Raw genomic sequence first — 60,948 nt, 5'->3', positions numbered from 1 at the left:
ATTGAAGGTGTTTTGAACATTGTGAAGGAACATCATCAAGCCTTCAATACGCACTCTACGGATTATGGTGAAGTCCGTGGGATCAAACACACTATCCCTACCGGCTCTCACCCTCCAATAAAAGAAAGGCACCGGCCTATACCACCAACAATGTACCAATCTGTGAAACAAATGATCTGAGAGATGAAGGATTCCAATATTATCCAAGACAGCCATAGTCCATTGGCTGCACCCCTAGTTCTTGTCCGGAAAAAGGATGGCAATATCAGGTTCTGTGTGGATTACAGAAAACTTAATCAAATCACCCACATGGATGCCTATCCCTTACCCAGGATTGAAGAATCCCTGACAGCACTGGGGTCATCAGCCTATTTCTCTACTCTTGATTTGACCAGTGGATACTAGCAAGTACCCATGGCTCCTGAAGACCGAGAGAAAACAGCTTTTACCACCCCTATGGGCCTATTCGAATAATTCCATGCCCTTTGTACTTTGTAATGCACCAGAAACATTTCAACGACTAATGGAACGCTGTTTAGGCCATAGAAACTTTAAGACTGTCCTACTCTACCTGGACGATGTCATTATTTATTCCAAATCCTACGAAGACCACTTGAAACACCTTGCAGAAGTCTTCCAAGTCCTCATTAAACATGGACTTAAGATCAAACCATCTAAGTGCTACCTGTTGAAGCCAGAAGTCAAGTACCTGGGACATGTTGTCAGTGCGGAAGGTGTTAAACCATATCCGGAAAAGCTAGCTGCAGTCCAGAATTGGCCTACTCCTACCACAGTAAAGGAGTTGAGAAGTTTCCTTAGTTTTGCAGGGTACTACAGTTGCTTCATCCCTCACTTCATCCAGATTGCTGAGCCAATTCAGGAACTCCTAAGAGAACACCCAAAGAAGCACCAGAAGACACATATACCTGTGGAGTGGAATGAAGACAGGGAAGTTGCCTTCCAGCTCTTGAAAAAGAAGCTGACCGAACCACCTGTTTTGGGATATCCAGATTACCGGCAGCCCTTCCATCTTTACACTGATGCCAGCCACAAAGACCTGGGAGCTGTCCTGTCTCAAGTGCAAGAAGGTAAAGAGAGAGTAATTGCTTATGCTAGCAGATCCCTGAAAGGAGCTGAAAAGAATGACTGGAACTACAGCTCTTTCAAGTTAGAGCTCCTCGCACTTGTGTGGGCTGTCACTGTAATATGTCTCCAAATATAAAATATTTATGTATGAAAAATGTATCAACCTGATTTGGTAATATTTTCCAAATCTAGTGTATGCTTATTTGGAGTAAAGAACACCTGGAGGACTCATCACCAGGATTCAACAAGAGTTATATAAAAAAAAAATGAATAATGTGATTTATTTTCAGTCTTCATAAGAGTTGATTACTTACAGAAATAGTTTAGGAAAAGTCTGTCTAATTGTCCATGAGTGAATGTTGGTAGTCCTTGAGGTATCTTTGTTGAAGGTCAGGAATCCTCTTCTCAAGCTCCATGTGTCTTCCCTTCATCTTCTCCAGCAACCAAACCCCCAACAGAGTGTGAGAGTGAGTGTAAGAAGACGACCCCTTGTCTGTCCCTGTCAGTCATTTATACTATAGATACAGGCGTGTCTTTACTAATGTATGGGCTTCACATTGTCATATATGGTAGACTTCAAATATAGTTCTTGACGTTCCCATACAGACCTCCCATTGCCAAGTGTATTACTATAAATGGTGTGTAATGTGTAATGGAATACATACTTTATAATTAATATCAATTAATATTATATCACATATCATTTAACATTTCCCCCTCTTGAGGGTGAGATAATCTTTTCGAACCCACAACATCAAATTTTACAATTATCTTGGACTCTTCATTCTTCTTTTCTTCTTTATAAATTAATTAATTGTCCATCAATTATTTATTTGACAACACAATAATAATATTTGCTGAACATATGGTAAACTGTGATTGAATACCAATGAAATAAATTTAGGAACTAGTCTAATATCTATTCGGTATCTTTTTCTCTTCATCATCTTCCTCTGGTCTCGTCATGATCTTGATACTGTAAAATCTCTTATTCATCTTAAATTTGAATCACATAAAGTCTATAATAGAATTGATAGAACTATATGTGGATGATGTGCAATCCTTCAATTGAATTGTATCATATTTTCCAATAATATTCGTGTACAAGATGTATCACCTTTTACTATTTGTGGTGACACAGCTTTCCCTTCACACAGATTTTAACCGCCTCACGTCCGCCCATAGGATATAAACGTCCTATGGGTGGACGTCTATTTCTGACAGCACGTTTTAAAACGTCCTGTCAGAAATAGCAGCTGCACGCTAATCGTGCAGCTGCTGATCGGGTTGCCCGCTGTCAGTGACAGCAGGGCAACCCTAAGACAAGGCAGGGACAGTGCCCAGGTGTCCCTGCCTTCGCAATCGCTGCAGACACAGCGCTCACCGAGCGCTGTGTCTGCAGAGCAGGAAGCGCTGTGCGCTTCCTGTTCCGGCCCGGCGGTCATGTGACCGCCGGGACCGGAGTGTGCAGGAGCTGTGTGAGGTCTCTCAGAGACCTCTATCAGCCCTGCACTGAGGCTGTACAGCGCAGGATTGCTGCTGTACAGCCTCTATAGGGGTGCATTTGTCCTGTAACTGGGGCTACTATGTCAGCCCCAGTTACAGGAGAAATCAACAGTGTAAAAAAAAATAAAAAGTGAAGTAAATGTCCCCCAGAGGTCTTGTATGACCTTATGGGGGACGAAAAGTGTAAAATAAAATAAAAATAAAATAAAGGGTTGAAAAAATAAAATAAAAAAAAGTTTCACATGTAAAAAAAAAAATTAAAAATAGAAAAATAAAATAAAATAGACATATTTAGTATTGCCGCGTCCGTAAAAACCAGCTCTATAAAAATATCACATGACCTAACCCCTCGGGTGAACACCGTAAAAAAAAAAAAAAAAAAAACTGTGTCAAAACAAGCAATTTTTGTCACCTTGCATCACAAAAGGTGCAACACCAAGTGATCAAAAATGCGTATGTCCCACAAAATGGTACCAATAAAACCGTCACCTCATCCCGCAAAAAATGAGCCCCTACATAAGAAAATCTCTCAAAAAATAAAAAAACTATAGCTCTTAGAACATGGAGACACTAAAACATCATTTTTTTGTTTCAAAAATGCTATTATTGTGTTAAAGTGAAACAAATAAAAAAAAGTATACATATTAGGTATTTCCGCGTCCGTAAAAACCAGCTCTATAAAAATATCACATGACCTAACCCCTCGGGTGAACACCGTAAAAAAAACAAAAAAAAAACTGTGTCAAAACAAGCAATTTTTGTCACCTTGCATCACAAAAGGTGCAACACCAAGTGATCAAAAACGCGTATGTCCCACAAAATGGTACCAATAAAACCGTCACCTCATCCCGCAAAAAATGAGCCCCTACATAAGAAAATCTCTCAAAAAATAAAAAAACTATAGCTCTCAGAACATGGCCACATTAAAACATAATTTTTTGGTTTCAAAAATGCTATTATTGTGTAAAACTTTAATAAATGAGAAAAAGAAGTAGGGGCAACACGTATGGGTCCCTAATGTCTGTCCCTAGGGTGTCCCTCAAAATATCCTCAGCCCAGAGATGCACCTGGATGGTAAGAGCACTCTGTCCACGTGCCTCGACTGCCTGTCCTTATAACGCCCTTGCTAAAGGTAAATTAACCCATATGGATACCTGGGTCCTTGTATACACTAATAAATACGATACACATAAAAAACTTGATATCACATTACTTGTCCCGACGTGTTTCCCCCAAGGCTTGAGGGTGCTCCAGTTTTTTGGTTTTGATTTTGTTTCGTATTTGCTGTGTATCTGTATCTGTGACACACATTTCTATACTTTTGTCCCCTGATGAACCTGTAGAATTATAAGGGGAAACGCGTTGGGACAAGTAATGTGTCACATTACTATTATAAGGCCTCAAAATTATCCTTATTCTTAACACAATTTAGACAAATGTCCTTTATCTCATTTCCAGTATCAATGTTAGATATATAATTGTCAATACAAATAATGGAATATGTTGTATAATCCTACAATATATCTGACAAGTCATTATAAATAATATGACCATATTTAACTAATAATGTATTTATTCCTAACTCATATTTTACGCTCAGTCTTAGAATAGAATTCATACATACTCACATGGCACATACTCATATAACACAGCAGCTGCTCACATCACTCTTACATCATCACCTGCTCATAGCCAATTAACTTCAATTAATAAAATGATGTAATAGAACCCATACGTATGTATATTTTGTAATGTGCATTTTAAAAGAAATTTCAGTTATAAACCTGAAATACTTAATTTGTGGAGCACAAATAAAACTATTTAATATTTTGAATAAACTTAAGAAACTTGAATTTCTAGAATTTTGGTCTTTCCATACCATTAACCTATTTTTAGACAACACAAATGTCATCATGTGATCCTTTCAATCAACTGACCTCAGGCTTTTCACCACCATGGCTCTTCACACAAGACAAACCATGCTTCATGCTTTTCCAAAAGTAAGTTACATCTTTAATATCTTACATTTAGTATTATTCTGTTAGTCAAACATTGTTATATTGATTAACAGTTTGATTACTAGACATTCCATGCAATTATTAAATGTATTTAGTAATGTGGAGAAAATTGCTATGGAAGGAAGATTTTGCTCATTTTGGTCAAATGCCGCTTCATACGAAATTTTCTACTGGAGAAAATATAAAAATAGTAAATATTAAATATGACCGAAACATATTTCACAGCAATATTATCTGTATAAAGAAAATACGAAAAAATCTTATTCTTCTATTCTCTGACCTTCTATGGTTTAGAGAGAAATCTCTTTAGACTCAAGACATATGAGAATTAGATCCTGTTACTTTTACAATTATAGCTTCTGTCTCCTATACCAGGCATGCTCAAACTCTACATATCCTTGTACAAAAATAGAAAAGAGAGGATGGCACCATAATCTAAATACATGGTTTATCCTACAATGTGCTGATCTTACAATTAGTATCACATTCCTCTGTATATAGTTATGTATACCATATAATAATTATGTCATACATTGTCTCATAATTAATCAGAACTTTATGTAGCTAACTTTAATGGAAAAAACAAACTCTTATCCTTATCCAGGCCAAAGCCATTACCAATATATCTGTCCTTAATAAACTTATTTCTAGCTAATACTTAAACCTGTGGGGGGTTGAGTCAGCACAACCTGCCTGCAGGTGCAGATCACTATGGCGAAATACATATACAAACGGAAAATGCAAATGTGATCGCACACTACATCCAACACTCTGCCCTCCATGCTGGATGAGACATTGGTTTATATTTTGGCCAAAGCAGATCGCCATAGTGATCTGCACCTGCAGGCAGGTTGTGCCGACTCAACCCCCCACCTTTTTTTCTTTGTAGCATATATTGGAGGCGTGGCACACCTGACCAGTCAATCTGTCCTGGAGGCTGGTTTTAAAGTCAGTATAAAACTGAGTCTGCTTATACAGAACCTACCATTAGCCATCTGGCTCCAGGAGAAGTATATGGTGGGTTCAGCATGCATGTTGGTACTTGCATCCCTGGATCCGATGAAAGCTGTAATGGCACCGGACAGGGTTACAAGCAAAGTGTACTTGGCTTGCATGCTGACCTACATTCCCTGGATTTTATGTGGCTGTCATGGCCCATGAACAGGTAGGAACAAGAGTTAGGGACCACTCAATTGAGACGACCTTGACGCGGTGAGTGGCTTACTATGCTTTGGCCAAAATATAAACCAATGTCTCATCCAGCATGGAGGGCAGAGTGCTGGATGTAGTGTGCGATCACATTTGCATTTTCCGTTTAATACTTAAACCTATTCTCATAACTTCTCTGTTGATGAGATTCTGGAATATCCTGCTCAATGTGACTGGTTTAGAATTTTCAAAATCTCTTAATTCATTTAAGAAATCTATTGACTGCTTTTTCTTAAGTTTTTCATTAATGACCGGATAATCAAATTCAAAACCCACCTGGTTCTGAATGTCTATACCTTTATCCTTTTGATATTTTTTCCTCTGTAGACCCTTCTCTGAAGTCGGTCTATTTATATCTACCTCAGAAATCTGTTCAGTGACAATTGGTGTCTGTGGATTTATGTGTGTGACTGATTTTATCATATCATAGGGTCTAAACATTACATGTAATTTTCTGCTTTCCTCATAAAGATTATCTTTGCTTCTTTTACATGTATATGATATTTTAGTCTCTTTAGGCCAGATTTTGTCTATTATTACATCTGCCTTTGTATGTGATGGAGACTGCTTCATTCTTTTTCTCATAATGTCCAGAAACTTTGCAGCCTCAAATAATGTTTGTTTCTCTGATGCCAACACTAATATAGAAGGCTCTAAAAATTTGAACTTTCTGACAAACATGTGAATGATATGTGAAAGTTTGGCATTCTCAATAACCATTTTGTATGTCTGTTCAAACATGGACATAAATCCAAATGTGGATTCCTTTCTGCCAATTTTTAATTCCTTTAGAATTTCATATGTGGGCATGCTGTCACTTCTAGTGCACCAAATCAGCTCTTTTAATCTTTGAATATCATTATGACAAATCGATTCCTTTGAATCATTATCATCAACCTGTTCCATTGCTAGACTCCTAGAAAAATTCACAGGAAGCCACAATCTAAATTCCTATTCCTCTATTCCTTTGTTCATTTGATAATTCAAATCTGTCTGCGTGGCTCTCAAAAATCTCAGAATTCCTGCACACATGGAGGTTTGCATCATATATGGGGATTTCTTTGCATATTTTCATTAATTACTTCAGAAGTTTTAATTGTAAGCTGGCCTCTTTAACCACCTCCTGACCGCCTAACGCACGGATGCGTTAGGAAGGTGGTTGATTCATTCCTCCTGGACGCATCCGTGCGTCATCTCGCGAGACGCGAGATTTCGCTCAAAGCCGGCCCGCGCATGCGCATCGCGGGCCGGCAAAAGTTAAAGAACAATTTCGTCACCAGCCTGCCAGCAACGATCATTGGCTGGCAGGCTGGCGATTTTAAAAAAATCGAATCACAAGCCATATAACAGATCATATTAAAAAATCAGTTTTGATATTTTTTATCAACCGCAGCGGCCTCCGGTACTTCGCTAGCCTCCCATTTGTAAGACAGGCTTGCTTTTTTTCTTGGGTAGTCTCAGGGAATACCCCTAAATTTAGTTGCCCAAATGTCAAACAGGGGGTATTCTTCTGAAGAGGCCTACAGGATTCTGACCCAGTCGGATGAGGAGTGGGAACCCTCATCTGATGAATCTAGCGGGTCAGAACATGAACCTGTAGAAAGCAGTGGCTCTCTGACCCAAAGTTCGGACGAGGAGGCTGAGGTCCCTGATAGCACCAGGCGTACCCGGCCCCGTGTCGCTAGACCACAGGTTGCGCAGGATCCGCTTCAAGAGCAGCAGAGTGGGGCTGGCGCTGCCGGATCACGTGGTGAGGCATACACCAGCAGTGCAGCCCTTCCTGGACCTAGTACCAGCACTGCCGTACAACATGGTGAAGTAGCGAGCACCAGAAGGGCAGTTGAAGCTGGTACAGTGGCACAAGCAGTAGTTACCCCGTCGCAGCCACCGCACAGACAGGCCCGTAGAGTCCCTGAGGTGCTGGCAAACCCTGATTGGCAGTCACCAACTTCAGCCGCACCATTAATTCCCCCTTTCACCGCCCAGTCTGGAGTTCGGGTTGAGACAGCTCAGATCGGTTCGGCCCTGGGATTTTTTGAGCTGTTCTTGACTGCGGAGCTCTTAGACTTAGTTGTGGCAGAAACAAATCGGTATGCCACACAATTTATAAACCTGGAAGCTTTTATGCCCAGCCTTTCCGGTGGAAACCAGTCCAAGTTTCCGAAATTAAAATTTTTCTGGGCCTTCTCCTAAACATAGGTCTAACTAAAAAGCATGAATTGCGGTCATATTGGTCCACGAACCCAATTCATCACATGCCCATGTTCTCTGCTGCTATGTCCAGGACACGATTTGAGACCATCCTGCGTTTCCTGCATTTTAGCGACAACACCACCTCCCGTCCCAGAGGCCACCCAGCTTTTGACCGGCTCCACAAAATTCCGCCCCTCATAGACCATTTCAACCAGAAATTTGCAGATTTGTATACCCCAGAGCAAAACATCTGCATAGACGAGTCCCTAATACATTTTACCGGGCGCCTTGGCTTCAAACAATACATCCCAAGCAAGCGTGCCCGGTATGGGGTCAAATTGTATAAGCTTTGTGAAAGGGCCACAGGCTATACCCACAAATTTCATGTCTATAAGGGAAAAGATCAGACCCTGGAGCCGGTCGGTTGCCCTGACTACCTGGGGAGCAGTGGGAAGACAGTCTGGGACTTGGTGTCACCCTTATTCGGCAAGGGGTACCATCTTTATGTGGACAATTTCTACACAAGTGTGGCCCTCTTTAGGCATTTGTTTCTAGAACAGATTTGCGCCTGTGGCACCGTGCGACCTAGTCGCCGGGGCTTCCCCCAACGGCTCGTTACCACCCGTCTTGCAAGGGGGGAGAGGGCTGCCTTGTGTAACGAAGAACTGCTCGCGGTGAAATGGAGAGACAAGCGTGACGTTTACATGCTCTCCTCCATTCACGCAGACACGACAATCCAAATTGAGCGAGCAACCCGTGTCATTGAAAAGCCCCTCTCAGTCCATGACTATAATTTGCTCATGGGAGGGGTGGACTTCAATGACCAGATGTTGTCTCCGTATTTAGTGTCCCGCAGAACCAGACGCTGGTATAAGAAGGTGTCTGTATATTTGATTCAATTGGCTCTGTACAATAGTTTTGTTCTCTACAGTAAGGCTGGGAGAACACGATCCTTCCTAAAATTCCAGGAAGAGATCATCGAGAACCTCCTGTATCCAGAAGGTTCCGTGGCCCCATCCACCAGTGTAGTTAGCCGTCTACACGAGCGACATTTCCCCAATGTCGTTGCCGGTACCTCAACCCAACCGTCACCCCGAAAAAGATGTCGTGTCTGTAGCAGGAGTGGAATAAGGCGTGACACCCGCTATTTCTGTCCTGACTGTCCTGACCACCCTGCCCTATGCTTAGGGGAGTGTTTCCGGAAGTACCACACACAGGTACACCTAGCATAGGGATCACATCTCACCAGGACAGGCACACAGGCACACAGGGCTATTAGGGCCCATTCACTCACAGCTGCTGCAAACGTCTCCTTTCACATGGGACAAAGTGCATAACGCACTTCGCCACATCTTTGGGCGATTTGCGCTTTGCACATTGACCCATGGGGAAGGAGAGGTTTGTTCTATAAAGGTAAAAAAAAACACCAGTAAGCAAAAAGGTTACTGTTCAGTTCAAAAAGTTAAAGTTTATATGTTCTGTTCCAAAGTTAATAAAATTATTGCGTTGCGGCCTGTTTTTTTTAAAAAATTTTTTTTTTACCTTCCAGGTGGACCAACCGATCGACTAGCTGCAGCACTGATGTGCATTCTGACAGAAGCATTGCGCTGCTGTCAGATTACACGCAAGTCGGTGTATGCGGCGCTGCAAGACGAGATTTCTCCTCTGCAGTAAAAGATACGTTTGCCAAGGCATATGAGCTGAGGAGGTGGCGGTGTTCCTATGCTTTGGCAAACACTTTGTATATAAAAAAAAATTAAAAAATCCTGGCAATGATTTATTCATCCACATCGATTGATGTGAATGGAGAAATCGGGTTTGCCAGGGCATACAAGCTAAGTGGGTATGGATGTTGGGCGGAGCTTCTATGTCTTGGCAGACGCCTTTCCCCTCCTTTTTTTTTTTGGCAGAGATTTTTTCATCCACATTGATCGATGCGAATGAAGAAATCTGTGCCGTTCATTTTTTTCTTTCAGCCCAGAGGCTGAACGGAAAAAAAAAATCTCATTACCTGTATGCTCAATATAAGGAGAATAGCAGAAACTCCTAATGGTGGCCATACATGTAATGATTGCGGAGACCCTCAAATGCCAGGGCAGTACAAACACCCCACAACTGACCCCATTTTGGAAAGAAGACACCCCAAGGTATTCGCTGAGGGGCATATTGAGTCCATGAAAGATTTAAATTTTTGTCCCAAGTTAGCGGAAAGTGAGACTTTGTGAGAAAAAAAAATAAAAAATCAATTTCCGCTAACTTATGCCAAAAAAAAAAATTCTATGAACTCGCCAGGCCCCTCATTGAATACCTCGGGGGGTCTTCTTTCCAAAATGGGGTCACATGTAGGGTATTTATACTGCCCAGGCTTTTTAGGGGCCCTAAAGCGTGAGAAGAAGTCTGGGATCCAAATGTCTAAAAATGCCCTCCTAAAAGGAATTTGGGCCCCTTTGCGCATCGAGGCTGCAAAAAAGTGCCACACATGTGGTATCGCCGTACTCAGAAGAATTTGGGGAATGTGTTTTGGGGTGTCATTTTACATATACCCATGCTGGGTGAGATAAATATCTTGGTCAAATGCCAACTTTGTATAAAAAAATGGGAAAAGTTGTCTTTTGCCGAGATATTTCTCTCACCCAGCATAGGTATATGTAAAATGACACCCCAAAACACATTCCCCAACTTCTCCTGAGTACGGCGATACCACATGTGTGGCACTTTTTTGCAGCCTAGGTGGGCAAAGGGGCCCACATTCCAAAGAGCACCTGTCATTTTTTACACATTTTGATTTCAAACTTCTTACCACACATTTGGGCCCCTAGAATGCCAGGGCAGTATAAATACCCCACAAGTGACCCCATTTTGTAAAGAAGACACCCCAAGGTATTCGCTGATGGGCATTGATAATTATTTTTGAGTTCACTTTCTTCCCCCTCTCAAGCTTGAATATGTATCGGTATCGCACTAGCTTGCCAAATGTAATATGTCTCCAAATATAAAATATTTATGTATAAAAAATATATCAACCTGATTTGGCAATCTTTTCCAAATCTAGTGTATGCTTATTTGGAGTAAAGAACACCTGGAAGACTCATCACCAGGATTCAACAAGAGTTATATAAAAAAAAAATATGAATAATGTGATTTATTTTCAGTCTTCATAAGAGTTCATTACTTACAGAAATAGTTTAGGAAAATTCTGTCTAATTGTCCATGAGTGAATGTTGGTAGTCCTTGAGGTATCGTTGTTGAAGGTCAGGAATCCTCTTCTCAAGCTCCATGTGTCTTCCCTTCATCTTCTCCAGCAACCAAACCCCCAACAGAGTGTGAGAGTGAGTGTAAGAAGACGACCCCTTGTCTGTCCCTGTCAGTCATTTATACCATAGATACAGGCGTGTCTTTACTAATGTATGGGCTTCACATTGTCATACAGTTGCAAGAAAAAGTATGTGAACCCTTTGGAATGATATGGATTTCTGCACAAATTGGTCATAAAATGTGATCTGATCTTCATCTAAGTCACAACAATAGACAATCACAGTCTGCTTAAATTAATAACATACAAAGAATTAAATATTACCATGTTTTTATTGAACACACCATGTAAACATTCACAGTGCAGGTGGAAAAAGTATGTGAACCCCTAGACTAATGACATCTCCAAGAGCTAATTGGAGTGCGGTGTGTGCCAACTGGAATCCAATCAATGAGATGAGATTGGAGGTGTTGGTTACAGCTGCTTTATAAAAAACACACACCAGTTCTGGGTTTGCTTTTCACAAGAAGCATTGCCTGATGTGAATGATGCCTCGCACAAAAGAGCTCTCAGAGGACCTACGATTTAGAATAGTTGACTTGCATAAATCTGCAAAGGGTTATAAAGTATCTCCAAAAGCCTTGCTGTTGATCAGTCCACGGTAAGACAAATTGTCTATAAATGGAAAAAGTTCAGCACTGCTGCTACTCTCACTATGAGTGGCTGTCCTGTAAAGATGACTGCAAGAGCACAGCACTGCTCAATGAGGTGAAGAAAAATCCTAGAGTGTCAGCTAAAGACTTACAAAAGTCTCTGGCATATGTTAACATCCCTATTAGCAAATCTACGATACGTAAAACACTAAAGAATGGATTTCATGGGAGGATACCACAGAGGAAGCCACTGCTGTCTAAAAAAAACATTGCTGCACATTTACAGTTTGCACAAGAGCACCTGGATGTTCCACAGCAGTACTGGCAAAATATTCTCTGGACAGATGAAACCAAAGTTGAGTTGTTTGGAAGAAACACACAACACTATGTGTGGCGAAAAAGAGGCACAGCACACCAACATCAAAACCTCATCCCAACTGTGAAGTATGGTGGTGGGGGCATCATGGTTTGGGGTTTCCTTGCTGCATCAGGGCCTGGACGGATTGCTATCATCAAAGGAAAAATGAATTCCCAAGTTTATCAAGACATTTTGCAGGAGAACTTAAGGCCATCTGTCCACCAGCTGAAGCTCAACAGAAGATGGGTGTTGCAACAGTACAACGACCCAAAGCATAGAAGTAAATCAACAACAGAATGGCTTAAACAGAAGAGAATACGCCTTCTGTAGTGGCCCAGTCAGAGTCCTGACCTCAACTCGATTGAGATGCTGTGGCATGACCTCAAGAAAGCGATTCACACCAGACATCCCAAGAATATTGCTGAACTGAAACAGTTCTGTAAAGAGGAATGGTCAAGAATTACTCCTGACCGTTGTGCATGTCTGATCTGCAACTACAGGAAACGTTTGGTTGAAGTTATTGCTGCCAAAGGAGGTTCAACTAGTTATTAAATCCAAGGGTTCACATACTTTTTCCACCTGCACTGTGAATGTTTACATGGTGTGTTCAATAAAAACATGGTAACATTTAATTCTTTGTGTGTTATTAGTTTAAGCAGACTGTGATTGTCTATTGTTGTGACTTAGATGAAGATCAGATCACATTTTATGACCAATTTGTGCAGAAATCCATATCATTCCAAAGGGCTCACATACTTTTTCTTGCAACTGTATATGGTAGACTTCAAATATAGTTCTTGACGTTCCCATACAGACCTCCCATTGCCAAGTGTATTACTATAAATGTTGTGTAATGTGTAATGGAATACATACTTTATATTAAATATCAATTAATATTATATCACATATCATTTAACAATCACCGAAAAATTCAAGGACTACCTTGCAGCAACTCCCTTCATAGCTTTCACCGATAACAACCCACTGGCGCATCTCAATGCAGCCAAGCTTGGTGCCTTAGAATAAAGATAGGCCTCACGCCTTGCTAACTACAACTTCACTGTAAAATACAGAACAGGCAAATCCAACGAGAACGCAGATGCCTTATCTTGCCTGCCTACCAAAGAAGGTCCTACTGCACACGTAGATGTCTGGGAAGAAGTGGAGATGCCTAATTTCTACAAAAACTTTGTCCAACAAAGCATCCTCTCCATCAAAAACAAAAGAGTCCTAAATCCCCATCTACAGAACAATCCAGAATCTCAAATTGAAAAGGAGAGATGGATTAAACTTCAGTCAGAAAGTAGAGTAATCGGAGAACTACATGACTTCCTCACCAGTGGAAGAACACCTGAGAGAATCCACAGAAGAAATGCAGACCCAGAACTGTTGAAGCTGTGGAGACACCGGAAACAACTCTTTCTGCAGAAGGGCCTACTATTGAGAAGAAGCCTGGATCCAGTTACCTATGACAGAGTATACTAAATCCTATGCAAGCATCATTCGTGAGATGTACCATGACAAATCAGGACACTTTGGCGTGCAGAAAACAGAAGCTACCGTCCGTAGACGATTCTATTGGATTGGAATGTGAGGAGACATTGAGAAGTGGTGTAGAGAGTGTTCCGCCAGTGCTATTGGACGAGGTGAAAAGCATGACCAAAGAGCACCCTTACATCCTATTGTAAGCCAGACACCGTTGGAGATTGTGGCAATTGACCACATGAAGCTGGAACCAAGTCGCTCGGGCTACACATACGCTATGACCATCATTGGCCACTACACCAAATTGGTTGTAGCCGTACCTGTTAAGGACTTGATCGCTAAAACAACTGCAAATGCCTTCTGGAAACATTTCCTGTTACCATACGGATGTCCAGAAAAAATTCTTACAGATCAAGGATCTGCCTTTGAGTAGCAACTCTTCAAAGAACTGTGTTCACTTCACAATTGCCAGAAAATCAGAACAACAGCCTACCGTCCCCAAGGTAATGGACTTTCTGAAAAGATTAACCAGACCCTAATAGAAATGCTTAGAGCTGTGCCACCTGCTACCAGGAATGATTGGCCTACTCTTCTACCTCAATCGATATATACCTATAATAATACCATTCACTGTTCCAAGGGGTATACACCTTACTACCTCATGATTGGCCGACAAGGTAAACTACCTGCTGACCATACTTTGGACGTGCAAGTGTCTGATGCCATCAATCCATTGCCAAAAACTGATTGGGTGAGCGAGCACCAAAGACTTCTAGCTAATGCACAAGAAATTGTTCACCACCCTATGGAACATGCTTACAAAAGGCAGCAGAAAGATTATGACCAATCTGCCAAAGCAGAGCCTCTTGAAATTGGTGATTATGTGTGGCTAAAGAACAATTATCGCACCAGCAAGGTGGACAGTAAGGCGCCTTTCACACGGGCGAGTTTTCCGCGCGGGTTCAATGCGTGAGGTGAACGCATTGCACTCGCACTGAATCCGGACCCATTCATTTCGATGGGGCTGTGCACATGAGCGGTGATTTTCACGCATCACTTGTGCGTTGCGTGAAGATCGCAGCAAGCTCTATTTTGTGCGTTTTCCACGCAACGCAGGCTCCATAGAAGTGAATGGGACTGCGTGAAAATCGCAACCATCCGCAAGCAAGTGCGGATGCGGTGCAATTTTTACGCATGGTTGCTAGGAGACGATCGGGGTGGAGACCCGATCATTATTATTTTCCCTTATAACATGGTTATAAGGGAAAATAATAGCATTCTGAATACAGAATGCATTGTACAATAGGGCTGGAGGGGTTAAAAAAATAAATAATAATTTAACTTTAACCTCCTCAGGACCGCCGTACGCAGGATTGCGTCATTGCGGCGGTCCTGTTACTCTGGGTGGATGCATATACGCGTCCTCTCGCGATAGCCGAGATTTCCTGTGAACGCGCGCACACAGGAACGGAAGGTAAGCGAGTGGATCTCCAGCCTGCCAGCGGCGATCGTTCGCTGGCAGGCTGGAGATGTGATTTTTTTAACCCCTAACAGGTATATTAGACGCTGTTATGATAACAGCATCTAATATACCTGCTACCTGGTCCTCTGGTGGACCCCTTTGTTTGGATCGACCACCAGAGGACACAGGTAGCTCAGTAATATGTAGCACCAAGCACCACACTACACTACACCCCCCCACATCACTTATTAACCCCTTATTCAACCCTGATCACCCCAGATCACCCCCATATAGACTCCCTGATCACCCCCTGTCATTGATCACCCCCCTGTCATTGATAACCCCCTGTAAGGCTCCATTCGGACGTCCGTATGATTTTTACGGATCCACTGATAGATGGATCGCATCCGCAAAACACATACGGACGTCTGAATGGAGCCTTACAGGGGAGTGATCAATGACGGAGGTGATCACCCCATATAGACTCCCTGATCACCCCCCTGTCATTTATCACCCCCCTGTCATTGATCACCCCCCTGTAAGGCTCCATTCAGATGTCTGTATGATTTTTACGGATCCACTGATAGATGGATCGGATCCACAAAACACATACGGACGTCTGAATGGAGCCTTACAGGGGAGTGATCAATGACGGAGGTGATCACCCCATATAGACTCCCTGATCACCCCCCTGTCATTGATCACCCCCCTGTCATTGATCACCCCCCTGTCATTGATCACCCCCCTGTAAGGCTGCATTCAGATGTCCGTATGATTTTTACGGATCCACTGATACATGGATCGGATCCGCAAAACACATACGGACATCTGAATGGAGCCTTAAAGGGGGGTGATCACCCCATATAGACTCCCTGATCACCCCCCTGTCATTGATCACCCCCCTGTCATTGATCACCCCCCTGTAAGGCTGCATTCAGATGTCCGTATGATTTTTACGGATCCACTGATACATGGATCGGATCCGCAAAACACATACGGACATCTGAATGGAGCCTTACAGGGGGGTGATCACCCCATATAGACTCCCTGATCACCCCCCTGTCATTGATCACACCCCTGTAAGGCTGCATTCAGATGTCCGTATGATTTTTACGGATCCACTGATACATGGATCGGACCCGCAAAACACATACGGACATCTGAATGGAGCCTTACAGGGGGGTGATCACCCCATATAGACTCCCTGATCACCCCCTGTCATTGATCACCCCCCTGTCATTGATCACCCCCCTGTAAGGCTGCATTCAGATGTCCGTATGATTTTTACAGATCCACTGATACATGGATCGGATCCGCAAAACACATATGGACATCTGAATGGAGCCTTACAGGGGGGTGATCACCCCATATAGACTCCCTGATCACCCCCCTGTCATTGATCACCCCCCTGTCATTGATCACCCCCCTGTAAGGCTGCATTCAGATGTCCGTATGATTTTTACGGATTCAATGATACATGGATCGGATCCGCAAAACACATACGGACATCTGAATGGAGCCTTTCAGGGGGGTGATCACCCCATATAGACTCCCTGATCACCCCCCTGTCATTGATCACCCCCCTGTAAGGCTCCATTCAGATGTCCGTATGATTTTTACGGATCCACTGATACATGGATCGGATCCGCAAAACACATACGGACATCTGAATGGAGCCTTACAGGGGGGTGATCACCCCATATAGACTCCCTGATCACCCCCCTGTCATTGATCAAACCCCTGTCATTGATCACCCCCCTGTAAGGCTCCATTCAGATGTCCGTATGATTTTTACGGATCCACTGATACATGGATCGGATCCGCAAAACACATACGGACATCTGAATGGAGCCTTATAGGGGGTGATCAATGACAGGGGGGTGATCACCCCATATAGACTCCCTGATCACCCCCCTGTCATTGATCACCCCCCTGTCATTGATCACCTCCCTGTCATTGATCACCCCCCTGTAAGGCTCCATTCAGACATTTTTTTGGCCCAAGTTAGCGGAAATTTTAATTTTTTTCTTACAAAGTCTCATATTCCACTAACTTGTGTCAAAAAATAAAATCTCACATGAACTCACCATACCCCTCACGGAATCCAAATGCGTAAAATTTGAAATTTTTCCCAAATTAGCGGAAAGGGAGACTTTGTGAGAAAAAAATATATATATCAATTTCCGCTAACTTGTGCCAAAAAAAATAAATTTCTTTGAACTCGCCATGCCCCTCATTGAATACCTTGGGGTGTCTTCTTTCCAAAATGGGGTCACATGTGGGGTATTTATACTGCCCTGGCATTCTAGGGGCCCTAAAGCGTGAGAAGAAGTCTGGGATCCAAATGTCTAAAAATGCCCTCATAAAATGAATGTGGGCCCCTTTGCGCATCTAGGCTGCAAAAAAGTGTTACACATGTGGTATCGCCGTACTCAGGAGAAGTTGGGAAATGTGTTTTGGGGTGTCATTTTACATATACCCATGCTGGGTGAGATAAATATCTTGGCAAAAGACAACTTTGTATAAAAAATGGGAAAAGTTGTCTTTTGCCGAGATATTTCTCTCACCCAGCATGAGTATATGTAAAAAGACACCCCAAAACACATTGCCCAACTTCTCCTGAATACGGCGATACCACATGTGTGACACTTTTTTGCAGCCTAGGTGGGCAAAGGGGCCCACATTCCAAAGAGCACCTTTAGGATTTCACAGGTCATTTACCTACTTACCACACATTAGAGCCCCTGGAAAATGCCAGGGCAGTATAAATACCCCACAAGTGACCCCATTTTGGAAATAAGACACCCCAAGGTATTCCGTGAGGGGCATGGCGAGTTCCTAGAATTTTATATTTTTTGTCACAAGCGGAAAATGATAATTTTTTTATTTATTTTTTTTTCCTTACAAAGTCTCATATTCCACTAACTTGTGACAAAAAATAAAAACTTCCATGAACTCACTATGCCCATCACGAAATACCTTGGGGTGTCTTCTTTCCAAAATGGGGTCACTTGTGGGGTAGTTATACTGCCCTGGCATTTTAGGAGCCGAATGCGTGAGAAGTGGTTTGAAATCAAAATCTGTAAAAAATGGCCGGTGAAATCCGAAAGGTGCTCTTTGGAATGTGGGCCCCTTTGCCCACCTAGGCTGCAAAAAATGTCACACATCTAGTATCACCGTACTCAGGAGAAGTTGGGCAATGTGTTTTGGGGTGTCTTTTTACATATACCCATGCTGGGTGAGAGAAATATCTTGGCAAAAGACAACTTTTCCCATTTTTTTATACAAAGTTGGCATTTGACCGAGATATTTATCTCACCCAGCATGGGTATATGTAAAATGACACCCCAAAACACATTGCCCAACTTCTCCTGAGTTCGGGGATACCAGATGTGTGACACTTTTTTGCAGCCTAGGTGGGCAAAGGGGCCCACATTCCAAAGAGCACCTTTCGGATTTCACCGGCCATTTTTTACAGATTTTGATTCCAAACTACTTACCACACATTTGGGCCCCTGGAATGCCAGGACAGTATAACTACCCCACAAGTGACCCCATTTTGGAAAGAAGACAACCCCAGGTATTTCGTGATGGGCATAATGAGTTCATGGAAGTTTTTATTTTTTGTCACAAGTTAGTGGAATATGAGACTTTGTAAGAAAAAAAAAAATCATCTTTTTCCGCTAACTTGTGACAAAAAATAAAAAATTCTAGGAACTCGCCATGCCCCTCACGGAATACCTTGGGGTGTCTTCTTTCCAAAATGGGGTCACTTGTGGGGTAGTTATACTGCCCTGGCATTCTAGGGGCCCAAATTTGTGGTAAGTAGTTTGAAATCAAAATCTGTAAAAAATGGCCGGTGAAATCCGAAAGGTGCTCTTTGGAATGTGGGCCCCTTTGCCCACCTAGGCTGCAAAAAAGTGTCACACATGTGGTATCGCTGTACTCAGGAGAAGTTGGGCAATGTGTTTTGGGGTGTCATTTTACATATACCCATGCTGGGTGAGAGAAATATCTTGGCAAAAGACAACTTTTCCCATTTTTTTATACAAAGTTGGCATTTGACCGAGATATTTCTCTCACCCAGCATGGGTATATATAAAATGACACCCCAAAACACATTGCCCAACTTCTCCTGAGTACGGAGATACCACATGTGTGACACTTTTTTGCAGCCTAGGTGGGCAAAGGGGTCCACATTCCAAAGAGCACCTTTCGGATTTCACCGGCCATTTTTTACAGATTTTGATTTCAAACTCCTTACCACACATTTGGGCCCCTAGAATGCCTGGGCAGTATAACTACACCACAAGTGACCCCATTTTGGAATGAAGACACCCCAAGGTATTCGCTGATGGGCATAGTGAGTTCATAGAAGTTTTTATTTTTTGTCACAAGTTAGTGGAATATGAGACTTTGTAAGAAAAAAAAAAGAAAAAAGAAAAATCATCATTTTCCGCTGACTTGTGACAAAAAATAAAAAGTTCTATGAACTCACTATGCCCATCAGCGAATACCTTAGGGTGTCTACTTTCCGAAATGGGGTCATTTGTGGGGTGTTTGTACTGTCTGGCCATTGTAGAACCTCAGGAAACATGACAGGTGCTCAGAAAGTCAGAGCTGCTTCAAAAAGCGGAAATTCACATTTTTGTACCATAGTTTGTAAACGCTATAACTTTTACCCAAACCATTTTTTTTTTTTTACCCAAACATTTTTTTTTTTATCAAAGACATGTAGAACAATAAATTTAGAGAAAAATTTATATATGGATGTCGTTTTTTTTGCTAAATTTTACAACTGAAAGTGAAAAATTTCATTTTTTTTGCAAAAAAATCGTTAAATTTCGATTAATAACAAAAAAAGTAAAAATGTCAGCAGCAATGAAATACCACCAAATGAAAGCTCTATTAGTGAGAAGAAAAGGAGGTAAAATTTATTTGGGTGGTAAGTTGCATGACCGAGCAATAAACGGTGAAAGTAAGGTAGGTCAGAAGTGTAAAAAGTGGCCTGGTCATTAAGGGTGTTTAAGCTATAGGGGCTGAGGTGGTTAATCCACTTGTTCGGCTTCTCTTTTGTCTTCTTTCTTCAGGACCTGGGTAAATGACCTGTGATGACGTCACTGCGCTCATCACATGGCCCGTCACATTATCCATCACCATGTTAAAAGATCATGTGATGGACCATGTGATGAGCGCAGTGACGTCACTACAGGTCCTTTGCCAAGGTCCTGAAGAACGAAGACAGAAGAGAAGCCGGGCTGCACGAACAAGTGGATTAGGGAGAGTTAAATTATTTTTTATTTATTTTAATCCCTCCAGCCCTATTGTACTATGCATTCTGTATTACGAATGCTATTATTTTCCCTTATAACCATGTTATAAGGGAAAATAATACAATCTACAGAACACCTAACCCAAACCCGAACTTCTGTGAAGAAGTTCGGGTTTTGGTATCAAACATGCCGATTTTTCTCACGCGCGTGCAAAACGCATTACAATGTTTTGCACTCGCGCTGAAAAATCGTGCATTTTCCCGCAACGCACCCGCATCTTATCCGGGCAAAAAACATGACGCCCATGTGAAAGAGGTCTAAGTGGGAAAGAGATCCCTACATCGTTTCAGCTATCCCCAATCCAGCAACTGACACCTATGAGATCACCAGAGAAAACAAATCGCCTCAAATAGTTCATTGCAATCGCTTGAAACTGTGTAATAAGGAGAAAGATACCCCAGGAAGAATCCTTCTAGATGAGACTGTTACAGAGGAACATCAGCCTCCAATTCAAGTGCCTGAACTACCAGTTAATCCTGAAGAGCCTATTCAGACTGTTGAAAAACTAATGACGGAAACAAATCGTCTAAAATGGTTCCTTACGCCATGGTTAAACATTTCTGTGCCTGCTCCAGTCAGTCCAGTGTCACGTCATCCAGAGGAACCACCTCAAGAAGAAGTTTCAGTAGTGCAAGAAACTCCAGAAGTACCAAGTCTCCTTGCACCAAGGCCAGAAGAAGGACCACCGCTTCGCAGATCCAGTCAGATTACCAAGGGACATCCACCTCGGCCCACCAATTGCTCACACTGTGACCTCACATATAATTCCCCTGTCGGTCTGGCATACCGCATGTGTATGTAGAAAATGTTTTAGATCATTGAGTTCATCTCATGCAAAATGGGAGGAAAAGCCAAAAGTGTTGCGTTTATATTTTTGCTCAGTGTATTTAGGTACCCTTACATGTTAATCTAAAGTTGATAAAAACAGACCATTTCAACCAAAATGAACGTTAGGATGAAATTTAATAAGACCGGCTTTTTAGACACCGGTCTTAATAAAGCCCTAAAGTTATGAAGAGGCACAGGCCTCTGCATAACTTTGGCACATCTAGTGCCAGTTATAAATGTAAGATAGCTTTCTAGCTGTCTTACATTTAGACAATTTTGTACGCTTAAAACATGCGTAGAAAATAGTGAATAATACCGGCCTGCCGCTGCCCACAACACGCCCACTTATTTAGAGAGGAGCGAAGTCATAGATAGCGGTGCAACCATTATCGTTTGTAAAGAAGTCTGTTTTTGTCTGACAGTCTATTTTACTCACTTTTATTACTAGTACTGCAGTGCTTTATAGACATTATACTGTAATTAGTGTTGAGCAAATTAGGTTCAGATTGCAACTTTATTAACAATATAGCCTCCGTACTACTGTAAAATGTGTTTGCTCCGCGGAGGTCTTTAAGATCTTCCTGCAAATATCACGAGACGTGCTTCGTCTCGCGTCTATGACGTGACACTTTGATTATGTGCATAAATTACAGTGTCAAAATTTGAAGCTGTACTCGGCTTCGTTTATGAGGCACAAAGCCAAGTTCAGCTTCAGATTTTGACACTGTAATTTATGCGCATAACCGAAGTGTCACATCATATACACGAGATGAAGCAAGTCTCACAATATTTGCAGCAAGATCGCAAAGACCTCCACAGAGCCCATACATTTTTATCGTAGTACAGAGGCTATATTGTTAATGACGTATTCAAACTAATCGGGTTCGAATACGACAGTCTGAACTTGATTTGTTCAACGCTAATTATAATCACTCACTGTCCCAAGTGGGGCTCACAACCTAGATTCCTTATCAATATGTCTTTGGAGTGTTGGAATACCCTCAAACATGGATAGAACATACAAACTCTATGCAGTTGTTGTCCTTGGTTGGATTTGAACTGGAGCGCTGCAAGACCCCAGTGATAACCACTGAGCCACCGTGCTGCCCATATAGTCGAATAAAAGATTTCGTCCTTCACCTGGTTTCATTGAACATATATGGCTAGTTTGAACAAACATTCACCAGCTGTTTGTTCAACAACCAACAAACTTCTGTGTTATGGCTACCTTTAATGTGTTAATGAAGTTGTTGCTCTGACGCTGAAACGCTTTGCCAAATAGCTAATAAAATTTAGAAAATATATCTTACCACGTTGCTCTGCCAGCAAGCGCCATTCTCCAGCCTTTTTCTTCTTTACTGCTATGATCTCATGGCAGTGCTTGTCAACAACGAGATCTGGAACTGGACGCAGCTGTTTCCCTATTGTTTCTAATTCTTCCTTCAGTGTCAGCACAACCATCTAGGTTTCATTGTCATTGTCAATGGGGACAAAACTTAACTGAACCAAACGGGATGCTCCAAAATGCATTCCGTTCCGTTTGATTGCACTCCCATCGCAGACAGAATAACGCTGCAAGCAGCGTTTTTCTGTCCGCGATGTGGTGTGGAGCAAGACGGATCCGTCTCTGACACAATAGAAAACGGATCCGTCCCCCATTGACTTTCAATGGTGTTCATGACGGATCCGTCATGGCTATATAAGACATAATATAACCAGATCTGTTCATGACAGAAGCATGCGGTTGTATTATTGTAACGGAAGCGTTTTTGCAGATCCATGATGGATCCGCAAAAAACACTAGTGTGAAAGTAGCCTAACTGAAACCAGACGGATCCGTTATGATTCCCATAGACTTCTATTATGATGGATCAAAACGGAATGCCTCTTAAAGGCTTCCGTTTTGCATTCCGTCATAATACAAGTCTATGGGCAGCATAATGGATCCGTCTTGGTTTCCGTTATGCAGGACTGGACTCTTGCATAATGGAAACCAGAATGGATCCATTATTAAGTCAGAATTCGACACCACAATTACACAGCTCTGTCCATTTCTGCGGTGGACAGATCTGGTTACTGCAGCACTGCTCCCAATGGGAGCAGCACTGCAGTAACCAACTTTGTCCACTACACACAATAGATAGCTGTTAGTGTTGATCGAGCATGCTCTAGTCAGTGTATTTAAAGCGAACCTTTCACCTCATTTTCACTTGTTAAACTAGCCACAGTACCTTATAGATTATATTGAATGTGTTGTTATCCATGTTAGTGCCGCTTTCCTGCGCTTTTTATTCATAAAAAAACCGTCTTATAAAGTTCTGATTTCTGCTCCAACAGTCAGGCAACAAGTCAAGGAGGTAGCCCTTCCCTCTCCTCTGGCCGTACCGCCCCTGCCCTAACCCCTCCTCTATGCTTTGTGATTGACAGCCGGCTCAGTCGCCGGGACGGCGCTTCTGAATCCTGCGCATGCGCCGTCCTCCTCATTCGTCGCGCGATCCCGTCTTTCTGGCAGACAGAAGCGCGACCATGTAACAGGATCGCGCATGCGCCGTACGCGATGCCTGCCTGTCTGCTCTCCCTCCCGTGCGCGCGCTCCACTATCTTCAGGCTCCAAGTGCCCCACGTGATCACTGTAGACTTGCCGCAGATTGCAAGCCAGTGATCATCGTGAGCCCCAGAAAGACGGGATCGCGCGGCGAATGAGGAGGATGGCGCATGCGCAGGATTCAGAAGCGCCGTCCCGGCGACTGAGCCGGCTGTCAATCACAAAGCATAGAGGCGGCGTTAGGGCAGGGGCGGTACGGCCAGAGGAGAGGGAAGGGCTACCCCCTTGACTTGTTGCCTGACTGTTGGAGCAGAAATCAGAACTTTATAAGACGTTTTTTTTATGAATAAAAAGCGCAGGAAAGCGGCACTAACATGGATCACAACACATTCAATATAATCTATAAGGTACTGTGGCTAGTTTCACAAGTGAAAATGAGGTGAAAGGTTCGCTTTAAATGTAATTTTGCATCTATTTCTTAAAAGGTTCTGCCAGGATTTGAACTCCCAACCCCTTGTACATTAATGTTAACCACTAGACTATAGAGCTACATGTTAACCTGCACAGAAATATAAAATAAGTCTTCTGCTGAATAGGAATACTCACTACATCAGAAACTACTGTAAGGTTTTTCTGACAGTTTAGCGTTCAGCTTTATAGCTGAGTGGATAAGGTCCTTTCCTCTAATGTACAAGGTTGGGAGTTCAAATCATGGCAGAAACATTTCAGACATAGAGATTAAATTTATATATTTTATATTTTTTTTAGTAATTGTAAAAAATGTATGGCACAAAATAAATGTGTAATTACTAAATCATACTTCTGATATATATGAATGCATAATATGTCGGAATCTACTACTAATGTTTTTAGCCATAATATATTTACATATATTATAATATATTATATATTCTAAATATATAATAATATATGTAAATATATTATGGCTAAAAACTTCTATATAAATGTTTCTGCTGGGATTTGAACTCCCAACCTTGTACATCAGAGACAAGGGTGTTAACCACTACACTATAGAGCTACATGTTAATCTGCATAGATATAAAATATAAAATAAGTCTTCTGCTGAATAGGAATACTCACTACATTAGAAACTACTATGAGTTTTTTCTGACACAGTTTAGCACTCAGCTTTATAGCTGAGTGGATATGGTCCTTGCCTCTAATGTACAGCATTGGGAGTTCAAATCCCAGCCATCATGAAGTGTTCTACATGAGCACTTTGGTGCTTGTAGTTCTAGTAAAGATCTCTGGCCCTGGAGCCTCTGCAGAGCAATTGATTGGCAGGGGTGTGGGGTGTCAGACTCCCACAGATCAGATATTGATGGCCTATCCTCAGGAATAGGCCAATAATATTAAAATGCCAGAGAACCCCTCTAATGAATTTGGCTTAGACTCTTTTCACAGATGTGTCATGGTTTCTATTTATAACAACGCAGAGCCAGATCAGTTGCATCACTGACGCTATATAAACATCAAATCTAACAGAATCTGCAAAGAGACTCGAAAATGCATGTGAACACTGTCTTAGCTAATTCTGCATATTTATTTACAACTATTATATTTCAATTCTTCAAACCAGTTTTTCCCCACAGATAATGTAATGATATTCTAAAACTTTAAATAAACCGGTTACTTGGTGACTCGAGGTTTGATATAAAATGCATTTGTTAAACATTGTCATTTATGTGTGGGTAGTACTGACATATTCCACAGTGCCGTACTGTAGATGTAGTCACATCAGTCATTGTCCCCAGTGGGGCTCATAATATAGTTTGCCTATCTCAAGCAGACACACGCTCTAAGGCTAATGTTATACCACCCACAACATTATTGTACCTGTTTAGATGCTAATAAGTACACTTAAGGAAAGGGAGAGATAATGAGATGTAATATTCATATTTGTGTTACTAATTTGATAAAATCCTGTATTGCCCATGACAAGCAAGACTGGATTAAGGGGATTTAACATTGCAATGAACTACTGTACAATCTGGTGCTGCCCTAAAAAATGCTTATACTAGAAAGAACACTGAATATTGAAATGTTGAGTTGAGAGCACGTCAGACCATATGTCAATATAAAAACATCCCTATGGTGGACTATAAATGTGTGAGTGGCAGGGGTCCCAGGAGTGTGCTTAACGATGCACCATGGGGCCGTGGCTCCTGCCCTATTCTCAAGGCACAAAGGGGCACATTTATTAAAACCAGCGTTTTAGACGCCCCATTGCTGGCGGTGGATCGCCGAAGTTATAAAGAGGCCTGGATCTCTTCATAACTTCCGCGATCCACTGCCACTTCTAAATGTAAGACAGTCATAGAAAATGGTAAATGAGATTGGCCTGCTGGCCCGTCCCCACCTACGCCACTTTTTTCTTAGATCTGGCGTGAGCGAGGAGAAGTCGCAGATTGCAATCTGAGCCTAAAATACACCTAATTTAGGCATATTTCAGCTTGATAAATGACCCCAAAGACCTTCCCATGCATGTGGCTGTGCCTGGTACTGCAACTTAGGTAAACGAGGGGCAAATATGATGCCACACTGCCATTGGGTGTGAGGGCAGCAATAATGCTTCCAACATCACAAGTAACTGCAACTAATGCAAGTGAATGGGGTGTGGGGCTGCTGGATTTCTTGTGACTGTCATGTCATAGGCCATGTCAACTTGTAGATCCAAATGCAAGCCACATTAGTTGAAATTACTTGCAATGAAGTAGCGGATTTTGAACAGCTGGCGAGGGGGTATATGTGGAAGCGGGTAATGGAGTGAGTGTGATCAGTAGGAGGAACAGGATGTCACCAAGACGCAACCTAAATGTGAGTAAGGACTTTATGGTCCAAATTGGCAAGTTATAAGCATGGCATCAGCTAAGCGCTACATCATATCTTTTACAGCCTCTTGGATAATGTGTTGGCCTCTATCTGATTGGGCCCTTTAGCCATTTGACTGCCTAGGACATTGAGTAAGTAATGATACCTAAGGGGCAGAATGATATATTTTTCACTAAGTTCCCACCCTGATATCTTTTCTACCTTCCATTCACAGGTGGGGTATATCTAATGGTCCCCTGGGTCCTATACACGTCCCTGCTTGCGTCTTTGGTCCTGTGTCCTCTACTGTATCATGAGTATATCTTTTTGATTTATCTATAATTTATTTATCCTAACATGACGGTTCACCCATGACTGTTAATACCCCCTGATGAACCTAGTAATAGGGGAAACGCGTAGGGGTTTTGTGACAACCAACCTGGGAGCGCACCGCTACTGATGCCCCTGTGTTTGGTTCTTTTCTAATTAATGCTATAGGTGATACTCACATCTCTACACCTATTTACATTATTATCTTTTGTCTATCCATCTATATGGGCTGTTGTCTTTGCGGGTATTGACTTACCTGTGACACAGATAATATCCGTCGGTTCACGGGGTACCGTGGCACTGTGCTTCTTTTGAGAGGAGGGTAAACGTAGGGCAGTCAGTCCAGGCACGAGGACAGGGAGTCTCCACCACCAGGGGACGTCCCTGGGCTGAGGAATTACTCAGGGTGAGTATAGGGACAGGTTAGACATAGCTTCTTTTGAGAGGAGGGTAAACGTAGGGCAGTCAGTCCAGGCACGAGGACAGGGAGTCTTTACCACCAGGGGACGTCCCTGGGCTGAGGAATTACGCAGGGTGAGTATAGGGACAGGTTAGACATATCCCAATACTCCCGATTGCTGCCCTGTGTTTACTAACCTCTGAAACCGTATCAACGGTTGGTTACCCTGTGTAAACATATCTTATCTCTTTTTTCATTGTTTGTTTGTTTCACAATTTTTTTCACTGGTGAACCACCACTGTGGCATTATTTTATATAGTATCAGTAAGTAAAAGTTACGTTTTAAAGGGTCAATTCTGCTGGACACTTCTTTACTTGCAATGAAGGCAGTGCAATACTGCAGACTTTGGCAGTGTGATGTGTATTGCAGCTAAAGTCACCCTTTAGCCCCAGTCCAAGTATGATCCGTCCAGGTCAGGCCTGGGGGAAGGCCTGGCATGACCAGGTTTGGAGGGAGTGGTAGGTAAAGGAAGGTCAGGGAAGGGTTAACGTATGGAAAGAGGGGGGGCGGAGATGCAGGGGAGGGGGGTAGGTTTTTTATAAAGGGGGAGCAAGAGCGGGAAAAGGGTCAATTCAAGGGGACAGCCGTAGTGTAGCAGTCCAGCAAAAGTGTGACCGTTTACCTGTGGCAAGTGATGTCTGCCCGATGTCGGATGTGGAGACGCTGTTGGAGCAGCTGCGGGCTGCAGCAGCGAGCAGAGGGGCGGAATGGCTGCAGGAATCCACCCATGGATTGCTGCCGGGGTCGGTGGATGCAGGTGCCATAGTGTCCCCCAGTTGCTGGCCGCAGAGGACTAGGCATCTAGCACGCTTCAGTCCCGACGCCGGATCAGGATCCCCTCCAGGGACCCTCCGGCATGCGCCACGGGCAAGAGCGCAGGTAGCCGGCGGTCGCGTGCTGGGAGGAATCCAAATGTCAGGCGGGACCTAGGGAGGGGGAGGCCGGACGCCTCCTCCTCAGCAGCAAGCGGCAGGGAAGCTGGAGCAGGATCGGCAGCTGCCCCAGGCAGGGGTGAGTGTGCCCGGCGTAGGAGAGCGATGCAGTAGCATCCAGGTGAATGGGTCAAGATAGCGGCCCTGTGCTGGAGAATAGAGTCAGGCAGCAGGAGGCTGACCTGGAATCGGCGTCGGCCACTGCCCCTAGTGGCGAAGCTGCAGTACTGCAGGCTTGGAGGACTGCGATGTCAGGAGAGAGTTCGGTGGGTGCGTCGGGGACGTCCAGAGGAGTAGTCTACACCAGTCAAGCTCCACTACATCACTTTGCGGCTGGTAAAATCACAGCATCCATACAGCTAGGTGAGACACGGGGATTTCCCTTTAATGGTTTCTTGTTTTGGGGGGGGCTCCTGTGGTTGGGGGGGGCCCAGGGGCGTCCGTCACGGGCTGTCTGGGGGAGTTGTTATTGGGTTTGCGGGATCTGGTTAAGGGGCTAGTGGGAACTGGGCCAGCGTCCGGGTCGCCGGAGTGGGGGTTGCCGGGGCTTGCACCAGCGGTTACTAGTGGGGTTGGGGTCACAGGGGCGGAGGCGGTCGGGAGCGCGCCCGGTGGGTCGTCTGTTCAGCTGAGAAGGAGGGGGCTAAGGAAAAAGGGGAACCTAGTCTGGACGACGCTGCAAGGGGCAAGGTTTACGTGTGCTTTGAGGGGCCTCTGGGGGCCCATTTGAAGCCTGAGGTTAAGGAAAGGATCTGGAAGGGGGAGTACGTTGATATATTATCGTTACTCCCGCTGGAAAGATTTAATTTGGATAGGGACCGGAGGGAGGATAAAAAGATGAATGATGAGGATAAGCGGTGGCATCGGCTGATTTCGCGTACTTTTTCAAATTGGCTGCAGGCATTTGTCATTGGGGAGAAGGCGCCAGAGAATTGTTCTGTGCTTTTTTGTTACTGGGATGTGATTAGGGATGCGTACCGGGTGTACGGGGGTCAGGGTTGGCTGAGATATGATGTGCAGTTTCGGCAACGGAGGGCGGTTCGTACGAGCATCCGTTGGGACCACAAAGACATTGGCTTGTGGATGCGGGTGATGACTCCGGTTAGGGCAGGGCAGTCCTTTCAGGGAGGAGCCGGGGGTTCCGGACAATCGGAGCGCTCGGCGGCCTCTCAAAAGGGTTTATGTTTCCAGTTCAGCGAAGGGGGATGCAGAAATAGGGATAAGTGCAAGTTTAAGCATGAATGTTCCTCATGTGGCGGGAATCACGGAGCACAGAGGTGCTTCAGAGGACGCAAGGGGAAGAGTTGGGGGGATGCAGATGGAAAAAGGGTGGACGCCAATTCGGGTGGCCACGATGGTGCCTTTTCCTAAGTAGATACACGAACACGGGGGCGGCAGAGTTCCTTTTGAAGGGTTTTAGGGAGGGTTTTTCGTATCCCGTTCGTGGAGGGGGAGGTTTGGAAAGGGGGGAGTGTCCTGTTCTCACAACATGTACCCCCGGGGTCTGTATGCAGTTCAACAGGCAGATATCACCATTCTACTAGTTAATAAGATGAGACTTGTTTCTGTAGTCTGTGGTTTTTATTAACCGGCAGTAGATAAGGTAAACTATGAGAAAATGAACATACAAGAACTGAGTATACAGTACAGTGTACACAAAACTAATACAAAAACAGGAATTAATCCCTTACCGACGATGCTTAGTAGGAGACACACAATGTGCAGCTGCTCCTTCCATGAGGTGAGGAGAAAAGGAAGCAGGAGCCTGTCTCTTTCCCAGAAAGCACTGTGAGCAGGAAGTCAGGTGACCTAATGAATATGCAAAACTTAACAAGGCAAAAGATGCACTTACAGATAAAGGTCACTAGATGGTGCTGAAAGCACACAAATAAACAGTATGCAATAGTGAAGACAGCACACTCCCCGCTTGACATCAGCCGATGTCACTACTAGAGTCCTCAACAGATAACAGTAGGATTAGTTCGGAAGTAGGTCTGATAAACAGTTTGGTCTCATTTTGTTTGAAGATCTTGACCTCAACTTTACGGACATGTCCGTCTTCACTTGGAAACACTTTAGTAATGAGGCCCAAAGGCCAATGATTTCTTTGGGCCTGAGAGTCTTTAACAAGAACAATGTCATCAGGTTTTAGGTTGGGCTTAACTGTGTGCCATTTGGTTCTTGTCTGTAAGGTGGGAAGATATTGCTTCTTCCACCTATTCCAGAAAGTATCGGCAAGGCCTTGCACTTGTCTCCATTGGCGTTTGTAGAGATCTTTGGTGCTAAACTCTCCAGAAGGAGCACTCACTATACCAGTCTTTTGGGTAAGTAGAGAGGCAGGTGTAAGCAGTATTGGATCTCCTGGGTCATTTGATATCGGAGCCAAGGGTCTGGCATTGATAATGGCAGAGACTTCGGCCATAAAGGTTGTAAGGCATTCATGAGAGAGTCTAGCATTGCCCACTTGTAGGAAGATAGAGTTCAAGATTCTGCGGGCTATGCCAATCATTCTTTCCCAGGCTCCTCCCATGTGAGAAGAATGAGGGAAATTGAAAATCCAAGTGCACCCTTGCTCACCAAGGAATCTTTTTACACTGTTATTATCCAAGTTGGAGAGAATCTTTAGCTCATTAGCAGCTCCAACAAAGTTTGTGCCTCTGTCAGAGCGGATTTGTTTTACAGGACCTCTGATTGCTATAAAGCGCCTGAGGGCATTTATGAAGCTAGAAGTGTCCATAGACTCAATAACTTCAATGTGGACGGCTCGAATTGACATACAACTGAAAATGACTGCCCATCTCTTGGAGCTAGCGTGGCTACCTCTTGTTTGGCGTGTGATAACGGACCAGGGACCAAACACGTCAAGGCCCACATTAGTAAATGGAGGGTCCATGTTAACCCTGTCGGATGGGAGATTGGCCATTTTTTGAGTATGTAAACCCCCGCGTAGCTTGCGGCAAGTGATACATTTGTATATACATTTGTTAATACACCTTTTTGCACCAAAGACCCACAGCCCAGCAGCTCGTAATGCTCCTTCGGTGAATAGTCGACCTTGGTGTTTTATCTTACTGTGGTAGTGCTCTACAAGCAAGGAAGCTAAATGATGATGACCAGGTATTATGATAGGATGTTTCTCATTAAACCCTAATTTGGCCTCTTTAAGCCGCCCTCCCACTCTTATTTGACCATTCTCATCAAGGACTGGATCGAGCTTCACTAACACACTGTCTTTTGACACAGGTTTTTTGTTGTTGATGCAGTAGAGTTCTTTGGCGAATGTCTCTTGTTGCATGGAACAAATAATTAGATTTTTCGATTGTTCTAGCTCACTTACTGAGTATCCATTCTTACAATGATGCCAACCTTTGCAGTTACATTCCATAACAAATGGGGCATGCTTGAAGGAACGGGCTACGTGTGCTAAGCAGGTGATAGCTCGCACGAGTGACTTCCAGGTGGAAAATCTGATGAAACGGTGGCTACCGAGCTGATTGTACGAATTTACAGTAAGTAGCACAGATACCTGGGGGCGGATTTCTTTGTCAGAATCTGCATCTAACAACTCATATGAGTCACAGGCAGAAGAATGTTCTGAGTTGTATAGAAAAGCAGAACCCCTGAACCAAACTGTGTCCTTAAGGTGACTGGCAGCAACTGACCTGGTTGCTAAGTTTGCTGGGTTATGGTCAGTAGGTACAAAGTGCCATTGCTTTGGGAAAGTAGACCTCCTGATTCTTAACACTCGGTTGTTAACGTAAACGTAAAAACGCCTAGTTTGGTTGTAAATGTAGGACCACTTTACTGTCTGTATAAAACTCTGTGTCTCGAATCTCTAGGTTTATCTCTGTTGTAATTAATTCAGCTAGTTCAACGGCTAGTACAGCGGCACAAAGTTCTAGCCTGGGTATTGTATGTTCGAGAAGTGGTGCGAGTTTTGCTTTGCCCATGACAAACCCTGTGTGGCACTGACCTTTGCTGTCTATAGTTTTAAGATAAGCTACAGCGGCAATTGCTTTGACGGACGCGTCAGAGAATACATAAAGTCTTTGTGTTTTTACTTCTGTGGATGGCACAGGAGCGTAAGAACGTGGAACATGCAGGTTAGATAAAGTCTTTAGGGAGTTTCTCCACTCTATCCGTATGTTTCTTTTTTCAGGGGAAAGTGGGTGATCCCAATCCAATGTCTCCTGAGTTAAGTCTCTAAGTAGTGATTTGCCCTGGATTGTAACAGGGGCCGTGAATCCCAAGGGATCATAAAGACTGTTTATGGCAGACAGGACACCTCTACGGGTAAAGGGCTTCTCTTCCTGGCTGACTTGGAAGGTGAACGTGTCTGATTTTAGATCCCAGAGGAGACCAAGGCTACGTTGTATAGGAAGGGAGTCAGTCCCTAAGTCTAAGCTCTGTAGGTCGTTTGAGTGGTCTTGAGAGGGAAATGCTTCTATCAGCTGCTTACTATTGGAGGCTATTTTGTGGAGTCTCAGGTTTGAGCATGCAAGCATTTCTTGAGCTCTCTTATGGAGACTTACTGCGCCCTCAACAGTGGGTAGTGATTTTAGACAGTCATCTACATAAAAGTCTCTTTCTACGAATTGTCTGACGTCTGACCCATATTCTATTTTGCCTTCCTGAGCAGAGTGTCTGAGACCATAAGTTGCAACTGCAGGAGAGGGGCTGTTACCAAAGATATGTACCCGCATGCGGTACTCCGCGATATCTTTTGTGGGGTCATTATCAATAAACCAAAGAAATCTTAAGAAGTTTCTATGTTCCTCTTTAACGAGAAAGCAATGAAACATCTGCTGAATGTCCGCCATGAAGGCAACAGAGTCTTTACGAAAACGAAGCAGTACTCCTAGGAGCTTGTTGTTAAGATCTGGACCTGAGAGCAGGACGTCGTTTAGGGACACGCCTTCATATTTAGCACTAGAGTCAAACACTACTCTAATTTGACCTGGTTTCTTTGGGTGGTAAACCCCGAATATGGGTAAATACCAACATTCTTCTGAGTTTTTAAGGGTGGGAGCTACCTCAGCATGACCATTCTCAAATATTTTCCTCATGAAAGTAAAGAAGTGATCTTTCATTTCTGGCTTCTTGTGGAAGCTACGTCTTAGAGAGACAAAACGTCTGTAGACTTGCTCTCTGTTGTTAGGCAAACGTTGTCTTTGAGGCCTGAAGGGAAGGGGTGCGACCCAACTATTTGTTTCATCCTTAGTGATTTCCTTTTGCATGGTTTCTAAAAACAATCTGTCTTCGTGGGACATTGCTACCTGATTGTCCTCCTTGGTCCTTTGGAACACTGAGCAACCTAAGTGGTCTTCGTCACTGTCACAAGCTATGTCGTGGTCTACAGAGTCTATGAAAGAACAAGGTAGTTGAGTACTATGTGGCAGTTCCTTTATGAGGAAGTTGTTTTTACATGGTTGGAAAATAGAGGGACGTCCATTATCTAATGTGCTTGTGAGCATGCTATTAATGGAGGTTGGTTTGTGTATGCTTCCTAAGCAGACATCTCCTACTATGACCCATCCTAGGTCATGACTTCGGGCATAAGGAGCATGATGTGGGCCATTAATCTGTTCTCTAGTTTTATGAACTTGTAAGATATCTCTCCCTAGGAGTAGGATTATCTGAGCGTTAGGATCGAGTTTTGGTAAGAGATGGGCTATACGCTGTAAATGGAGGTGATGTATGGCTACCTCTGGTGTAGGGATCTCGTGTTTATTATCAGGGATTTGGTTACATTCAGTAATAGTTGGTAAGGAAAGACACGTTTTACCATCTATGGATTCAATTAGGTAGCCACTAGCTCTCCTCCCCGCTGTTTCTACAGTACCCGCACAAGTCTTTAGAGAATAAGGAGTGTTAGGCCCTTTGATGTTGAAAATATCAAAGAAAGTAGATTTGGCTAGGGACGCATTACTTTGGTCATCTAGGATAGCGTAAACATTGATGGCTTTGTCTCTGCAGCCCTTTGGGTATACTTTTGTTAGGCAGATTTTTGAGCAGGACCTGCCGCCTATGAGTCCTTTACAGACTTTAGTGCATTGTGAAGTAACTGCTGGTGGGTTAGCTTCAGAGTTACTTTCCTCCCCGCCATGCTCTCTGGCACTGTTACTCTGTGATGAGGTCCATGGGAAAGGCCCAGGATGTAAGGCCGTGTTGTGATCTGAGTTGTTGCATTCAGTGCATTTTACACTAACCTGACAGTCTTTGGCAATATGTGATGTTGATGAGCAGCACTTGTAGCAAATGCGGTTCTCCTTGAGGAAGGCTTTGCGATCTCCTATGGACATTTCTCTAAAGGCTCTGCACTTCAGAAGAGGGTGTGGCTTCTTGTGTAGAGGGCACTGCTTACCAGGATCTTTGACTGTTTCGTGGCTGGCGGAGCTGTAATGCCTGTAAGAATCTGCAGGTGAAATGTTAGTTTTGTGCACTGCCACTGATCCTTTGTGTGGTCTGTGGTCATAGGGAGTGGCACAAGACTGTGATAGATCAAAGCTCGGGTCATTACGAATATTGGCCTCTAGCCTTACAAAGTCAACAAACACACTGAAGGGAGGGAATGGCACATTGTGGATATGTTTGTACCTTGACCCGTGGGAGACCCATTTCTCCTGCAGGTTGTGGGGAAGCTTTAATACAATCGGTTTGACACCTCTGGCAGTGTCGAGGAAAGCAAGCCCCGGTAAATCCCCTTCGGCTTTGGCAACCTGTAATTCCATCAGTAGGTCACTTAAATCCCTAAGTTTCTGGAACCCTTTGCTAGATATTCTAGGGAATTCGTCAATTCTTTTAAACAACGCATCCTCTATGACCTCTGCAGAACCATAACATTCCTCAAGTCTATCCCAGATCATTTTTAGGCCAATCTCTGGGTAGTTTATATTAATATCCCTGATTCTCTTGGCATGTTCTACAGAGTCTTTTCCAAGCCGATCTACAAGGAAGTCTATCTCCTCACTGTGTGACAGACCCAAGTCTTTTGTAATGTTATAAAAGGAGGCCCGCCATGCTCTATAGTTTTCAGGGCGATCACTGAACTTCACCAGTCCCTTTGTAACTAGCTCACGTTTAGTAAAGAACCTGGCAAAGTCTATTGTGCTCTGGTTACTACTAAGGTTGGTTGGAGGTGGAAAGTCACAGTGCGAATGTGGTGGGCGATCATACCTGTATGGAGTCTCTGACTTAGGCCAGCCCATATCATACCGTCTTGTGGGATAAGGTGGCTCTGCAGGCTGGACTGGAAGCTGGCTTCCTTGGTGTGCAGGGAAGTTAGCTGGAGTTTTGTCACGTGGCTCTGGGCTCTCTTGTTTGTAGGACTGGGTTCCGAGCGTGACTCTTTCTTTTGGACGGTATGATTCTTCTGTGGCATAGGTGACGTCTTCCGTTCCTGGGAATGGATCAGCATTGCTGTTTGGTCTAGAGTGTTGACGGACGTACTCTGAAGTGCTTTGTACAGGATCTTGCTGGCCGAGTACTGGGCTAAGCACACTGCGGTGACTTCCGGTTTTCGGGTATTCCATTGCTTCCAAGAACTCTGCTTCAGCTATGGCGGCTGCCGTTTCTTTCTCTACGGCGAGTTTCTCTAGCTTTGCATCTAAGAGGACCTTTTGCATGTCTATTGAAGCCTGTTGCTTTGCTTTCTCAGCCTCTAGCTTTGCTTTCTCAGCCTCTAGCTGTGCCTTTTCTTCTTTCATCTTCATTTCCAGCTGTGCCTTTTCTTCTTTCATCTTCATTTCTTGTTCGGCAAAGGCTGCTTTGACCTTCGCGGCTTCTGCCTTTGCGCGGGCAATGGCAGCCGCATTGCTAACGGAATACGACTTAGTGGAACCATCCTTCCTTGATCTTGTCTTGTAGCTTGATACTGTGCTACGCGACATGGTGTTGGTGAAGACACTTAACTGCGTGGAGACTACTGTGCTGTGGAATTCCGGTCACTGCGCTTAGAGAGCGGTCACAGTATGCAATCAAATGTGTCTACATTGCTTGAAGCGGCTATCCCCTTGCAGCACTGGACTGTATTAAAGTCGATGTGGTGTCCGTTTTCAGATATTGCGTGGACCGTAACAGACTTCTGTGTAGTCAGGTGCGTCTCTCTCGCTAGAAGTCGTCGTTTACTGTCCTGTTCTCACAACATGTACCCCCGGGGTCTGTATGCAGTTCAACAAGCAGATATCACCATTCTACTAGTTAATAAGATGAGACTTGTTTCTGTAGTCTGTGGTTTTTATTAACCGGCAGTAGATAAGGTAAACTATGAGAAAATGAACATACAAGAACTGAGTATACAGTACAGTGTACACAAAACTAATACAAAAACAGGAATTAATCCCTTACCAACGATGCTTAGTAGGAGACACACAATGTGCAGCTGCTCCTTCCATGAGGTGAGGAGAAAAGGAAGCAGGAGCCTGTCTCTTTCCCAGAAAGCACTGTGAGCAGGAAGTCAGGTGACCTAATGAATATGCATAACTTAACAAGGCAAAAGATGCACTTACAGATAAAGGTCACTAGATGGTGCTGAAAGCACACAAATAAACAGTATGCAATAGTGAAGACAGCACAGGGAGGAATTTGAGGTCGGCGGCGGAGTTCCCGGGGGTGGTGTCCAAGAAGTTGCGGTAGGAAGTTTAGTTGGGGCGCATGGCAGGTCCCTTAGGGGAGTTGTTGATGCCTGAATTGAGGGTGTCGCCGCTGGGGGTGGTATCCAAGAGGGGGCCTAACAAATTTCGTCTTATACATCACCTCTCTTTTCCAAAAGGGGGTTCGGTTAATGACGGGATTGCGCCGAAGTTGTGTTCGGTGGTTTATACATTGTTCGATGAAGCGATTCGTTGGGTTAGGGAATATGGGCAGGGGGCTGTGTTAGCCAAGGTAGACATTGAGGTGGCATTTTGTCTTTTGCCAGTGCACCCTGAGTGTCAACATTTGCTGGGCTGTTTTTGGGAGGGTGGGTTTTGTGTTGATAGGTGTCTACCCATGGGTTGTTCGGTTTCGTGTGCTTACTTTGAGTCGTTTAGTACATTTTTGTAATGGGTGGCTCGGGAATGGTCGGGCTGGGGGTCCATCATCCATTATTTGGATGATTTTTTGTTCATCGGGCCGCCGAATGCGAGCGGTTGTTCGGTTATGTTACACTCCTTTGAGGCAATGGCGCATCGTTTTGGGGTCCCCTTGGCGTCGGAAAAAACTGAGCGTTGCATGTGGGGGGGAATGATTTGGTGGTGCGCCCCTGCAGGGAGCTCACGAAGGATATAAAGTTTGACCTGCTCCGGTTGTGGACGCAGTTTCCAACAATAGTGACGGTTTTGTCCGACATTGTGCCGAGGAATCATTGGAGGGAGGCCAGATCGGTGGAAAGACTGAACAAGGCACAGATAAAGTTCAATAGAGCGGTGGGTCGCTTCGTGGCGAGGAATGGCGGGGTTGTGGTGAGGCACAGGGAGCTTGAGACAGGGGAGGGGGAGTTTTGGAGGAGTGATGGGGTGCATTTGAATGCCATGGGCATCAATTTGTGGTTCTCATGGTTTCAGGACGGGATTGCTGGTGTGGTGGGACGCAAGGGGGTGAGGTGTTTCCCCCCCTTGAGTCGTGGGCGGTGGGAGGTCCTTGGAGTTGGTGGTTATGGTGGCTCTGGCTTGGTGGGGAGGGACCCAATACTCCCCAGGTATTGGATGATGGAGTGGCGTATGGCGGGTATCTGCCCCGTGTTGCCCATGGTTGACGGGTTCTGCCTCTGAGCAGGCGTTTAACGGCTAGAGGTAATCTGAAGGAGGGGCGAGGGCAGTTACCCAACTGGTTTCTGTGGCTCCAAGGACCCTCCCCGTGATTTCAGTGTAAGGTTATGGGGCGGGCCTTCAGGTGGGAAGGCCTTGGAGACGTTGTTAGTTAATATTTATGTTATTTATGTTTATAATAAAATGGCTGCTGTGGCTAATAAAATCCACTTATTTTGTTGTGTCTCATTGGGGAATGGGGTATGGTTAAGGAAAGCGAATCGACAATACCCTGGTCATGTATGTTTGACTACAGATTCATTTCCACTGTTTTATGGCTTTCATTGCCACACTTAAATCCTTATCAATTCCGTTAACATTCTGCATCCACTGCAAGTGGCTTGGGTATTTTATACCCCACTTACAATCCACTTAGATTTTTATCTGCACCAAAAAGAAAAATTTGCACGGTGAATGAACATGCTAAATCTTCTCAAGGATATCAGATTGAAAAGACATATTAACTCCACAAAATGATAATGGGGCTAACCTTGTGCAGATATGTGGCATACCCTTGACATATTTGTAGTGTCAAGAGGAGCTGTTGCAGTGTTGGAACATAGAGACTTGCTGTCATCATTCCAATCCAGTAGAGGGAGCCAGTTCCCAGTTACAGATAACAGAGGAAGACAAAGCCTGCGAAGAATAGTTCAGCCAGTTCCTGTAGAAGGAGAGGGGTGCAGTGCAGGAGATCTAAAGCAGGGTCCGTTACCAGAGCTCAAGGATGGTGTGATGTGGCCACACAAGTGAAGCAGTGCAGCCCAGAGAGGTACAGAGCGGCACAGAAGGAAGAGTGCAACATGGACCAGTGCAAGGGAGCAGAGTGTGGAGCACATGTGTCAGACAAGCAAGGCCTCGGAAGTGCACGGCCAGATTCTCCACTGCAGCAAAGAGAAAGGTCCAGCCTTGGAGAGATAGAGATCAATCACCAAGAGGGTACATCACGCGCTAACAGGAACAGTAAGTGCGGCCCGTGAGAGACCTCCCTGTTAGCAACTCAGTTTTCTTGAATATAAATTTACCAAGTTTCACAAGTACAAGAGTTTGTTGCTGTACTGCATAATCATCATCAGTAAAGCCGTTCCAGTTTTCCTCAGTTGTCAGAGTGAGTTTGTCGCCATCCACCTGTGTACCTTACGCATCCTCGGCAGAAATGAAAAAAATTTACCTTGCCCTCCTAAAACTCTTCTAATCCAGCCCTTCCCCACTTTATCCTCTCTTCAAGGCTGCAGCCATGATGTATTCTATTGTTTGCAACAGTGACGTTCTGTATGCCACTCCAACCAATCAGTGGCCATATGCCATACGCTGCTTAGGCCAGTGATTGGCTACAGCAGTATATGAAATAGCACTACTGCAGCCAAAACAATATGTCACAGCTGCAGCCCAGCAGAGAGGACAGAGCAGCACTTAATCTGGGTGGGCGCTGGAAGGTAAAAAGTTTTTTCATTATTTTAACAGGCTCCCTGCAGTTTTTAACCAAAAGGAAAGAATGTTCTAATGTTCTAACAAAATAAAATGCAGTTAACAAAATTATTCCAACATAAAGTATAATATAAGGTAAGCAGCACTCCAAAGCCACCTGTTGGGTAAAAATTCGCTGGACAGCCGTGGATTTGGATCCAGGCTTGAGGGTCCCATATAGTGTCAAATCAAAAGAAGTATCCACAGCACTCTTCTGTTCAAAAAATCTTGTTGTTTTATTCAGTAGACAGCAAAGATTGCGACGTTTCAACTTGAAGTCTTTATCAAGGCTGATGATGAGCAAAACGTCTTCAAGAAAAAATACAGTTGCCTTGATTTATTACTTTTAATGTCCCTCCATAAAGCCCCATGTAGAGCTCCAGCAATTATAATGCCACCTATAGTGCCCCAGTAACTATAATGCCTCCTATAGTGCCTCGAGTGGTTATACTGCCTATTATAATGCCCCTAATAAATACAAAGCCCACCTAGTACCCCCAATTAGGAATTGTTGTGGAATACCATTCAGAAAATGCATTCTTCAGGAAGAATAAGGTTTATTGCGGCTAGCCTGGAGCATTAACAGCTTCAATCGCACAAAGGAAAATGCTCAAAGGGGGAGAGGCCCACACTCATCTTATACACATAACCATCTTAAACTTTACCTACTTGCCTTATCCTCATTGGATAAGTTAAACTCTCTATGGATAATGCGTGCTTGCTTCATGTTTTTCTTGGCCAACATCTGTTATTCATTACCAAGGCTTGCTTCATCCTGTCTAGTCTATAGCCCCTCACCCAAGTGAGTGCCCCCACCTTATGAATGTGTACACACACATAAGATTTGGGAATGTATTGTCTGGTATTATCAGGCAGCATTATACTATATATTTTTCATTTTCTCCTTCATTCCTCCCTGTTGTTGGTTTTCCCAACGCACACACACACACACACACACAGATACTGACATTTATACTACACACACACACACACACACACACACACACAATGTCTCTGGCTTTCTGCAATTCAATATATGATGGTCTCCTCATCCAATGAACAAAGTTCATACTCCGGATCCTTGACTTCCTCTGTAGCAACAGGTGCGTAGGCGAGCATCATGGTGGCTTTCAAGAACAGTCTTTTACAACATAAATATAACAGGCATACAAGACATAACAGTACTGGAGTACATGCAAGCATGACAGTCTTCAGTAATGGCAAGAGCCAAGATGGAAGATTCAAAGACCACCCTAAAAACCAGTCACCTGTAACTCCAGCTTCATCAATCATCTGCTCATTCAAGGAATGGAGGTGCTCGATGGCCCTAACAAGAGTTATTCGCTGGGATGAAAGTACAGCAAGAGTGTCAAATAACTGCACAAACTCCTCCTTGAGAAGTGAGAATCATGTTGAGAGCATATCGGTTCTGTACTGTTGTCAATCTCAGACCTCTGAGCTCCTCCTTGATGTCATTCAAGGCCTCATCTGTAATATTTATAAACTTTAATAGCTCGTACCTGTTTTTATGGATCCATTTTGCATTTGCTGCTGCTTGTACTCCATGAGTCAGCCAACTTGCAAAGAATAATTTCAGCTTTTGAAAAGATTTTAAAATCATCTGGAACCTCCTCTGGAGCAAAATATGGATTTCTCTTGATTCACAAACGCTCACCTTGAACCCATGCATGCTTAGGGATTACCAGCAAGGGGTGGATTAATTTAACCATTGAGCACACATCTGACCAATCTCCAGGGAGTCAGGTACACGCCAGACTACCACATTGCCAATATACATCCATCAGTACAGGAGTCCCTTGACTCAAATATTTCTCATATTTGACCAACTTACATCGTGTGTTTGGTCCCGACATTTGTCTATTCCCATCATTAGAATAACATATATTAAATTCCCTCTTTTCTGTGACTTTGAGACCTTTCTCTTCTGGATCTTTACTCCATGTTCATAAGGTTACAAAATCTCCCCATACTTTTTTACACCGATCAGTATTGTTTACCAAACTGGAATCGGAAGTGAAGTTCTAAAGAGTCTGGCCTGCACAACCACAATACTTCTACGAAATCTACTAATATTCATAGAAACATAGAAACATAGAATGTGTCGGCAGATAAGAACCATTTGGCCCATCTAGTCTGCCCAATATACTAAATACTATGAATAGCCCCTGGCCCTATCTTATATGAAGGATGGCCTTATGCCTATCTCATGCATGCTTAAACTCCTTCACTGTATTTGCAGCTACCACTTCTGCAGGAAGGCTATTCCATGCATCCACTACTCTCTCAGTAAAGTAATACTTCCTGATTAGAGTTGAGCGAACACCTGGATGTTCGGGTTCGAGAAGTTCGGCCGAACTTCCCGGAAATGTTCGGGTTCGGGATCCGAACCCGATCCGAACTTCGTCCCGAACCCCATTGAAGTCAATGGGGACCCGAACTTTTGGGCACTAAAAAGGCTGTAAAACAGCCCAGGAAAGAGCTAGAGGGCTGCAAAAGGCAGCAACATGTAGGTAAATCCCCTGCAAACAAATGTGGATAGGGAAATGAATTAAAATTAAAATTAAAAAAATAAAAATGAACCAATATCAATTGGACAGAGGTCCCATAGCAGAGAATCTGGCTTCACGTCAGCAGAGAATCAGTCTCTTCATGCCATAGCAAAGAATCTGGCTTCATGTCAGCAGAGAATCAGTCTCTTCATGCCATAGCAGAGAATCTGGCTTCATGTCAGCGCAGAATCAGTCTTCATGTCATAGCAGAGAATCAGGCTTCACGTCACCCACCACTGGAACAGGCAACTGTCACACATTTAGGCCCCGACATCCAGACAGAGGAGAGCGGTCCCGTAACAGAGAATCTGGCCTTATGTCAGCGCAGAATCTGTCTTCATGTCATAGCAGAGAATCAGGCTTCACGTCACCCACCACTGGAACAGGCCACTGTCACACATTTAGGCCCCGGCACCCAGACAGAGGAGAGCAGTCCCGTAACAGAGAATCTGGCCTTATGTCAGCGCAGAATCTGTCTTCATGTCATAGCAGAGAATCAGGCATCACGTCACCCACCACTGGAACAGGCCACTGTCACACATTTAGGCCCAGGCACCCAGGCAGAGGAGAGAGGTCCCGTAACAGAGAATCTGGCCTTATGTCAGCGCAGAATCTGTATTCATGTCATAGCAGAGAATCAGGCTTCACGTCACCCACCACTGGAACAGGCCACTGTCACACATTTAGGCCCCGGCACCCAGACAGAGGAGAGCGGTCCCGTAACAGAGAATCTGGCCTTATGTCAGCGCAGAATCTGTCTTCATGTCATAGCAGAGAATCAGGCATCACGTCACCCACCACTGGAACAGGCCACTGTCACACATTTAGGCCCCGGCACCCAGACAGAGGAGAGCGGTCCCGTAACAGAGAATCTGGCCTTATGTCAGCGCAGAATCTGTCTTCATGTCATAGCAGAGAATCAGGCTTCACGTCACCCATCACTGGAACAGGCCACTGTCACACATTTAGGCCCAGGCAACCAGGCAGAGGAGAGAGGTCCCGTAACAGAGAATCTGGCCTTATGTCAGCGCAGAATCTGTATTCATGTCATAGCAGAGAATCAGGCTTCACGTCACCCACCACTGGAACAGGCCACTGTCACACATTTAGGCCCCGGCACCCAGACAGAGGAGAGGTACATTCAACTTTGGGTTGCCCCGCAATATAATGGTAAAATGAAATTAAAAATAGTATTGAATGAGGAAGTGCCCTGGAGTAGAATAATATATTGTTAAGGGGAGGTAGTTAATATCTAATCTGCACAAGGGATGGACACGTCCTGTGTGATCCATGCCTGGTTCATTTTTATGAATGTCAGCTTGTCCACATTGGCTGTAGACAGGCGGCTGCGTTTGTCTGTAATGACGCCCCCTGCCGTGCTGAATACACGTTCAGACAAAACGCTGGCCGCCGGGCAGGCCAGCACCTCCAAGGCATAAAAGGCTAGCTCTGGCCACGTGGACAATTTGGAGACCCAGAAGTTGAATGGGGCCGAACCATCAGTCAGTACGTGGAGGGGTGTGCACAGGTACTGTTCCACCATGTTAGTGAAATGTTGCCTCCTGCTAACACGTTCCGTATCAGGTGGTGGTGCAGTTAGCTGTGGCGTGGTGACAAAACTTTTCCACATCTCTGCCATGCTAACCCTGCCCTCAGAGGAGCTGGCCGTGACACAGCTGCGTTGGCGACCTCTTGCTCCTCCTCTGCCTTCGCCTTGGGCTTCCACTGGTTCCCCTGTGACATTTGGGAATGCTCTCAGTAGCGCGTCTACCAACGTGCGCTTGTACTCGCGCATCTTCCTATCACGCTCCAGTGTAGGAAGTAAGGTGGGCACATTGTCTTTGTACCGGGGATCCAGCAGGGTGGCAACCCAGTATTCCGCACATGTTAAAATGTGGGCAACTCTGCTGTCGTTGCGCAGGCACTGCAGCATGTAGTCGCTCATGTGTGCCAGGCTGCCCAGAGGTAAGGACAAGCTGTCCTCTGTGGGAGGCGTATCGTCATCGTCCTGTGTTTCCCCCCAGCCACGCACCAGTGATGGGCCCGAGCTGCTTTGGGTGCCACCCCGCTGTGAACATGCTTCATCCTCATCCTCCTCCACCTCCTCCTCATCCTCGTCCTCCTCGTCCTCCAGTAGTGGGCCCTGTCTGGCCACATTTGTACCTGGCCTCTGGTGTTGCAAAAAACCTCCCACTGAGTCACTTTGAAGAGACTGGCCTGAAAGTGCTAAAAATGACCCCTCTTCCTCCTCTTCCTCCTGGGCCACCTCCTCTTCCATCATCGCCCTAAGTGTTTTCTCAAGGAGACATAGAAGTGGTATTGTAACGCTGATAACGGCGTCATCGCCACTGGCCATGTTGGTGGAGTACACGAAACAGCGCAACAGGGCACACAGGTCTCGCATGGAGGCCCAGTCATTGGTGGTGAAGTGTGTCTTATCAGCAGTGCGACTGACCCGTGCGTGCTGCAGCTGAAACTCCACTATGGCCTGCTGCTGCTCGCACAGTCTGTCCAGCATATGCAAGGTGGAGTTCCACCTGGTGGGTACGTCGCATATGAGGCGGTGAGCGGGAAGGCCGAAGTTACGCTGTAGCGCAGACAGGCGAGCAGCGGCAGGGTGTGAACGCCGGAAGCGCGAACAGACGGCCCGCACTTTATGCAGCAGCTCTGACATGTCGGGGTAGTTGCGAATGAACTTCTGCACCACCAAATTCAGCACATGCGCCAGGCAAGGGATGTGCGTCAAACCGGCTAGTCCCAGAGCTGCAACGAGATTTCGCCCATTATCGCACACCACCAGGCCGGGCTTGAGGCTCACCGGCAGCAACCACTCGTCGGTCTGTTGTTCTATACCCCGCCACAACTCCTGTGCGGTGTGGGGCCTGTCCCCCAAACATATGAGTTTCAGAATGGCCTGCTGACGTTTACCCCGTGCTGTGCTGAAGTTGGTGGTGAAGGTGTGTGGCTGACTGGATGAGCAGGTGGAAGAAGAGGAGGAGGAAGCTGAGTAGGAGGAGGAGGAGACAGGAGGCAAAGAATGTTGCCCTGCGATCCTTGGCGGCGGAAGGACGTGCGCCAAACAGCTCTCCGCCTGGGGCCCAGCCGCCACTACATTTACCCAGTGTGCAGTTAGGGAGATATAGCATCCCTGGCCGTGCTTACTGGTCCACGTATCTGTGGTTAGGTGGACCTTGCCACAGATGCCGTTGCGCAGTGCACACTTGATTTTATCGGACACTTGTTTGTGCAGGGAAGGCACGGCTCTCTTGGAGAAGTAGTGGCGGCTGGGAACAACATACTGTGGGACAGCAAGTGACATGAGCTGTTTGAAGCTGTGTGTGTCCACCAGCCTAAATGACAGCATTTCATAGGCCAGTAGTTTAGAAATGCTGGCATTCAGGGCCAGGGATCGAGGGTGGCTAGGTGGGAATTTACGCTTTCTCTCAAATGTTTGTGAGATGGAGAGCTGAACGCTGCCGTGTGACATGGTTGAGATGCTTGGTGACGCAGGTGGTGGTGTTGGTGGTACATCCCATGTTTGCTGGGCGGCAGGTGCCAACGTTCCTCCAGAGGCAGAGGAAGAGGCTGAGGCGGCGGCAGCAGCAGCAGAAGAGGCCGAGGCGGCAGCAGCAGAAGAGGTAGCAGGGGGAGCCTGAGTGACTTCCTTGTTTTTAAGGTGTTTACTCCACTGCAGTTCATGCTTTGCATGCAGGTGCCTGGTCATGCAGGTTGTGCTAAGGTTCAGAACGTTAATGCCTCGCTTCAGGCTCTGATGGCACAGCGTGCAAACCACTCGGGTCTTGTCGTCAGCACATTGTTTGAAGAAGTGCCATGCCAGGGAACTCCTTGAAGCTGCCTTTGGGGTGCTCGGTCCCAGATGGCGGCGGTCAGTAGCAGGCGGAGTCTCTTGGCGGCGGGTGTACTGATTTTGCCCACTGCTCCCTCTTTTGCTACGCTGTTGGCTCGGTCTCACCACTGCCTCTTCCTCCGAACTGTGAAAGTCAGTGGCACGACCTTCATTCCATGTGGGGTCTAGGACCTCATCGTCCCCTGCATCGTCTTCCACCCAGTCTTGATCCCTGACCTCCTGTTCAGTCTGCACACTGCAGAAAGACGCAGCAGTTGGCACCTGTGTTTCGTCATCATCAGAGACGTGCTGAGGTGGTATTCCCATGTCCTCATCATCAGGAAAAATAAGTGGTTGTGCGTTAGTGCATTCTATCTCTTCCACCCCTGGGGAAGGGCTAGGTGGATGCCCTTGGGAAACCCTGGCAGCAGAGTCTTCAAACAGCATAAGAGACTGCTGCATAACTTGAGGCTCAGACAGTTTCCCTGATATGCATGGGGGTGATGTGACAGACCGATGGGCTTGGTTTGCATGCGCCATCTGTGCGCTTTCTGCAGAAGACTGGGTGGGAGATAATGTGAACGTGCTGGATCCACTGTCGGCCACCCAATTGACTAATGCCTGTACCTGCTCAGGCCTTACCATCCTTAGAACGGCATTGGGCCCCACCAAATATCGCTGTAAATTCTGCTGGCTACTGGGACCTGAGGTAGTTGGTTCACTAGGACGTGTGGCTGTGGCAGAACGGCCACGTCCTCTCCCAGCACCAGAGGGTCCACTAACACCACCACGACCATGTCCGCGTCCCTTATTAGATGTTTTCCTCATTGTTCCCGTTCACCACAATTTTGAGAATGGCAAATTTGGGAATGCTTTTTCAACCCAGAACAAAAAGTCTGCTTTGACGGTCACTACAAATAACTTGACCAGCTAAAACTGTGCAGATTTGGTTGAATAGAGATGTGAGACCTGTTTTTTTTTTGCGCTGTGTGAAAGTTATAGGTTTAATCACAGAATGACACTTCTATCAGCACGCTAGCGTGTGTCTTAGGTTTTTCTGAATGACACTATCAATAACTTCAATGTAAGATTTTCTTTTTGGGATGGATTTCAAGTAGGCCTGAAATACCACAAACTAGTTATTTTCAGAATGGCAAATTTGGGAATGCTTTTTCAACCCAGAACAAAAAGTCTGCTTTGACGGTCACTACAAATAACTTGACCAGCTAAAACTGTGCAGATTTGGTTGAATAGAGATGTGAGACCTGTTTTTTTTTGCGCTGTGTGACAGTTATAGGTTTAATCACAGAATGACACTTCTATCAGCACGCTAGCGTGTGTCTTAGGTTTTTCTGAATGACACTATCAATAACTTCAATGTAAGATTTTCTTTTTGGGATAGATTTCAAGTAGGCCTGAAATACCACAAACTAGTTATTTTCAGAATGGCAAATTTGGGAATGCTTTTTCAACCCAGAACAAAAAGTCTGCTTTGACGGTCACTACAAATAACTTGACCAGCTAAAACTGTGCAGATTTGGTTGAATAGAGATGTGAGACCTGTTTTTTTTTGCGCTGTGTGACAGTTATAGGTTTAATCACAGAATGACACTTCTATCAGCACGCTAGCGTGTGTCTTAGGTTTTTCTGAATGACACTATCAATAACTTCAATGTAAGATTTTCTTTTTGGGATAGATTTCAAGTAGGCCTGAAATACCACAAACTAGTTATTTTCAGAATGGCAAATTTGGGAATGCTTTTTCAACCCAGAACAAAAAGTCTGCTTTGACGGGCACTACAAATAACTTGACCAGCTAAAACTGTGCAGATTTGGTTGAATAGAGATGTGAGACCTGTTTTTTTTTGCGCTGTGTGACAGTTATAGGTTTAATCACAGAATGACACTTCTATCAGCACGCTAGCGTGTGTCTTAGGTTTTTCTGAATGACACTATCAATAACTTCAATGTAAGATTTTCTTTTTGGGATAGATTTCAAGTAGGCCTGAAATACCACAAACTAGTTATTTTCAGAATGGCAAATTTGGGAATGCTTTTTCAACCCAGAACAAAAAGTCTGCTTTGACGGTCACTACAAATAACTTGACCAGCTAAAACTGTGCAGATTTGGTTGAATAGAGATGTGAGACCTGTTTTTTTTTGCGCTGTGTGACAGTTATAGGTTTAATCACAGAATGACACTTCTATCAGCACGCTAGCGTGTGTCTTAGGTTTTTCTGAATGACACTATCAATAACTTCAATGTAAGATTTTCTTTTTGGGATAGATTTCAAGTAGGCCTGAAATACCACAAACTAGTTATTTTCAGAATGGCAAATTTGGGAATGCTTTTTCAACCCAGAACAAAAAGTCTGCTTTGACGGTCACTACGAATAACTTGACCAGCTAAAGCTGTGCAGATTTGGTTGAATAGAGATGTGAGACCTGTTTTTTTTTGCGCTGTGTGACAGTTATAGGTTTAATCACAGAATGACACTTCTATCAGCACGCTAGCGTGTGTCTTAGGTTTTTCTGAATGACACTATCAATAACTTCAATGTAAGATTTTCTTTTTGGGATAGATTTCAAGTAGGCCTGAAATACCACAAACTAGTTATTTTCAGAATGGCAAATTTGGGAATGCTTTTTCAACCCAGAACAAAAAGTCTGCTTTGACGGTCACTACGAATAACTTGACCAGCTAAAGCTGTGCAGATTTGGTTGAATAGAGATGTGAGACCTGTTTTTTTTTGCGCTGTGTGACAGTTATAGGTTTAATCACAGAATGACACTTCTATCAGCACGCTAGCGTGTGTCTTAGGTTTTTCTGAATGACACTATCAATAACTTCAATGTAAGATTTTCTTTTTGGGATAGATTTCAAGTAGGCCTGAAATACCACAAACTAGTTATTTTCAGAATGGCAAATTTGGGAATGCTTTTTCAACCCAGAACAAAAAGTCTGCTTTGACGGTCACTACAAATAACTTGACCAGCTAAAACTGTGCAGATTTGGTTGAATAGAGATGTGAGACCTGTTTTTTTTTGCGCTGTGTGACAGTTATAGGTTTAATCACAGAATGACACTTCTATCAGCACGCTAGCGTGTGTCTTAGGTTTTTCTGAATGACACTATCAATAACTTCAATGTAAGATTTTCTTTTTGGGATAGATTTCAAGTAGGCCTGAAATAGCCCACTTCCCCACTTTGGTGTCTCTGATCCTCATGGGTCAGAAGCCACATACCATAACAATAGGTAGTAAGATCAAAAACACAGTATCTGGGCCTGTTGGAGATAATACTGTATAGCCCTGTCCTAGATAATATAGCCCAAGAATATCTCATACGGTGACACAAAGATATTCTTCTGAGGCGCGATCCTTCCTGAATACAGAACTATGGAGTGACATTATTTGCCTTGATCTTTCAAAAACATGTAATTATTCTATCTCTCCACCATAGCCAATGTTCTTCTGTGAAATTAATTCCCTTATTACTCTCCATTCTCTCTGGAACCCCATATCTATATACTACCTCAGTCAGTATCTTCGTAGCTGTAGCCTTTGCTGTTGCCTTTGCTACAGGCCAAGTTTTTTAATATCCTGAAAAGAGATCAATACAGACAAGGACATATTCACACTGTTCTACGTTTGGTAAATGAATGTAGTCAATACGCAGTCTCTGAAATGGGTAAGATGACCTGGGCATACGCCTTCCTGGAACTCCAATAGTTCTCCCATCATTATTATAGCACACCTCCAACTAACCTGGTGGCAGCGTTGTTGAACCCAGGAGCCATCCACCACTGAACCCAATCACATATTCCCTCTCTTGATTTGCTCATGCTCTAAATCCATCCTCATTTCGTAGAGTGCCCTCTGAAGGTAGAGTTTACAACCCTCCAGAGTTCATTCTCACTCATCACTTCTACTTCTTGCTTCCATTTTTCCCTTTAGCCTCTGTAGCCTGTATCGGACTCACATTTTGGAAGTCTACTGGCCCTAAACCAGCCTGTATCACATAGACCCCCACTTACAGTAGGCTTCAGGTAATAGTTTAACCTTTAGCTCCTCAGGTAGCATCAGGGCATCAAACACCTTTCACACATTCAACATTGATTATTGATGGGCTTACCCATGGATCCAACAAAATCTCTGCTCCTCCAGATTACACTATTATAACGGGTGATACCAAAGGCATACCTAGAATCTATAGTTAGCAGTCTTACCCTGAGCCATCTAACAAACCTCAGCGAGTGCCTTCAGCTCCGTCTCCTGCACTGACATTGCTGGAGAGAGTGGTTCTTACTTGACAATAGTGATGGACGAACATCTGCCGGGGCGGTTCGCGATCGCGCAAACGCGATCAAATGTTCGCGAACCGCAAGTTCGCGGCGCGTCCCATTCATTTTAATGGCAGGCGAACCTGAAAAACCTTCAGCTCATATTTGCAGCCAAAAAATAATTACTGGAAGTGCACAAATAGCTCCACAACATGGACAGTGACATACCAGATGTATTATTCGAAATTGCGATCTCCATTCATTTTTGTTTTCAATTCGAAATATCGGCAATATAATTTTCGCGTACGCACATGCGAAAATGCACTATACAGTACCCAAATGCACTATAAAGAAAGTATATTGGTATATAACACCCTGCTTCAATCTTTTTTTAGGGGGACGACTGGTATATCAAACCAGTAGAAATTATTTGTTCCAATAACGCTTGTCCCTCTATATACCTGCAGTATCGCAGCAGAACCGCACACAACTGCCGCACAAAACAAATGCACTATAATATACTTTCTAACATAGAAAGTATATTATAACATTGTACAAGGAAGGCAATCATTAGAATATACATAAAGATAAAACGTAACCTTTAAAAATTTTACTATGAGGGTCCATTCACACGTCCGTAAGTGTTTTGCGCATCCGCAAAACACGGACACCGGCAATGTGCATTTCGCAATTTGTGGACCGCACATCGCCGGCTGTATAATTGAAAATGCCTAATCTTGTCTGCAATTGCGGACAAGAACAGGACATGTTCTATTTTTTTGCGGAAACGGAAGCACAGATGCGGAAGTGGGGATCCGCGGATGCGGACAGCACATTCCAGCCCCATTGAAAATGAATCGGTCTGCACCTGTTCCTCAAAATTGCCAAACGGATGCGGACCCATTTTGCGGACGTGTGAATGGAAAAGATATCCCTCAAAATGAAAATAAATGAAATTATTAAAGTTAACCAAAAAGAATAGATGTGGTAGGCCATAACAAGTGCTCGGCGGCACTAAATCAGGTGCTCGGCGGCACCAAATCAGAAACCATATGTCCTACCACAATCCGAAGGGTTCCAGTGCACATCGATAAATCCAGGAGGGAAAGCAAAAAAACATCCATCCCTGGGCTAGATGATGATGTGGTATTGAAGGACAGGGTGGGCAAAGAACTGTCCCTGATATTGCCCTACAGGGGGGTGCTATTCTGACCCTGATAGCCTAACCACAGACCACCCTCCCTGATAAGAGCGACCCCGTCCGGAACCTTCCAGGTGATCACTATATAGATCTCTGTGTTTTTGACTCATTATAAAAGTATATTATATCGCACCCCTCTGTGTATCACACATATCGATAGCACACCTATACTAGGGCTTAAAATGACTTTTGTGGCCCTATTAGCTACCGTTTGGTGTCCCTAACAGCCTGTCCCTGCTCCACACAGCAACCTCTCCCTACACTGGCAAAATACTGAATGTAAAATGGCGGCCAGATCAGGTTTATTTATAAGGTAGGGGGTATATCCATTTGCTGAAATGTCTCAATCGGCTGTCCTGTGCCACCTGATGGATGTGTCATGGGTCAAAGTTCTTCACAATGTAAAAGAATATGGCGGGCACAAATTTCTCCATATGTTCGCATGTTCGGCAAATCGCGAACACGCAAAGTTCGCTGCAAAACGACCGCCGGGCGAATCGCAAGACTATCTGTACTTGACAAAATCAGTTTAGTTAGAGGCAGCATATCCTGTCTGAGATGATGCATCCTTGAATAACCTGAAACCAACTACAAGAAACTGAGTCTGGATTATTAATTGGAAAGGTTGCATTCCCCTTATATTCTGTTGATGCAAATGCTCTGGAAACCCATCCTTCCACCTGATTGTTTTCCCTTTAAAATGCTGCTGAGGAGGGAAGTTTCCTACCTGGAGAAAGACTTAAAGAAAACATATGCTTACAGTGAGTTTGCTGAAGTGTTTCGTCACTGCATGTGCTATCATTAAATTTAAAGAAGGACTTTTGCTGCATTGGAGAAATCTCAGTGTTTGGTTTAGATACAAGAGATTATTTGAACATCTTGTTCTGCAGTTGTTATTAAGAAGGTTCTTCCTACCTATAGGATCATGTATCAGTAGATTGGATGTAATGGAAGTCCACTCATTACAATATCCCAACTTTCCTCCTCCCCTTTTCATCACTTGTCCACACGCCTTGGGGTCTGGAGAAATGTACCATGTTTCCTCAGTCAGTTCTGCTTTGCTGTATAACAGTGCACTGGTCCTAATCAGATGTCCCAACACATAATATACACTCACCTAAAGAATTATTAGGAACACCTGTTCTATTTCTCATTAATGCGATTATCTAGTCAACCAATCACATGGCAGTTGCTTCAATGCATGTAGGATTGTGGTCCTGGTCAAGACAATCTCCTGAACTCCAAACTGAATGTCAGAATGGGAAAGAAAGCTGATTTAAGCAATTTTGAGCGTGGCATGGTTGTTGGTGCCAGACGGGCCGGTCTGAGTATTTCACAATCTGCTCAGTTACTGGGATTTTCACGCACAACCATTTCTAGGGTTTGCAAAGAATGTTGTGAAAAGGGAAAAACATCCAGTATGCGGCAGTCCTGTTGGCGAAAATGCCTTGTTGATGCTAGAGGTCAGAGGAGAATGGGCCGACTGATTCAAGCTGATAGAAGAGCAACGTTGACGGAAATAACCACTCGTTACAACCGAGGTATGCAGCAAAGCATTTGTGAAGCCACAACATGCACAACCTTGAGGCGGATGGGCTACAACAGCAGAAGACTCCACCAGGTACCACTCAACTCCACTACAAATAGGAAAAAGAGGCTACAATTTGCACGAGCTCACCAAAATTGGACTGTTGAAGACTGGAAAAATGGTTTCTTGAACATGACAATGAGTTCACTGTACTAAAATGGCCCCCACAGTCACCCGATCTCAACCCAATAGAGCATCTTTGGGATGTGGTGGAACGGGAGCTTCGTGCCCTGGATGTGCATCCCTCAAATCTCCATCAACTGCAAGATGCTATCCTATCAATATGGGCCAACATTTCTAAAGAATGCTATCAGCACCTTGTTGAATCAATGCCACGTAGAATTAAGGCAGTTCTGAAGGCAAAAGCGGGTCCAACACCGTATTAGTATGGTGTTCCTAATAATTCTTTAGGTGAGTGTATATAACATACAACATACAACATATAACACAATACCAACATAAAACAAAGGGCCCCTTTTGACATAACACCTTCCCACATAAAAATATTCATTGGAGTTCCAAACCAATTTTTTATCCAGATGTTCTGTCAGGGTCTCCATTATTGCTACAAATAAAACATTCACCTAATCAAACATTTGGGAGAAAGTAAAATTAATTAGCAAGAAGCCTCCAAGCGTTCCTGACGTCCGTTAAATACAGCTGCAAAATAAAACAGTTGTTTTCATAATTAAAGAACCATATTCACACAATATTACATTTAAGAACTGGCTCATTTTTTACCACGTGGATTTTCTATTATCCAATTTTTTTTAATGTTTTTATTTTTAGAATATCCAATTATGATGTATAGTTATTAGGAGAGTACTCTTGACATTCTCAGTTATACCACACATCACACTCTACTTTCCATGCATTCTTTATTCACACATTAAAGCAATGGCAAATGTCACAGCATCTTCATCTCCTAGGAAAGAGAACAAACATCTTAATTAATATCATAACATCAAATTCATAAACCTCACATTATACTGGATTAACCACTTCCTTGTTATCACATACCTCGACCCCTGAAGGTTGGCTCTTTTCTTTCTTTAGACTTTCCATCTGTTAACCATTCTACAACCAGCAGCACCTCTCCCCACCTCCCCTTTCATTTGGCATTTTTCCTATGTCATCATTTCAAGACCTTTTTGAATCATTCCCCAGCTTCCTTCTTTCCTCTGTCTATGCCGGTCTTTCCCCATCCTCCAAGGAGAGGAGGGGGGTGCATCCAAACTACACAGAAGCCCCTCTAGCTTCACCTAACTCCATAGACACTCTCACTCACAATTGTAAACTGTGAAATCTACTATCAGGTCTTATATGCCAATCAACATACCCTTAATCCTTTCAAGAGTGTTATTGTATAACATGCAGTTTATTAAATTAGTTTGCTCTCACCTACATCTACACTCATCAAACCTCCATAGTAGAGTGTACACTGACCTTAACCTCACACTCACTTCATAATCCACATACAATCCCCTTTCTACTTACACTGCTGTGGTCTGCTGTTCCTTAACTCACACATACAACCATTAACCCTTTAGCTTCCTTTCCTTCCCCCTCTGATCACTTTGTTTATCTTCAGACTCTAGCACAGAACCATCCCCCTGCCTTAATGCAAAGGAGTCAGGGAGGTCAATAAGAGACAGATTAGCAGGGGAGGTAAAACATGGAGAGGGCTTTGATCCAGGGAGACCTGATTTATCTGGCTTTCTCCCCTCACACAGACTGTTTTTAAAGTAGTTTAGTCAATTGCTTTACGGTTGTCAGGTGGTCTTTAAGAGAAGCTAAACCAGAAACATTAATCCATATATTATCTCCTAACTCCCCCAAACCTGACAAATCTCCCTCTTCTTCTTCTTCTTAAGAGCTATCTTCCTTTTCTGTGTTTTTACTTCCCAATTCAACCTTGGCTCTGATCTTAGAATCCTTTAAAATTACTAGGGGATTCTTATATCCCTCAGCAGGTAGTAGTATATGTCCCATGTGTCCCACCGAGTCACTTTCAGTAGATATTTGTTTAGCTTGCACTAGCAGTTCACTATAGTTGGGGGTTTTATGATATGGGGTGGGGCAGATGGGGCTACAGCAAGCTTTTGTTCTTCACCATCTGTACATGGTATACATGAAGCCTCTTGCTGTTCCCTATGTTTTTTCCATTTTTTCAGCAACTGTATTTGTAGTTGCTGGTCTTTCCCTGATGTGGTGGCTTCAATATACGTATGCAAATGATTCAAATGGACCTTAGAAAAGCTTCCTGTCTCTGGCCAGGAGACAGTAAGTGATAATGTACTTTTGTGCCACTTCCCACACAACTTCTCTAACTCTGTTTTATCGTCAAGGTATTCCTGACACATGACTGTTAATGGAGATGTCATGGACTTATCACAATCTCAAATCGCAAAAGATATTAGTAATTGATGTCCCTAATGGAGGAGTAACTCAAGGTCGCAAACACTCCAGCAGAGCGGTGTGCAAATTCTCTGCTAGGTACCAATCCTAGTAATACGGCACCAGTTAGTACAGTAGTTAGTTTATGTCACCTTACTTGCCTTTCTCACAGCAAGTGTCCCCTTACCTTAATGCAAGCTAAGGGAACAACACAGTTGAGTATTCTACTCCTATACAGTGCTCACAGTAAAGTTCAAAACACCACACCAAAGGTGGGTCTGCTTACCAAAACGTGGAGTTTCAATCACTCAGCGTATGCAACAAATGGTTAGTACAGACAGTTAACACAACAATCACAACACAATTACAATGACATATACAAAAGAATACATCGCCCAAGGGATTTTTTTGCGCGCTTTCTGGGTCTTTTGCATTGGTTTAAGTAACCAATGAGCCATGCCGCTAACCGCAACTGACCCCTTCCTACTTTGGCCCGAATCCAAGTTTTGATCCGTAACCAATAGGGTATCACTTTCTCTCACACAGGTCTTTTGCACTGGTTTATGTAACCAATGAGCCATGCCTCTAACCATAACTGACCTAATTCGGTCCGAAACCGAGGTTTTGGTCCGTAACCAATAGGGTATCTCTTTCTCTCACACGGGATTTAGAATCAGGCCTGGACAGTAGTGGATCTCCCTATCTGTTACCCATGTCTTCTTTCTTAAGGGATTTAGAACCAAATCCAATTGAAATTGGACCAAAAAATTATTCAATCAATTAATCATTAATTAATTGATTAATTAATAAAAAATTTATCTAATCCAATTTTTGATTATGGACAGCAGTGACGTGAACCTGACTGTTACCCTTTACTCATAAATATTAAATATTCTATTAAAGAGGACCTTTCACTAGATTAAAAAATCTAAACTAAGTATACAGACATGGAGAGCGGCGCCCAGGGATCCCCCTGCACTTGCTATTATCCCTGGGCGCTGCTCCGTTCGCCCGGTATAGGCTGCGGTATCTTCATATGTTCGGCTCCACCCAGTTGAGCCTGCCGGCGTCTCCTTCTCCAATGCTGTAGCGCTGGCCAATCGCAGCGCTCAGCTCATAGCCTGAGAGGTTTTTTTTTCTCTCAGGCTATGAGCTGAGCGCTGCATTTGGCCAGCGCTGCAGCATGGGAGAAAGAGACGCCGGCAGGCTCCATTGGGTGGAGCCGAACATGTGAAGATACCGGAGGCTATACCGGGCGAATGGAGCGGCGCCCAGGGATAATAGTAAGTGCAGGGGGATCCCTGGGCGCCGCTCTCCATGTCTGTATACTTAGTTTATTTAATTTAAATTTAATCTAGTGAAAGGTCCTCTTTAATAGAATATTTAATATTTATGAGTAAAGGGTAACAGTCAGGTTCACGTCACTGCTGTCCATAATCAAAAATTGGATTAGATAATTTCTGATACAATGGAGTTTTTGGCCACATTCATTTCTTCTCAGGAATGATGAATTGTAACGGTCGTGTACACACAGGGGGGAGGGAAGTGACCACTGTGCTCCACCCTTACCCCTGGCCCTGCCTACTTGCCTCGCGAGTCCTAATGACAGGGGACAACTGGACGGCAATCCTTAACTTGGAATAAGTGCAGGGATGACAGACAGACAAACAACAGGACGTGAACGGACCGAGTCAATACCAGGAAAGCTGCAAAGTACAAATGGAGCAAGCAGAGAATTGTCAGGAGAAGCCGGGGTCATAAATACCAGGAGAGCAGAGAAGTACAAGAGGAGTCCTAAGAGAGTAGTCAGGTGGGAGCCGAGGTCACAATACCAGGACGGATGCGCAGTACAGGCGGAGCAGGCAAAAGGATGGTCAGGGAACAGGATCAGGTAAGTATTCAGCAGTCCAACAAATAGCCAGGAACCTAGAAATTAACAGGCAACCTGTAGCCAGCAGGCTGCCTGTATTTATAGTGGGGAGTGAGGGTCATGTGACGTGGCCAGCGTCACATGACCGACAGACCAACCAGTCGAGCACCGAGTGATCAGCTCGGCGCTCAAGGCAGACTAGGAGCAGGGAGCCACCCAGCTAGTAAAGCCGCCCTGGGAATGAGGTCAAACACAGAACCTCATTCCAAAAGCTAAGCAACAGTTCTGCGGGCAATGGGGGACCGAGTGCACCTTCGGAACCCCGTGACAGTACCTCCCCTTTTACGAGGGGCCACCGGACCCAAGACTTCAGGCGATGGCTTTTCAGGGTGTTCTAAATGAAATTTACAAACAAGTCTAGAAGCATGAACCTCCCTGGCAGGTACCCAAGATCTCTCTTCAGGTCCATACCCCTTCCAGTGAATCAGGTACTGCAAGGAATTACGCACCTTCCTGACATCCACTATTTTAGACACCACTTACAGCATCATTAACAAGAACCGGCGGAGGCGAGGCTTTTGATGGTACTACCGGTTCAAAATATTTTTTAAGCAGAGATTTATGGAACACATTATGAATGTGGAATGACTCAGGCAGCTCCAACCTAAAAGATACCGGGTTAATCACTTCCGTGATCTTATATGGTCCAATAAAACGAGTAGCAAATTTTTTAGAAGTTACCTTGAGAGATAGATTCTTGGAGGACAACCATACTTTATCCCCAACCTGAAAGTTTACCCACCTTGAACGTCTCCTATCGGCCTTGAGTTTTTGAGAACATTGAGCCTTTTCTAGGTTCGATTGAACCCGGGCCCAAACTGTGCACAGTTCGGAGGAGAGTTTATCCGCTTCAGGGTTAGAGGAGGAGACAGACGACCCAGAATGAAAACGGGGATGAAAACCATGGTTACAAAAGAAAGGGGAGACCCCAGCAGAAGAATTGACACGGTTATTCAAAGCAAATTCAGCCAACGGAAGGAATTTGACCCATAATTGCTGGTCATCAGCAACATACAACCTCAAGAATTGTTCCACAGACTGATTAAAGCATTCAGTCTGCCCATTACTCTCAGGATGGTAGGCGGAAGAAAAAGACAATGAAATTTTACATCTTTGACAGAAGGCCCTCCAGAATTTGGACACAAACTGCACGCCCCTGTCAGAAACAATATTTTCCGGGATGCCATGTAAACGAACAATCTCTCTCACAAAAATAGACGCCAGGGTTTTAGCATTCGGAAGTTTAGACAGGGGAATGAAATGAACCATCTTGCTAAACCTATCGACCACTACCCAAACCACAGTCTTACCCTCCGCCAGCGGTAGGTCAGTTATAAAGTCCATCGAGATATGGGACCAGGGTCTACTGGGAATGGGTAGGGGTCGTAGGTTACCAGCAGGGCGAGTCCTAGGTGTCTTGGACCTGGCACAAACCTCACAGGCTGACACGTAGGACTTGACATCCCTAGTTAGAGTGGGCCACCAATAAGATCTAGAAACCAGATCCTTAGTGCCCTCAACACCCGGATGTCCACAAAAGGCAGAATCGTGACACTCACCCAACAGCTGGAGACGAAATTGTACGGGAACAAACAACTTATCTGTTGGGGTGGATACCGGTGCCAGATGTTGTTCAGACCTAATGCAAGCCGAGATATCCTGGGTAAGAGCTGCTAAGAAGATTTTTGCTGGTAGGATGGATTCAGGTGGTACCTCAGTAGGTTGAAAAGCCTGGAAGCTCCGAGATAATGCGTCTGCCTTCACATTTTTACTTCCCGGCCTGAACGTGATGGAAAAATCAAAACGAGTAAAAAACAGAGCCCATCTGGCTTGACGGGGATTCAACCTCTTAGCAGACTCGAGAAACATAAGGTTTTTATGGTCAGTGACAACAGTTACACAATGTCTTGCCCCCTCCAGGAAATGCCTCCACTCCTCAAATGCCCATTTAATGGCCAGCAGCTCCCTATTCCCTATGTCGTAGTTTCTCTCCGTGGGAGAGAATTTCCTGGAGAAGAAGGCACATGGTCTCAGATTAGTGAGGCTAGCAGGACCTTGTGAAAGGACTGCTCCTACGCCGTCCTCAGAAGCATCCACCTCCACAATAAAAGGTTTCTCCTGATCAGGCTGGATCAGAATGGGAGCGCTACTGAATGCCATTTTTAATTTTTCAAATGAAGAAATGGCCTCAGTAGACCAATTCTCCAAATCCGCCCCTTTCTTAGTAAGGTCGGTCAACGGTTTAGCAATTACGGAAAAATTCATAATAAATTTACGATAGTAATTGGCGAAACCTAAGAACCGTTGTAAGGCCTTTAAGGATGAAGGTCTTACCCATTCCTTAATTGCTAGTACCTTACCAGGATCCATCTTGAAGGCATGAGGAGTCAGAACATGCCCTAGAAACAGAATCTCCTGTACACCAAAGACACATTTCTCTTGTTTAGCGGATAGCTGATTCTCCCTCAACACCTCTAATACTTGTTTAACATGAGACACATGGGATTCGAAGTCAGGAGAGAATATCAAAATGTTGTCAAGATAGACAATAACAAATTTACCTAAGTACTCCCTAAGAATGTCATTCATGAAGTTTTGGAACACAGCTGGGGCATTGCTGAGTCCAAAAGGCATCACTTGATATTCAAAGCGTCCTACCGGAGTATTGAACGCCGTCTTCCATTCGTCTCCCTCCTTGATTCAGATTAGATTGTATGCCCCTTTCAGGTCAATTTTGGAAAACCAGGTTGCCCCCAGAACCTGGTTAAATAAATCCGGAATCAATGGGAGGGAGTATCTATTCTGGACAGTGATTTTATTTAATCTCCGGTAATCGATACATGGCCTAAGACCACCATCTTTTTTCTTAACGAAGAAAAACCCCGCCCCCATAGGAGAGACAGAAGGTCCAATATGCCCTTTACCAAGGCTCTCCTTAATATAATCTTCCATGGCCTTGCGTTCGGGCATAGAAAGATTATAAATTCGTCCTTTAGGAAACTTGGCCCCCTCTACTAGCTCTATGGTACAATCATAAGGTCTATGGGGGGGTAGAACCTCCGGGGTTGGTGATGAGAATACATCAGAATATTCTCTAACAACAGAAGGTAAAGTATCAGACTTTACTGAGACCCCAGCCTGTATCACGGACAAGCACGAGTCACACTTAGGCCCCCATCTCACCAACTCCCCATTGGACCAATCTATAGTGGGGTTATGTAGTCGGAGCCAAGGCAACCCTAGTACCACCTCAGCAGGTAGGATCTCCAGGACTAGAAGCGAACATCTCTCTGAGTGGCACACACCCACGGTTAGAGAAATCTCCGAGGTACATAAGCTCACCGTACCACCAATAAGAGGAGTAGCATCAATAGCCATGACATGGATAGGAGTTGGTAA

The 60,948-nt window shown here is 44.3% G+C and overlaps 1 long non-coding RNA gene across 1 annotated transcript; it reads left to right on the top strand.

Moving 5' to 3' along the window:
- Positions 1–22,312: 22,312 nt before the first annotated feature.
- On the top strand, positions 22,313–40,339 carry LOC120987023. Its single transcript, XR_005775883.1, has 3 exons — positions 22,313–22,322; positions 25,389–25,396; positions 40,226–40,339. It is a non-coding gene; the product is annotated as an uncharacterized LOC120987023 (long non-coding RNA).
- The last annotated feature ends 20,609 nt before the right edge of the window (positions 40,340–60,948 follow it).

This window comes from Bufo bufo, chromosome 1, assembly GCF_905171765.1.
Source record: "Bufo bufo chromosome 1, aBufBuf1.1, whole genome shotgun sequence".
Lineage (NCBI taxonomy): Eukaryota > Metazoa > Chordata > Amphibia > Anura > Bufonidae > Bufo > Bufo bufo.
Note: the sequence above shows the minus strand (reverse complement) of the source record. Positions and strands in the feature narration are given on the sequence as shown.